This window comes from Nicotiana sylvestris, chromosome 8, assembly GCF_000393655.2.
Source record: "Nicotiana sylvestris chromosome 8, ASM39365v2, whole genome shotgun sequence".
Taxonomy (NCBI): Eukaryota; Viridiplantae; Streptophyta; class Magnoliopsida; order Solanales; family Solanaceae; genus Nicotiana; species Nicotiana sylvestris.
In genome coordinates this window covers 24,003,554-24,075,642 of record NC_091064.1, presented here as the reverse complement: position 1 = coordinate 24,075,642, position 72,089 = coordinate 24,003,554, and the positions used below count along the sequence as shown (strand labels likewise).

General features: G+C 39.4%; 1 protein-coding gene across 1 annotated transcript; it reads right to left on the bottom strand.

The window, feature by feature from the left end:
* Window positions 1–52,191: 52,191 nt before the first annotated feature.
* Window positions 52,192–52,683, bottom strand: LOC138874794 (uncharacterized). Its single transcript, XM_070153579.1, has one exon. The coding sequence runs from the start codon at window positions 52,681–52,683 to the stop codon at window positions 52,192–52,194; it is 492 nt and encodes a 163-aa protein (XP_070009680.1).
* Window positions 52,684–72,089: the final 19,406 nt, after the last annotated feature.

Here is a 72,089-nt window from a genome sequence, read left to right as displayed (position 1 = left end):
CTCTCTACGTGTTTCATTCATCGTTGGTAGTGCAAAAGTGTTGGAATGAGACATTATTTGATAAGAGGTTTATTATCGGTATTCGGTTGTTTTGAGCAGTTTCTGTGATTTGATGTTTTTGCTATGGGTGTTCGAGTAGTATGGTATATCCTGATTTCCATCTTGAATTGTGGTTATGGCTTGATACAACATGTTCATCTTTATTCAGTGTGTAGATGTGAGATTATGATCTTATAGATAATTCCAGAAATGGAAACTTGGTTCTAAGGTTTATGGGCTAGGTTGGATTGTGAAATTTCAATTACATTGTGCTATCGAACCTATATGAGATAGGGTGACGTGGGATCACCCCTAGATATGCACATGGTAAGGTTATTATCGCACCCCTCCTCGCGGAGTTTGGGTTTCGACATTCATTGGGAACAACTCATTTCCTTTCGGGAATTGGGTATTTGATTTTGAAAAGTCGCCACCTAACGGATTTAAGGTGCATTAGGGAACCTAGAGTAGATAACTCATAAAACCGGTTTGCATTACTAGAGATTAGGTAAGGGCTCGAAATAACTTTGAGGGGAAGGTGTTAGGCACCCCTCACGGTCCACAACGGTGAGTCTCGGTCGAACTCAAATTATGAATTAGTCAATTAATAGATAGGCAGTCTAACCACACATATAAGATAAATGAAATTTAACAGATAAGCAGTCTAAGCACACATATGTAAATAAGATGAGGGAAGTCCTAGGTTTGTTAGCCTATAGGATCACATTTGTACAATGCTTGGTAATCATCCCCAAGTTGGAGTTCTACACATAGCATTAGCGCATAGGTCATCATATCCTTTTAGAAGCCAATTACCCTCCCTTTAGTGGCTGTATAAGCGCTTTTAATTGAACGAACCCTATGCGTGCATTTTCCGTCCCTGCCTTCTGGCCCTGGAGGTATTTAGGACCTCTAATTTAGGCAGTTCTAGACTTTTCTAAGGTACTTAAAGGAGAAAGATCTAGGTGACAATCAAAACAATTAGGACTGTCAAATAAAGAATAATTAAGGGGCTCACATTTACCTCAACAAATAAACAGACAATTAGCATAGCTCAAACAACAAATTTCAGATATTTCAAAAAGGTCCTAGAATAGGATATCTAGTTGGGCATGACAAGCAGAGAATATGCAGCATTGTATTAAGGCGAAGCGATAGAGACCTAATCAGTTTGCCTACTTTTTTTTTAGAACTTGTTGAATCTGGGTAGTCACAAATAAGCAAAGCATAGTTTCACAGTTTTTATTAGTTCCTAATTACCTATAGGCTTGCCTAGGCATGAATCGGTAATACCCTATAAGCATGTTATCAAAATGCAATCAGAATTCTGGGAATCAGTTTAAAACAATTTTAATTTATTTTTATAGACAAGATAGTTATTTGATCAGGCGATGTAGACATGGTTTAAAAGCAAATGCAGTCCTAAAGTAGGATCTCTAATGCATAGAAAGAATGGACATTTTTTTGTTTGGCAGAATTATAGCATTGACTTAATAACATGATTTCTAGAAATAGAATTTCGTAACAAATGAGGTAGTGTGCCAGTAACATGTTGTCCAGTATGCCAAGTGAATCTAAAAGCATGGTTTCTAATGCAGGTAAATATCGTATAAACCTAAAGCATGATTTCTAATGCAAGTAAGCATCATATAGACCTTAAGGCATGATTTCTACCCGGTTTTCCCACAAAAATCATATAAGAATCCATCACTTTTACTAATTTTTCCAATATCTATTTACAAAGATTATTATTACAGACCATAGAACAAATGAATTACAGAATAAACTAAGCTATGCTATAGGGAGCCTGAATATAAGACCAAAGGATAGACATGGAAAACCAGGCCTTCAACCAATCCCAAAATGCCCTAATCTCATAGTGCACCCAATAGTATCCTGGTGTGTCAAAGTTCCCAAGGGCCTCAGGGACCCCGGGCAATGCTCACACCAAGATCCCTTTCAAAGAGAAGTAGTTATTTGTGCAGTTCGAAGAGGCTAGCCCGAGTGTGCCAGAGTTCGTAGGAATCTCATGGATTCCTAGGCAGTACACACACCGGAGGGGCAGGAGCCTAAGTATTCTATGAGTAAGAGTGGGAGATAGTGCTTGAAAGAGTGAAAAACAATTTTAAGAAACATTTCAGAAGCAAAACAATTCAGGGGTGCACATAGTTTAACAGGGAAAAACATTTAGGAGTTAAAATAGTTTTAAAAGTGAAGGCAATGTTAGAAGTGTGAAACAGTTTAGAGATAAGGATATATCAGGATTGAAAAATAGTTTAGGAAACATTTTAAACAATGGTTCAGCAAACCAAAAAAAAAAACACAGAACATCGTCATAAAACATCAAAGTAAAGACTCTCATTCATCTTAATTTATTAACTATGTCTAGATGAGCATATAGTTGTGAGCACGTGATTTTTGCCCTATATGTATTACTCCAACAAATTCAAAACAAAATATTCTTTCAGTGTTTGCAATTTTGTTGGATTACGTGGCATTTTCTGTTAATTATTTGCATTTGTCTGTGCACGTTTATTTTATTTAATTAATGAAAATTACAAAAAAAAATATGTTGCATTTGCATTTAGTATTTAATTTTACATTTTTAGTATTAATTGACAAATTATTTTATAAAAAAGGGAAAAAATCACAAAAATAGTTTATTTTGCACTTTTAATTTTAATTTTGAATTTTGGTAGTTTTTCATTTAATTTGGTTGTTAATTATTTGTAGTAGCAATTATTAGGGTTGATTAATTTAATGTGGTAGGATAATTTGGTTTAGGATGTAATTTAGGTTTTAATTTTAATTTTGGAAAGAAGAAAAAGAATTTTTGAAGAAAAATGAATTGGAAAAAAAAAGGAAATAATGAAAAGGAAAATCTGGTCTAAAACCCATTTAATTGTCCCTAGCCCAAACGAATCGCCCCAGTACCCGGGCCAAATCCACGCCTCACCCGGTCCAAATTCCCCAGTACCATACGACGTCGTTTTCTGGAGTCCAATCTCAGCCGTTCATCCCATATGATCAGACAGCTGGGAACTGAGCCCTTACTTGATATATATATGTCCTAACGCCCCCCCCCCCTTCATTTCATCGTTCCAACACCCCTATCAGAGAACCCAAGCCTAACCCTAACAGAGCCGCCCCCTTTTCCACCACCATCCACCTGCGGCGCCACCTCCAACCACTCCCAAAATAATACCCCATGACCCCCTAACTCCTCTCTTTCTAAATCCCAGACCAATTTCCTTCGAATCTGCCCGGAGCTCCACGTATCTTGAATCTGAGGTCAACCCCAAAAGTTCAAAATTATTTTTTCTGTCAATCCTGCTAGCATGCATGTTCGGGAGGTTCTGTTCTATCAAGCTTTGATGTTCGGACTAGGCGAAACAGATGTCGCTCAGTTGTTCTTGACAAAGAACAAAGGATCGACATAAGTTTGGCCTAGTTCTTTATGCCTGTCCAATTTCGAGTCCGATTGGTGAGTTTCTATCCCTCTGCGTGAACAATTGTGTTTTAGTTCACCTTTTCGTCCCTCTTCTTTTCTTCTCCTTTCTTTGTTTGAAGACTTGACCTATCTTCCAATATTTTGAGTTGTTTTCTGTTCCCTCTATTTTTCGTTCAAGTCCTTTTAAAAAATGTGTGTGTTCTTGATTTGTTGAGTTTTATTAAGGTTATAGTCAAGCCTCTGATTTTCTCCCGTTTTATGTTGGCCTCATTAGTTTAGTTTAATTAGTTTATTCTGGTCTATTAATTAGGTTAGTTAATTCCTTGTTTGGTTGTGCTGGCTAATCAATCAACCAGTTTAGTTTTAAGAAATCGTCTGTGTGTTATTTTTGTTGTTACCAATTTAGTTGGGTTTATTTAGCTATTTGGGCTTTGGGTCTGACCCATCTATAAAGGAAGGGCAGCCCGTTCACTTGGATAAACCGCCGGGTCAATTCGACCCATGACTCATTTTGGGTTCAAGGTATTTTCAGGGGTGAGAAGGCTAATATGGGTAGTATAGGTAGGGGAATCTTATATAACTGAACTAGGAAGCTTCTAGGAAGCTAGGGAGGGGAATGCTTTGCAAAAACTGAATTAAAACTAAGGGTGTCTAAGCTAAAATGGAAACTAAAAAGGACTGAATTGCAAAAACGTATCTCCTTGGGTCTTCCCTATTTGCTTGCCTATAAATGCATATCTTCCTTGTCATTCAAGGAAAAATCAGAGGGATTAAAGAGCTAAAATTCAAAAAAAAAATAAATCAAAACAACTGAAAATCACTGTTGCATTGAAATCCTGATTAGAACTTTTGGAGTTTGTTTCTTTTACTGCTGAAAGAATACCTGATCCTATCCGAGGTTAAAAATGGTTTGAACATTAGGTAATGAAAGCCTTGCTTTGAGCTGGGGAATTGGTTCCTCTCTTCTGGACTAATTTCGTTGCTGTTTTGTTAAATCTGGGTGAATTCCTGTTGCTGCTGCCTACTGATCCTTACCCCTTCTTGCTTTCCCCTTGTTCCCAGGAACTCATTCGACCTCAAATGACATGTTGAAATGGGAATGTGAATGTTGATGTTTTATGGCGTCTATTTCTGATTATTAGGTTCTGTACTCATATGTGCCTTGTTAATTAACTTGTGGCTATATACCTCTTCCAGATTTTGGTTTAAGTGTTTGAACAAAGTCATTGCATGTTATTATATTTTGTTAGCTGATTCGAATGGTTGTAATACTCTATTGAAGCCCCTATTTAGTTTTAATGTTGATTAGTAGTAATTCTAATTTAAAGATGTATAAGATTGGTTGTTCTTTGAGTATGAAGTGTGCTATGTTACAATACAGGAAAGTCTCTTACTTGATTTAAGTGAAATCAGCCTGTGTTTGTTTTCTTTTCCAGGTTTATAGTTAGGCAACTCCAAGTCCATTGGTGACTTTAAATTGTTGATTAGTAATAAATGAAGTCTTTCTGAAACTTTAAATTGTTTTCTTCTTGCTGGAAGTTCGATTTGGTGGTTTTCAACGATAAAACGACCTGCATACGAGCTGTTGATAATCAGGAACTGTAGCTTCATTTTGGCATGTATGTTAGCATCCAGAATGTGTTCTGTATTGGCATAAGGACGTTGGTGTTTGTTTAAACTCTAAAATCTCCATAACAATGTATTTTACTTCAAGTCTTAGCTTCAGATCATGAGATTGGGCTACCATCAGTGGCCCAGTTGTGATCGATTTCGCCTTCTACAATTAGACTATCGGTCTGGGCTTTAGGATTGAGCCTAGTTGTCTCGTGCTGGGCAGCCAGTCGTTGGGCTACAGCTATGCCCAGGCTTTCAGCAATTTAGCATCGACTTTGTCTATTGTTAGCTCATTAGCTATTAAGGTTTAACTGAAACATTGGCTTAAAATAAATAGAAACTCCCTTATGCCTTTTAATCAATTACTTACGCTTATTAATTAGTTGAGGTGTGCCAAATTAGCCCAACATACATTTTATGGCCCTCAAAAGAGTAGTTCAAACATCCTTTGAAATTAGAATCAAGGCGCACCATTTAGTGAATTTTTCATGGCCCTCGCAAAGTTAAAACGCGTAGTTACTTTAGGGCGCGTTATTTAATAATTTTACTTTCTTAAACTCGGGTGCACATTTCATGTGACCCAAATCAAATCTTAAAATGTTGAATGAAATATGTTTATGATTGCGGGTGCATTTCATGTGGCGCGATCCAAAGACGTGTTTTAAACGACGTTCAATCTTCTTTAAAAATCAATTAAAACGGTTAAAAGGTTAAATTTGCACATAGGTTCAAAATATCCTAAAATCAGATTATTAAGCCGAATATAACAGTTGAGCGACCGTGCTAGAACCACGGAACTCGGGAATGCCTAACACCTTCTCCCGGGTTAACAGAATTCCTTACTCGGATTTCTGGTTCGCGGACTGTAATACAGAGTCAATCTTTTCCTCGATTCGGGATTCAACCGGTGACTTGGGACACCATAAATCTCCCAAGTGGCGACTCTGAATCTTTAAATAAACAAATCTTGTTTCGATTGTCCTTTAATTGGAAAAACTCCCTTGTATTTAAACCCTATACGGGGTGTAGTGAAAAAGGAGGTGTGACAGCTCTGGCGACTCTGCTGGGGACCGAACCCAGAATATCTGGTTCAGGGTTCAAGAATTCGAGCTTAGAATAATTGTTATAGTTGGATTTATTCATTATCTGATTTTGTTACATGATTTGGGCCTAATGTGCTAATTGATTGCTTTTACTGCTTTGATATTCTGTGAACTGTATATAAACTGTTGCGAAATCCACCTTCTCTCTAAGTCTTCTAAATCATGAAGAAGGGTGCACTTCGTGTGACTTCTTTTCTGTTAGAGTCATATCCCAAATTTAGAACGAGGTTCGGACAAGTTGCAAAGCCGGTGAAGCTTCTGTATTCCCGGTACGCTGCCCCCCCTCGGCTCGAGCTGTCCACTCGGGTAAGCCCGGTCTAGAACAAAAAAACCCAGGATTTAAACCTAGTATAACAAGACCTCATGCCGGATCCCTAGTAGGAACGTTTGTTTGCATTATTGCATTTTGACTTTGGAGACTCAACAAAGGGGTTGGGTCTGTCTAGGGCAGGTACAGCCGAAACAAAAAGACCATCCTGATGCATCCTACTTGCTGCTTGTGCATTTATTTACTTCGGACTTGCATGCTGACCGGCTTATGAATATCGGGAAAAGTCGTGGAAAGAGAAATAGCAGTATGAGGGATAAAAAGAGTTAATTGCCTGTTCTGAACAACCAATGTCCAACTAGTATCGAAACTCTGCCAAATTTTCAAGAAAATGAAAAGGGAAAGAAAAGAAAAAAAAAACAGAAAAGAGACGGCTTTTGTTTTAAAAATAGCCTGTTTTATTTTAATGAGAAGAAAAATGTTTTTGTTTGCAAAAATGGCTTTATTTATAAAATAAAAAAAAAGAATTTTGTTTTCAAATAGTTCATCTTACTTGCCCAAACTATGCCAGTTTGATTCTCACAGGGCGTGAGATACGTAGGCAACCCCCATTGGGTCCAACTCCCTTTTTGCGAAAGTAGCCAAAAGAACAAATTTTGCTTTAATTTGAAAATAATTAGGGTGATGCCATTCTTGTCAGATATAGCCGAATGTCCCTAAAAGGGCGCTGGAAGGCTGTTTTTGCAAGAACAACCACTTTTGTCACTTTTAAAGGTTTTGGCTGTTTAGCTGATAAAATCTTCGTTTTCGAAGTGCTGAAAGGCCATGTTGGCAAGGCCGTATGTTTTGTGGAAAATTTTGAAAACGGTATTTTCTCTTAAGTCAAAATGAGTCATAGTTTTCTTTTAATTAAAATCACCTTAATAAATGTGCAGGATGAGCACAAATCAAAATGAACCTTTCTCAGTCCGTGAAAAGATCTCTTTGGAGCTACATATGTGGTGGCATGATTTGAGGGACGACAGCAGGAAAGTTGTGACAAAAGCACTGGGCGGTCTTATTGGGCTTTTGAAGGTCATGCCCAGAAAAGACGTGATTGAGGCCTTGGTACCGTTTTGGGACCCAGCACATAATGTGTTCCACTTTGCGGATTTCGAGTTAACTCCTATGCTAGAAGAGATAGCAGGCTATGCCGGTTTCGAAGGGAATCTCAGAAGTCAATACCCGGTAGCACCAAGAAAAGTGACCCCCCACAAATTTTTGGTCTTATTAAGCATCAGTCGGGATGTCCGAGACGGAAATTTGGCCAAAGGATTTTGTACCTTCTACTTTCTGTACCAACGATACGGGAATCCACGTGGCTTCGAAACACCAGATACTGGTCTTACTCATGCTGGGAATCAAGACAAGTGGGAAGCTCGGAGAGGATTAGCTTTCATAGTGGCGTTCCTAGGTATTTTGGTTTGCCCGAGAAAAGATGGGAAAACAGAGATGGGGCAAGTAGGGATAACTGACTTTATGATGAAAAAGGCAAATGGGACTATAGTGCCGTTGATCTTGGCAGAAATTTACCGAGCTTTTACTCGTTGTCGAGAAGGAGTAAAGTTCTTTGAAGGGTGCAATATGCTATTACAAATATGGATGGAGGAACACCTTTGCCACCGTCTCAGATACTTGAATTGCGGTATGATTGGCCTCGGGTGCATTGAAAAACATGAAAAGCGAGTAGAGGGTGTGAGCATGTGATTTTTGCTTCACGGGAAATTACTCCAAATGAAATCAAAAATAAAAAAATAAAATAAAAAAAAGTTACGTTCGGGTACAATTTTGAGAATTTGCGTGACATTTTGGTAATTATTTTTGTCCGTAAATGTTTACCTTGTTTTAGTTATTTAAAAATACAAAAAATATAGGTCGCATGCATAATTAGGATTTAATTGTGCATTTAGGAATCAGTTAAACCATAATCTTGGTTTGTAAGGCGGAAATCACACAAAATATACATTTTTATTCTAATTGTCGTCATCATGTGATTTTTTTAAACGTTTTAATTTGTGTGTTAATTATTGTTGAATGTTAATTAATATTTGTGTAGTTTAATTTTGGTTTTAATTTAATTAGGAATTTTTGTTTAAATTAAAAGAATGGAAGGGAAGGAAAATATCGGATTTGGGCCAAAATCCGTTTGAAAACCAGGCCCAATTCTTTACACTGACCCAGTCCACGACCTGGGTTCCCAAACGACATCGTTTAGACGTATTTGATCTGAGCCATTCATCTCACTTCATCTAACAGCTCCAGGCTTGCCCCGATACCCGACCCACTGGTACCCGGATCGACCCAATCCCCACAGGGACCAAAACGATGCCGTCCCTTTTAAGTGGAAAGATCAAGACCGTTGATCATCGATGATCCAACGACCAAGATCAAACTACTCCTCCCCGTATATAAGCCTTCCCTCCTTCACCCCGCGCCCTAAGCCAGACCCCCCTCCCTCATCTTCGTCTCCCTCACCAGACCCAAACCCCACGAAACCCTAGTGCCACCCCCCTTTCCCTTCACCGTAAACCCGGTGGCAACAACGCCGGTGACCCCCAGACTAACACCCCTAGGCCACCTCAACCCCCTGAACAAGGATCTGTTACCCCCTTGCCTCGAATCATTCCCCATCGCCTCGAATCTTCGTTTGAAGGTTCGAGCAAAACCCTGATCTACACCAACCTACACTAGATTCACACCAGCCATTACCCTAGCCACACTCGTGACCAAATCCGAATCTACCCACAAATCCCAAAACCCCAAATCTGACTGTTCGAACCCTAGAACACAAGAACTGTGGGAATCCGGTCAGTTTAAACGAAGGGTTGGGGTCTAATAGACCTTAATCGAAGTGTTCTCGTCTGAGAACACCTCGATTATTGTCTGTTCGACCCCAAAATGGGCAAATCCGGTCAAAGCTGGGGTCGTCTGTTGTTAAGCTTTCAGAGTGAGTTCCTTTTTTCTTTTCTATTGTTGTTTAAACGTTTGTTTTAGTTTGTCAGCATGTTTAATTAATTTGTTTGATATTTCTGACATGTTCTTTCAATCCCCTCCGTCTTCATGAGACCCTTTTATTTGGTCGAGTTTTTCTCTGTTTTTACTGATTGGGTGTATGTGTGTAAACTATACAATCGACTGAAAATGAATTTGGTCGATTAATTAGTTTCGGGTTTAACTTTGTTTTGTCAGTGCAATTTGAACCCCCTGTTAATACTGTTCGACTTGGATTCATTTGCTATTGATTGTGCGTATTGTAATTCACATAGTCGATTCGATATACGTCGTCGATTAACTTTAGTTTGGAATGATAGTAATCTGACCCATGCTGTTTAAATTCTTGCTAAGGCATTGTTTGAATCAGTTGAGAATTAATTACAATTATTTGTTAATCTTTTAGTTGAGTCAGAAATCATTTAAGGATTGTTTATAGCTGTAGTTTAATATGGATTTAGTTTGAATTGATGGCATGTTTACTCATTTTGAGTTTGGACAGCATGTGCATTATAGTCCTTTAATGAATTAAAGCAAATTTGACAGCATGTGCTGTCAGGACATACTCATGCTGCCCATATTGGCTTAATTTAATAAAGATAGACCTCTTTAACAATGAAAAAGGGGGCTGTCAGGGGAATCTCATGGGAGGGGCTTTTTATTTTAATCTGTTGAGTGGAAAAACAGGATGAGAACATGGGAGGGGGTTCAGTTGTTTAACAGGCTGTTTGAATGGGCTGATGAGGCTATAAAAAACAGAAGGTTTCCATTAGTTTAAGGAGGAGTTCAGAGAAAAGAGAGAAAAAGAAAATCCCGGCTGCTTCATTGAAAGCTGAAAATTCTGTTTTTTTCCTCACCATTTTCTCTGTCAAAAATTAGCATTAACACTGCTATTTGTTTTGTCAAAACATAGGTTCCTCCCTTTGAGTGTCTAAAAATCAGAAACTGTGTTCCATTATTGTGTCGGATTCACCTATTACCTATTTGATTAACATTTGAATTTCCTGGGTCTCAACTGAGCCATTTTGAATCTTTTACCTGGATATTGGGTACTGTTTCATTGAGTTACTGCTGGTCTATTCTGCCTGGGGGTGCTATTGCTGCTGTATTTGTTGTTGTTGCTGCTATTCTTTGTTACTGCTGCTGACTTCTCTACCTTCTTCTTCTTCTTTGCATTTCAACATCCAGGTACACACAAGAATTTCACATTGTTGTAACAGTGAAAGCATGAAATGAAAGATGCGAAGAAGTTTAATCATTTGCTGCAGTAATTACAGCTTTTGTTAAATGTTGTTAGATTTGTGTAACTTGCTAGGTTGTAAGTCAATAGCATAATACAGTAGGTAGTTTTTGTACTTAACTGAAGCTTAGTCTGTTTAAGTATTGTGATTTACAGTTGTTTGTTTGTACGAATGATATAATCATGCAATTTGTGGAATGTACGAGTAGTTGGCATATTGATAACTAGATTTCCTTTCAACTATATGTCGTATGTATAGGGTAGAATGCTTTAACTTTGCCGAATACAATGTTGTTTTAATCTTTTGAGTTTTAACTTTATCGGATCCCGTTAGGCAGTTTATAGGACCACGTTCGAATCCCATTAGTAGCAACTTCTAGTTGTTAATTCTATTAATCTAGTTAAATAAGTTAGCTTAAATTCAAACTCGAAGGATGTTTAGCGTGAGCTTAGCATGCTATTTACCTTGTATGCAATTTCTTTTATCAAATTAAAAGCATGTTCAATAAGGTACAAAAATTCCCCACCTCGCAGATAATTAATCTGATAATTAATAAGAACCCGGAGTTGGCCAAGCATGTAATTTAATTAGCATGTATTTTCTTTCATCCATTTTTAGAGACAAACATAATAGAAAAATGTAGTCGCTGTAGGTTTATCCTTTCAAAATGAGACGAGCCTCGCCAAGTATAAATGCAAATTACGGTGCCCTCAACAAATTGGTTGTAATAAATATTTAGATTTCTTGGGATGAGCCGTTTAGTGAACTTCACCGCTTTCCCTAAAGATAATAAACGCGTTAGACTCTTTAGGCGCGATTTAATTAAATTACATTCTTAAATTCGGGTGCGCATTTATGTGACCCAAATTCAAATCTCAACGGAGTCGAAATGTGTTAACAACTACGGGTGCATTGATTGTGACGTGGTTCGAGATGCATTTTCACGACGTTGCAATTCTATAAAAATAAATGATAATAATAAAAGCGGTTTAAACTTAATAAAAGCACGTAAGTCATAACATGTATTTAAATCAGATATTTAGCCATTATAACAATTTAAGCGACCGTGCTAGAACCACGGGATTCGAGGGTGCCTAACACCTTCCCTCGAGTCAACAGAATTCCTTACTTAGAATTTCTGGTTCGCAGACTTCATTTGGAAAGTCGAATATTTTCATCGATTTGGGATAAACCGGTGACTTGGGACACCAAAAGCCAAACCTTTTCCCAAGTGGCGACTCTGAATTAAATAAATAATCTCATTTCGAATATTGTCACTTAAATTGGAAAAACTCCCTCGCGCATTTACCCTTCGGGGCGGGGCGCGCAAGAAGGAGGTGTGACAGCTCTGGCGACTCTGCTGGGGATTTAACCCAGAACCTTTGGTTCAGGGTTTAAGAATTCGAGCTTACAATAATTGTTATATTTGGCTTTATTATCTGATCTTTGTTACATGTTTTGGCATAACGTGCTAAATGTTGTCTTTTATCGCTTTGATATTATCTGAACTGTATATAAACTGTGCCGAAACCCTTCTCTTCTTACCTCCGGGGAGAAGCTCGCTGGTCGAGACTCCTTATTCTGTTAGTGTCAATACCTGAAATAAGAAAGAGGTCGGACAAGTTACAAAGCCGGACGATCTCGCGGGTCCCCGGTACGTAGCCCCCTCCTCGACTCGAATTGTCCGCTCGGGTACACAATCTAGAACATATACCCAGGTTATAAACCCAGTATAACAAAACCTCATGTCGGATCCCTAGTAGGAATGCTTATTTGAATCATGTTGCATTTGATATAGGGGACTCAACACAGGGGTTGGGTCCGTCTAGGACAGGCAACCTGAAATGAAAAGACCATCCTGCTGCATCCCGTTTTGTTTTGCGCATTTATTTGCTTCAGTACTGCATGCTGACCGGTTTCTAAAAAAAAAAACTTAAAAAAAAAAAAGAAAATAGCAGCGTAGGGAGATAATTACTTATTTTTTGGAAAAATAAAACCAATGTCCAAGTAGTGTCAAAACCTCGCCGGAATTTTCTAAAAAAAATGAAAACAAAGTTTGTCTTTTAGTTTGATTTATTAAAAAAAACATATATATAAAAAAAATTCCTTTTAATCACTTTCAAAATCCAAAAAAATATATATATATTTATTTAAAAGTAAAAAAAAAAGGAAAATTCAAAATTCAAAAAAAAATGTTGTTTATGTTGTAGTATCTTTTTTATAAATTCAGACTAATAGTCCAAATACTTCCTTAGAAGATTTTTCGAAATTTCAAAAAAAAAAAAAGGGTAAAAAAAAAAAAGTTCAAAAAAAAAATTTCTTTAGTCTTCGTCTCTTTTCAAAAAACAAAAAAACAAAACAAAATATAAAAAATCCAGAAAAATATTTTTTCTCCTTTTCTTTAAAAGATTGTATTCAGAAGGGGTTTAGTTTATTTACTCTACGCCTGATCGGACCGAACTACGCCGGTTTGATTCTCACAGGGTATGAGATACGTAGGCAACCCTCATCGGGTCCAACCTCCCCTTTTTCAGAAATAGCCAAAATGTCAGAATTTTAATTTATGAGTCAGGTGATGCCGTTTTGTCAAGAATAGCCGAATGTTCCCGAAAGGGACGCCGGAAGGCTGACTTTGCATAAACAGCCATTTTTGGGTCATTTTTAAAATTCTAACCAAATTGCCCAATGGCCTTAGGATCCTCGTCCCCGAGGCTCTGCGAGGCCATATTCCCAATGTCGGGTCACCATTCTGAAAAAAAGAGTCATAAATAAATCAAGTGATGTTGTTGTTGTCAAAAAAAACGGCCAAATGTTCCCGAAAGGGACAGCAGAAGGCCGATTTTGCATAAACGACCACTTTCGGTCGTCTTTTAGAGTTTTGATCGGTTGACCATCACAGCCTTAAAATCTTCATCCCCGAAGTGCTGAAAGGCCGTGTTCGAAAATTGAATCTTCTTTTTTTAAAATATAGTCAAATCATTTTTGAGTCAAATCATTTTTGCTTAAAGTCACCTTAATAAATGTGCAGGATGAGCACAATGCAAAACCAACATTTTTCGATAATGACTAAAATCCCTGTCAAGTTACGGCTATGGTGGAATGATCTAGGTGCTGAAGGGCAAGATGAGGTCAAGAAATATCTGAAAGGTCTCACAGGTTTATTGGAAATCCAACCTCGAGAGATATCATAAGAGATTTGGTCACCTACTGGGACCTAGCGCATAATGTTTTCCACTTCTCCGATTTTGAACTCACCACGACTCTGGAAGAAATAACTGGGTACATCGGAAATGCTGAACTTCCGTTAAGGCAAAAATACCTGGTTTCCCCAAGAGCTATCACGGTGCATCGATTTATAGACTCACTGAAGATACCCAGAACGGTCCATAACCCAGATTTGGTCGCGAGTTTTTGTAATCCATGCTTCATATACGACAGGTATGGTCATGTGGGAGGATTCAATAATCCGATTAACAAGCTATGCAGCAAAGGTAGTCGTCAGAAGTGGGATGAGCACAGACGGGTGGCTTTCATGATAACATTTTTGGGCCTTCTGGTATTTCCGAGGAAAGACGGAAATATTGACCTGAAAATATCCGGGGTCGTCAGTACTTTGCTCACTCAGAACAATAGTACTCTTACGCCTATGGTGGTATCTGATATCTTTCGAGCTCGCACAGCCTGCAAAGCCAGGGGGAATTTCTTCGAAGGGTGTAACTTGCTGTTACAAATATGGATGACTGAACATCTCTGTCATCGTTCCGAGCTTTTGAGACATGGTTCCTCGAAGAAAACTTGCATAGAATAGTTTTACACAAGAACCAAAAAGTTCAGTATGCCCAAAATAGTTATGGCATGGACTTCATTATTTTAGACTCTCACTACCAGCCAAATATAATGGACACTGGGATGGTTGCCTGTTGATGAGGTCATGTATATGCCAACATCTAGAACTCACTTTCTACTGATGGGACTTAAGAGCATTCAACCTTACGCGCCCTGCCGAGTCTTGAGGCAACTTGGAAGATACCAGATAGTACCACATGAGGAAGATCTTAGTGCTCAAACAATTGAGATTAGCTATGACGGACAATTTCCTGAAGCAAAAATCCGCCAGATCTGGAATGAATGTCAACATTTGAAGGCGGATACTTGTGTGCAGGATCAGGCCAGAAGTGAAATGGCGCCAGGTTACCTTGCGTGGTACAGAAGAGAACTTGAACACAAAAGGCCGGCTAAAAGACCCCACATCTTGAATTTCGCCGAGTCATCGCAAAAGTAGTGGGATTGGTTGGCAAAAGAAAGAGGCTATCGTGCCGAAATCGACAAATTGAAGCAACAGGTTGAAGGTCAGAAATATGAGCACAACGTGCAAGTTTCTACCGATCTGGGAGAAAAGAACAGGTTGACTCAGGAAAACGAGATGCTCAGGGCCCAAATCAAACAGATGAGGATAGATGCTGATCACCAACAAAGGAGCCGGTCGGATGAACGATTGATAAAAGGTTTAAGGATGGAAATTGGGGAGTGCCGGAGTGAGTCAGAAAATGCCATAGCAGGGCTTGAAGCACACTGGGTAAAAAGGACAGAAAAGAGTAACTGGCACATGCGGCAGTTGGAAAGGGATCACGAGCGATCCATTGCCAATCTGAAGGAAAAGGTGGACAGAGCGTTTGAGCAAACCCGAACCCTGGGAGTTGAAAATAGACATTGCCGCAAGCTCTTAGCCCAGATGGAAGTAGAAATTTCGCAGTGGAAAAATCAATGCCTCCAGGATTCTCGGGTTATGACAGCCCGTAAGGATCAAATAGAGCACCTACTCAAAGAAAGAAGGCAAACCAGGGATAAGATTAAGACCATTGCCCATGCCATCATCAGAAGGTGTCTACGATGTGAAAACATGACCAGCATTACCGTTCTCTCGGTAGTGATGATTTATGTAAAGCAAACCATGCATGAGCTGGAACAACTTGAAAGGGACCTCACACCTAAGACCGCGGCAAGGCCGAACGATTCCCCGCGGGCGCCAATTCTCGGAACCTTAATGTATTCATAGGTCGAGTCTGTCCATCTTTTGCATCAAGGTGTATTAGTCTGTTGAGTCTGTACTTATTTCAAGGCTTGTTATTTTCCTTTTTTTTTCGAAAATGTTAGTTTGTAATAGATTGTTTCAGTAATAAAATGTGTGCTTCTTTTACACTCATCTGTTTTGAACTACGTGATGATCTGATTCACGCGGCATCGTGATATGTAGGCAATCCTTATCGGATCCGGTCACATTTTTAACTACAAATAATGAAAACAATAATAATAGGAAATAATAAAATAAAAAAAATAAACAAAAAAATTGATTATAAATAAAGGAAGGCCTAAAGAGAAGCCGGAATGACGCATGTCTTCGTTGCAAACACGTAGAAATTCACTTAACTGTATAGGTGCATCACGCCCCAACGTGCGATTACCTATCTGTTATTTGTTTCACACTAAACGTTTGCTTGCCGCTGAGTCCTCCAGGTTTTTAGAAAAGGTGGTTTGGTTCGGTATAGGTCTGGCCTCACATTCATACTTCACGAGGTCGAAAGGAAGTGTTCAGTTACCTGTCATTAAGTCGAGAGGGAGTAGTCACACTAACTTCACAAGATCAAAGGGAAGCATAGAGATGTCTTCAGAAATTCCTTTGCCGACAATTCCTATCTCCGAGGAGAGTTCAATCTCAGCCGTCCTGACGCCCGAATCCGTAACTACTGAGGAAAATAGAATCCTGCGGCTCCACATGTTGGAAATGTTGGATGATTGGAATAACGGAAAAGAGCCACCGAGTGCAATCCCTGGGTTCCCTGAGTTGTTCTCCAGGACAAGTGGGACTTCCAACGTCCCCATAAGCTATCCAACTACCCCATTCGGGTACCTGGCCATCTCAGCCCACTCTGATGGATCACCCTCTGATTCTTATCCCCGGATGTCAACAACAGATGCAGCTACGAACATAGTCACTACACCTCCCTGTCCAGTCGTGGCACAACCCGCTACACAAAGGCCGAATTTTGACTCATACTCATTCACCTTTCAAGCACCATCCTTCTCACTGGAACCAACTCGGTTCACCACCAGCACTCGTCCTCAACAACCTCAATACGATTTTGCACCTGGGCAAGATCAAGACCCCAAAGCTGCTGAACAAGATGAGATGGCGAAAAGAATGAGGAGCCTCGAGCAGAGTTTGAAAAACATGCAAGGTTTAAGCAGACAGAAGAGTGTCTCCTATACCGATTTATGCATGTTCCCTCACGTGCACCTACCCGTGGGTTTCAAAACCCCAAAGTTTGAGAAGTTTGACGGGCACGGCGACCCCATCGCTCATCTCAAGAAGTATTGCAACCAGTTGCGGGGAGCCGACGGCAAAGAAGAATTGTTGATGGCATACTTCGGAGAAAGTCTGACAGGAATAGCTTCAGAGTGGTATATGGACCAAGACATATCTCGATGGCATATATGGGATGATCTCGCCGGAGATTTTGTGAGACAATTTCAGTATAATATCGACATTGCACCAGACAGAAATTCTCTGTCAAACTTGAAGAAGAAACCTTCAGAAAGCTTCAGAGAATATGCTATTAAATGGCGCGATAAGGCATCGAGGGTAAAACCTCCCATGGACGAGATAGAAATGGTCACCACTTTTCTCCAAGCTCAAGAATCAGACTATTTCCAGAATATGATGTCAGCCATAGGAAAGCTTTTCGCGGAAGCAATCAAAATCGGGGAGATGGTAGAGAATGGTTTGAAAACGGGTAGAATCTTAAGTAAACCAGCCATAAGGGCAACCTCCCAAGCCATCCAAAGCGGATCCGGAGGGATGGCAAGAGGAAAGAAAAAGGAAGAAACATCCATGGCAGCCTCAGAAGCGAGGGAATATCATAATCCCAGGCCCCGTTTTCCAGAAAGAACCCCACAGCATTACTACCCCCACCAAAATGTGACTTATGCTCCTCAACCCTACATGGTCATGAATACCCAGCCCTATGTCCATCCACCACAGCAAGCCAATCGAGGCCAAGCTCCACCTCATAGAAATCAGCCTCCCTACCGGAACCACTATAATCCACAACCCCCTCAAAATAATTTCTGCCCTCAGGAACCACCTAGAAGACGGACTTTCACACCCATCAGTGAACCATATTCTACCTTGTTCCCGAAGTTAGTCCAGATGGGTTTCCTGCAGCTAGTCCCTCAGACAAGGCACAATCCGGCATCACCTGCTTACAAAGCCGGTGTTAGGTGCGCTTATCATTCAGGAGCAGAAGGGCACAATACAAATGATTGTTGGACTTTGAGAAGGGTAGTTGAGAACTTAATAGAGCAGGGGAAGATAGTACTAAGGGACGAGGAAGTCCCAAATGTGACCAACAATCCGTTGCCCGCTCACAATAACGGGCCGTTGATTGGAATGATTTGTGAGGACAAAGAATTTGATCCCGCCTTAAAAGCTATAATCTCCATCTTCGATGCAAGGAAAAAGCCTAAAACCACCCCGAAGCTAGAGAAAGGGGAAAAGGAGGCTAGTGCTGTCAAGGTTGAGCCCGAAGAGAAGGTCGAGACAAAGACAGTAACGATGGTGCCTGTGAGGAATGAAGTTCTTTACGTTCCACGAGGACGAGCAGAGAAGCCGTAGAGATTCGAAGTCAAAAGGGCAAAACCAATGTACGTGCCAAAGGGGGCCTATGTGGTTCGGGGGACGATTCAACCACCTCGGCTGAATGAGCCAGTGGTTATTGGACGCGTACCACAGAAGCCAATGACAGACCCGTCCACAGTACAGTGGAACTATCAAAGAACATTGGTTACGTACAAAGGCAGAGAAGTCACGGGAGAACTTCCAGAGAATACTTTCGTTGGGAGGTATTTGAACACTCAAGAGTTAAACAACGCCACACGAAAACGCTTCCCACCCAAGAAGTCTGTAAGCGTTGAGGAAGCGGAAGTCTTCTTCCAAAAGATGAAAATGCCCGACTACGAAGTGGTGGATCAGTTACGCAAGTGCCCTGAGCAAGTGTCTATGCTATCTCTGCTGATGAGGTCGGCCGAACACCAGAAGATCTTGCTCAAGACCCTGAACGAAGCGTACATACCAGTTGAAACTTCAGTCGAACAACTGGAACGAATGACGGAGAGGTTCTTCGCAGTTAACCAGGTTTCTTTCAGCAAGAACGACTTACCTCCAGAGGGAGCGGCTCACAACAAAGCCTTACATCTGACAGTTAAATGCGAAGACTACTAAGTCAAGCGGGTAATGTTGGATGGAGGTTCAGGTGTTGACATATGTCCGCTCTTCACGCTGCAGAGAATGGAAATTGGGACTGGAAGAATTCGCCCCAATAATGTCTGCGTAAGGGCTTTTGATGACGTCAAGAGGGACACCTTCGGGGGAAATAGACTTGGTGTTGACTATAGGTCCGGTGGAGTTTGAAATAACTTTCCAGGTGCTTGACATGGATACGTCTTACAATTTTCTCCTCGGCAGACCTTGGATTCATGCGGCAGGGGCTGTGCCTTCCACTCTCCAGCAAATGGTGAAGTTTGAATACGAAGATCGGGAAATTGTGGTCCACGGAGAAGACGGACAGTCTATTTATCGGGACCCATCCATCCCGTATCTTGAAGCAAGGGAAGGGACCGAGCATGCGGTTTATCAGGCTTTCGAAGTTGTGCTAGCGGAGCAGTATGAAGAAAGAAGACCTTGCCCCAACCTTTCTTGTCCAACGCCTCAATCATGGTGGCTAAAGAAATGATCCGACATGGATTCAGGCCAGGGAAAGGGCTCGGACGAACGTTGCAAGGAATAACGGAACCCATCACCCTGCCTTCCACCAAGAAACTTTTTGGGATAGGTTTTAAACCCACTCCAAAAGATGAAGAGTGGGCAAGGAAGAGGAAAAATGAGGGTTGGAAACTGCCTCGGCCATTGCCAGATTTATACAAGACTTTCGTCGGACCGAAATACATCGAAGAAAAAGACGATGAGGTTTTCACGGCCGAAGAGATCGAGGAGATATGTGGGGCAATGAGAGGAATGCTCTACGAAGCTCACATGGTTCAACCGGGAGAAGGCACAAGCACCGTTGAGATGCTATATGTGGGGCCAAACGCCCAACTTCAAAATTGGGAGGCCACGCCGTTCCCAACTAGGCAGGAGTCCGGGTAGACCTGTCCTACCACCTTTCCTGCATCACGAGTTATCCCCGGGAGAAGGCACGAGTTTGTCACGGGCAGGTGTACCAACGAAGAATGGCCCGTTCTTACAACAAGAAAGTCCGACCCAGGAATTTTGAAGTGGGTCAACTGGTATTGAGGCGCATTCTGCCACATCACCAGGAAGCGAAAGGAAAATTTGCTCCTAATTGGAAAGGCCCATACATCATCAGGAAGATACTGCCGAGAGGAGCATTGTATCTGGGCGATATTGAAGGAAATGATCCTGAAATAGCAGTGAATGCGGATGCAGTCAAAAGGTACTATGTTTGAGTTTACTCCGACGATATTTTGGCACATTTGAGATGATGAAGGATTTATCCCCACTGCCCAAACACTATCAACTCTCTCCACAAGCCTTTTGAGCCAGCTACATTTCTTTGGCTACCTAATCAAAAAAAAAAAATTGATTTGCCTGAACAACGTCTGACTTGATTACGAAAGGATACGTAGGCAGCCTCTCTCTGGGGTTCAGTCGCACCAAAAATAAAATCCAATTTACCCTGAAATTAAAACTGGGGCACACCAAACGGCTTAGAAGTTGCAGTTTTATCTACCATTCTTTTACCAAGCACAAGTCCTTCAGATCAATCCCCAAAGGCAGGGGAAGCCGAGAGACATCACGATTGAAGGCCGGCACATTCAAATTGAGAGAAATAAAACGAGAGATTCTTGTCGGTGAAAACCTTCGGGCGCCGTGAGGCGACGAGAGTAGAGAAATCGAAAATGAGAGAGCTTGTTTAGTAAAAACTCGCAAAGAGCACTATCAAGCGACAACAAGAAGAGAAATGAGAAAGGTCGACTAGCGAAAACCCGCAAAGGGCGCTGTCGGCCGAAAAGATGATTCCACCTCAGAAAGTCTTGGCAAAGTTCCACCGGTTTGGAAACATAGATCCGCTTTGGGTTCATGAGGAAATGCAAGTTCGTGAAGGTCAGGCGTCCAGTCCAAAAAGCATGTCATGTCAATTTAAAGTCAGCATTTTTTTCCTCAGATAAGTCTTTCTTGTCCCGAAAGGGACACTTCTCTTTTAAATTTGTTTCCTCCATTCTTTGTTTTACTTTTCTTTGAATCCCTCTCATTTTTAACCCCAAGTTCCAAATATACTGGAAAGAATAGGTGGCAGGGTCGGTTTCACGGAGCTCCATTTAGTAAGAAGTAAATACCCCACTTCAGTGGTACGTCTGTCCAGTCCCGATTGATCACGATGTTGGTTGCCTTCAAAGTAAATCCACACACACCCACACAAAGAAAAAAGAAAAGAAAAGAAGAAAAAACCGACAAATACCCACAGGGTCTCGCTTTGTACAAATCCCAACAGGGTCTCCCTTTGTAAAAAATCCCCGCAGAGCCTCCTTTATAAAAATCCCCCAAAAGAGTCTGCCCCAGCTAATCCCCAACGAGTCTGCCTTGTACAAATCCCCACAGAGTCTCCCCAATAAAAATCCCCACTGAGTCTGCCTCGGTAAAAAATCCCCAAGCAGAATGGGATAGAAGAACCAAAGCCTTACACGGGCAAATCATCACAAAATCTGGGAATGCGAGTTTGAGCAGTTTTAAAAAGGGTTTCGCCTGTTGAATCCAACCAATGGCAGAGTTTCTCAATAGGAATAAGGATGGGACAAAGCAATTGGAACAATCAAGGCCATCGAACCAACCACCATTTCCAAACTGAAAATTGTTCTTTATTTGGAAAATTGAAACAGGTGTGATCCAAAGCAACAGTGCAAGAAGCAGGTGTCGCCCAAAAAGAAAAGAATGAGTGCAAGAGACAGCTTTGCAATAAGGAATCTACCCAAAAAGGAAGTTTCCCCAAAATTTTCTCCTGCATTTTTCTAAACAAAAAATAATAATAAAAACAAAACTCAAAAAAGAGAGGGTTAGTTAGAATCCCCAATTTTCTGTAAGCCAGCATTAGGGCTCCAATCCCTAAACTGAGCATTTTTCTGTTAAGCCGACATTAGGGCTCCAATCCATGAGTTGAGCACTTTTCCATTTTAGCCCGCATTAGGGCTCCAATCCCTGAACTGAGCGTTTTTTCTGTTAAGCCGACATTAGGGCTCCAATCCCTGAGTTGAGCACTTTTCCATTTAGCCAGCATTAGGGCTCCAATCCCTGAACTGAGCATTTTTTTTCTATTAAGCCGACAGTAGGGCTCCAATCCCTTAGTTGAGCACTTTTCCATTTAGCCAGCATTAGGGCTCCAATCCCTGAGTTGAGCACTTTTCCATTTAGCCAGCATTAAGGCTTCAATCCCTGAACTGAGCGTTTTTCTGTTAAACCGACATTAGGGCTCCAATCCGTGAACTGAGCATTTTTTTTCTGTTAAGCCGACAGTAGGGCTCCAATCCCTTAGTTGAGCACTTTTCCATTTAGCCAGCATTAGGGCTCCAATCCCTGAGTTGAGCACTTTTCCATTTAGCCAGCATTAGGGCTTCAATCCCTGAACTGAGCGTTTTTCTGTTAAGCCGACATTAGGGCTCCAATCCCTGAGTTGAACACTTTTTCATTTAGCCAGCATTAGGGCTCCAATCCCTGAACTGATAATTTTTCTGTTAAGCCGACATTAGGGCTCCAATCCCTGAGTTGAGCACTTTTCCATTTAGCCAGCATTAGGGCTCCAATCCCTGAGTTGAGCGTTTTCTTTAGCCGACATTAGGGCCCCAATCCTTGAGTTGAGCAGTTTTTCCATTTAGCCAGCATTAGGGCTCCAATCCCTGAGTTGTGCATTTTTACCTTTTGCGACGTTAGGGCTCTAATCCCTGAGTTGCGCTTTGTAGACTAGAGTTTTATCCGATCCCCTCATCAGTGCTATTAAATTTTCATGACAATTAACTCACGAAATTTGCCTAGTTGAAATTGGGGCAGAAAATTTCGTTCGTTTGTTTTGTTTGTCTCAGCAAGTCTGACCTCGAGGCGCATGGATCGAGATGATCTACGGGATGAGTCTCAATTCAGAATAAAGAAAAGAAGAAAAGAACAAAAAGAGAAGATGTTCCCAAATATTGGAACAAACAAATGGCAGGTCGCTCCAAAATTTGATCAAATTCCCGAGCTCCGCCAATCCCGTCTCACTCAATACTGCAGAAATAAACAAGCGCCTACAACTTGCATGCATCAAGATTCGGATCGAAGTCTACAAGCAGAATCAGCTAAGACCCAAGATCAAATTGTAAAAGAATTATAGATAGGAATCTTGTAACTAGCGGTTGACAGGCATAAGTAGTTAGTTCAGTTTCAATTTTCCTTTGGTTGTAATAAGGCGGTTATTAAAGCAGCAGTGGCAACAGCAACAACGGTAACAGCGAGCATTGCAATCCCATGGTAGTCCCAGCTACCAAAGTTTTCCGAACTACATTGACCTGATTCCTGTTTTGCCCACGATATGTAGGAAATCTTTGGAGCAAAGATTCGGTCAAATCTTTCAAAATAAAAGGCTTCACACGGAGTATCCCCACGGGCAAAAGTCGTTCATATCCGCTCACTTTATCTTTGCACGAAAACTCTTCGTGTTTTCGGGCAAAGAGGGGCAGCTATGAGCATGTGATTTTTGCTTCACGGGAAATTACTCCAAAAGAAATCAAAAAAAAAAAGTTACGTTCGGGTACAATTTTGAGAATTTGCGTGACATTTTGGTAATTATTTTTGTCCGTAAATGTTTACCTTGTTTTAGTTATTTAAAAATACAAAAAATATAGGTCGCATGCATACTTAGGATTTAATTGTGCATTTAGGAATCAGTTAAACCATAATCTTGGTTTGTAAGGCGGAAATCACACAAAATATGCATTTTTATTCTAATTGTCGTCATCATGTGATTTTTTTTAAACGTTTTAATTTGTGTGTTAATTATTGTTGAATGTTAATTATTATTTGTGTAGTTTAATTTTAGTTTTAATTTAATTAGGAATTTTTGTTTAAATTAAAAGAATGGAAGGGAAGGAAAATATCGGATTTGGGCCAAAATCCGTTTGAAAACCAGGCCCAATTCGTTACACTGACTCAATCCACGACCTGGGTTCCCAAACGATGTCGTTTAGACGTATTTGATCTGAGCCGTTCATCTCACTTCATCTAACGACTCTAGGCTTGCCCCAGATACCCGACCCACTGGTACACGGATCGACCCAATCCCAACAGGGACCAAAACGACGCCGTCCCTTTTGAGTGGAAAGATCAAGACCGTTGATCATCGATGATCCAACGGCCAAGATCAAACTACTCCTCCCCGTATATAAGCCTGCCCCCCTTCACCCCGCGCCCTAAGCCATACCCCCCCTCCCTCGTCTTCATCTCCCTCACCAGACCCAAACCCCACGAAACCCTAGCGCCGCCCCCCTTTCCCTTCACCTTAAACCCGGCGGCAACAACGCCGGTGACCCCCAGACTAACAACCCTAGGCCACCTCAACCCTCTGAACAAGGATCTGTTACCCCCTTGCCTCGAATCATTCCCCATCGCCTCGAATCTTCGTTTGAAGGTTCGAGCAAAACCCCGATCTACACCAACCTACCCCAGATTCACACCAGCCGTTACCCTAGCCTCACTCGTGACCAAACCAAGTTTGGTTTGGTCCGAATCAACCCACAAATCCCAAAACCCCAAATCTGATTGTTCGAACCCTAGAACACAAGAACTGTGGGAATCCGGTCAGTTTAAACAAAGGGTTGGGGTCTAATAGACCTTAATCGAATTGTTCTTGTCTGAGAACACCTCGATTAATGTCTGTTCGACCCCAAAATGGGCAAATCCGGTCAAAGCTGGGGTCGTCTGTTGTTAAGCTTTCAGAGTGAGCTCCTTTTTTTCTTTTCTATTGTTGTTTAAATGTTTGTTTTAGTTTGTCAGCATGTTTAATTAATTTGTTTGATATTTCTGACATGTTCTTTCAATCCCATCCGTCTTCATGAGACCCTTTTATTTGGTCGAGTTTTTCTCTGTTTTTACTGATTGGGTGTATGTGTGTAAACTATACAATCGACTGAAAATGAATTTGGTCGATTAATTAGTTTCGGGTTTAACTTTGTTTTGTCAGTGCAATTTGAACCCCCTGTTAATACTGTTCTACGTGGAATCATTTGCTATTGATTGTGCGTATTATAATTCACATAGTCGATTCGATATACGTCGTTGATTAGCTTTAGTTTGGAATGATAGTAATCTGACCCATGCTGTTTAAATTCTTTCTAAGGCATTGTTTGAATCAGTTGAGAATTGATTACAATTATTTGTTAATCTTTTAGTTGAGTCAGAAATCATTTAAGGATTGTTTATAGCTGCAGTTTAATATGGATTTAGTTTGAATTGATGGCATGTTTACTCATTTTGAGGTTGGACAACATGTGCATTATAGTCCTTTAATGAATTAAAGCAAATTTGACAGCATATGCTGTCAGGACATACTCATGCTGCCCATATTTGCTTAATTTAATAAAGATAGACCACTTTAACAATGAAAAAGGGGGCTGTCAGAGGAATCTCATGGGAGAGCCTTTTTATTTTAATCTGTTGAGTGGAAAAATAGGATGAGAACATGGGAGGGGGTTCAATTGTTTAACAGGCTGCTTGAATGGGCTGATGAGGCTATAAAAAACGGAAGGTTTCCATTAGTTTAAGGAGGAGTTCAGAGAAAAGAGAGAAAAAGAATATCCCAGCTGCTTCATTGAAAGCTGAAAATTCTGTTTTTTTCCTCACCATTTTCTCTGTCGAAAATTAGCATTAACACTGCTATTTGTTTTGTCAAAACTTAAGTTCCTCCCTTTGAGTGTCTAAAAATCAGAAACTGTGTTCCATTATTGTGTCGGATTCACCTATTACCTGTTTGATTAACATTGGAATTTCCTGGGTCTCAATTGAGCCTTATTGAATCTTTTACCTGGATATTGGGTACTATTTCATTGAGTTACTGCTGGTCTATTCTGCCTGGGGGTGCTACTGCTGCTGTATTTGTTGTTGTTGCTGCAATTCTTTGTTATTGCTGCTGACTTCTCTACCTTCTTCTTCTTCTTTGCATTTCAACATCTAGGTACACACTAGAATTTCACATTGTTGTAACAGTGAAAGCATGAAATGAAAGATACGAAGAAGTTTAATCATTTGCTGCAGTAATTACAGCTTTTGTTAAATGTTGTTAGATTTGTGTAACTTGCTAGGTTGTAACTCAATAGCATAATACAGTAGGTAGTTTTTGTACTTAACTGAAACTTAGTCTATTTAAGTATTGTGATTTACAGTTGTTTGGTTGTACGAATGATATAATCATGCAATTTGTGGAATGCACGAGTAGTTGGCATATTGATAACTAGATTTCCTTTAAACTATATTTCGTATGTATAGGTTAGACTACTTTAACTTTGCCGAATACAATGTAGTTTTAATCTTTTAAGTTTTAACTTTATCGTATCCCGTTAGGCAGTTTATAGGACCACGTTCGAATCCCATTAGTAGCAGCTTCTAGTAGTTAATTCTATTAATCTAGTTAAATAAGTTAGCTTAAATTCAAACTCGAAGGATGTTTAGCGTGAGCTTAGCATGCTATTTACCTTGTATGCAATTTCTTTTATCAAATTAAAAGCATGTTCAATAAGGTACAAAAATTCCCCACCTCGCAGATAATTAATCTGATAATTAATAAGAACCCGGAGTTGGCCAAGCATGTAATTTAATTAGCATGTATTTTCTTTCTTCCATTTTTAGAGACAAACATAATAGAAAAATGTAGTCGCTGTAGGTTTATCCTTTCAAAATGAGACGAGCCTCGCCAAGTATAGATGCAAATTACGGGGCCCTCAACAAATTGGTTGTAATAAATATTTAGATTTCTTGGGATGAGCCGTTTAGTGAACTTCACCGCTTTCCCTAAAGATAATAAACGCGTTAGACTCATTAGGCGCGATTTAATTAAATTACATTCTTAAATTCGGGTGCGCATTGATGCGACCCAAATCCCAATCTCAGCGAAGTCGGAGTGTATTAACAACCACGGGTGCATTGATTGTGACGTGGTTCGAAATACATTTTCACGACGTTGCAATTCTATTAAAAAATAATAATAAAAGCGGTTTAAACTTAATAAAAGCACACAAATTATAACATGTATTTAAAAATAAGATATTTAGTCATTATAACAATTTAAGCGACCGTGCTAGAACCACGGGATTCGAGGGTGCCTAACACCTTCCCTCGGGTCAACAGAATTCCTTACTTAGAATTTCTGGTTCGCAGACTTCATTTGGAAAGTCGAATATTTTCCTCGATTTGGGATTCAAGATAAACTGGTGACTTGGGACACCAAAACCCAAACATTTTCCCAAGTGGCGGCTCTGAATTAAATAAATAATCCCATTTCGAATATTGTCACTTAAATTGGAAAAACTCCCTCGCGCATATACTCTTCGGGGCGGGGTGCGCAAGAAGGAGGTGTGACCTGGGGTCGTCTGTTGTTAATCTTTCAGAGTGAGTTCCTTTTTTCTTTTCTATTGTTGTTCAAACGTTTGTTTTAGTTTGTCAGCATGTTTAATTAATTTGTTTGATATTTCTGACATGTTCTTTCAATCCCCTCCGTCTTCATGAGACCTTTTTATTTGGTCGAGTTTTTCCCTATTTTTACTGATTGGGTGTATGTGTGTAAACTATACAATCGACTGAAAATGAATTTGATCGATTAAATAGTTTCAGGTTTAACTTTGTTTTGTCAGTGCAATTTGAACCCCCTGTTAATACTGTTCGACTTGGATTCATTTGCTATTGATTGTGCATATTGTAATTCACATAGTCGATTCGATATACGTCGTCGATTAGCTTTAGTTTGGAATGATAGTAATCTGACCCATGCTGTTTAAATTCTTGCCAAGGCATTGTTTGAATCAGTTGAGAATTGATTACAATTATTTGTTAATCATTTAGTCGAGTCAGAAATCATTTAAGGATTGTTTATAGCTGCAGTTTAATATGGATTTAGTTTGAATTGATGGCATGTTTACTCATTTTGAGTTTGGACAACATGTGCATTATAGTCCTTTAATGAATTAAAGCAAATTTGACAGCATGTGCTGTCAGGACATACTCATGCTGCCCATATTTGCTTAATTTAATAAAGATAGACCACTTTAACAATGAAAAAGGGGGCTGTCAGGGGAATATCATGGGAGGGGCTTTTTATTTTAATCTGTTGAGTGGAAAAATAGGAGGAGAACATGGGAGGGGGTTCAGTTGTTTAACAGGCTGTTTGAATGGGCTGATGAGGCTATAAAAAACAGAAGGTTTCCATTAGTTTAAGGAGGAGTTCAGAGAAAAGTGAGAAAAAGAATATCCCGGCTGCTTCATTGAAAGCTGAAAATTATGTTTTTTTTCTCACCATTTTCTCTGTCGAAAATTAGCATTAACACTGCTATTTGTTTTGTCAAAACTTAGGTTCCTCCCTTTGAGTGTCTAAAAATCAGAAACTGTGTTCCATTATTGTGTCGGATTCACCTATTACCTGTTTGATTAACATTGGAATTTCCTGGGTCTCAACTGAGCCTTTTTGAATCCTTTACCTGTATATTGGGTACTGTTTCATTGAGTTACTGCTGGTCTATTCTGCCTGGTGGTGCTACTGCTGCTGTATTTGTTGTTGTTGCTGCTATTCTTTGTTACTGCTGCTGACTTCTCTACCTTCTTCTTCTTCTTTGCATTTCAACATCCAGGTACACACTAGAATTTCACATTGTTGTAACAGTGAAAACATGAAATGAAAGATGCGAAGAAGTTTAATCATTTGCTGCAGTAATTACAACTTTTGTTAAATGTTGTTAGATTTGTGTAACTTGCTAGGTTGTAACTCAATAGCATAATACAGTAGGTAGTTTTTGTACTTAACTGAAGCTTAGTCTATTTAAGTATTGTGATTTACAGTTGTTTGGTTGTACGAATGATATAATCATGCAATTTGTAGAATGCACGAGTAGTTGGCATATTGATAACTAGATTTCCTTTCAACTATATGTCGTATGTATAGGGTAGAATGCTTTAACTTTGCCGAATACAATGTAGTTTTAATCTTATCAGTTTTTACTTTATCGGATCCCGTTAGGCAGTTTATAGGACCACGTTCGAATCCCATTAGTAGCATCTTCTAGTAGTTAATTCTATTAATCTAGTTAAATAAGTTAGCTTAAATTCAAACTCGAAGGATGTTTAGCGTGAGCTTAGCATGCTATTTACCTTGTATGCAATTTCTTTTATCAAATTAAAAGCATGTTCAATAAGGTACAAAAATTCCCCACCTCGCAGATAATTAATCTGATAATTAATAAGAACCCGGAGTTGGCCAAGCATGTAATTTAATTAGCATGTATTTTCTTTCTTCCATTTTTAGAGACAAACATAATAGAAAAATGTAGTCACTGTAGATTTATCCTTTCAAAATGAGACGAGCCTCGCCAAGTATAGATGCAAATTACGTGGCCCTCAACAAATTGGTTGTAATAAATATTTAGATTTCTTGGGATGAGCCGTATAGTGAACTTCACCGCTTTCCCTAAAGATAATAAACACGTTAGACTATTTAGGCGCGATTTAATTAAATTACATTCTTAAATTCGGGTGCACATTTCTGCGACCCAAATCCCAATCTCAGCGGAGTCGGAGTGTATTAACAACCACGGGTGCATTGATTGTGACGTGGTTCGAAATACATTTTCACGACGTTGCAATTCTATTAAAAAAATAATAAAAACGGTTTAAACTTAATAAAAGTACACAAGTTATAACATGTATTTAAAAATCAGATATTTAGTCATTATAACAAATTAAGCGACCGTGCTAGAACCACGGGATTCGAGGGTGCCTAACACCTTCCCTCGGGTCAACAGAATTCCTTACTTAGAATTTCTGGTTCGCAAACTTCATTTGGAAAATCGAATATTTTCCTCGATTTGGGATAAACCGGTGACTTGGGACACCAAAACCCAAACATTTTCCCAAGTGGCGACTTTGAATTAAATAAATAATCCCATTTCGAATATTGTCACTTAAATTGGAAAAACTCCCTCGCGCATATACCCTTCGGGGCGGGGCGCGCAAGAAGGAGGTGTGACCTGGGGTCGTCTGTTGTTAAGCTTTCAGAGTGAGTTCCTTTTTTCTTTTCTATTGTTGTTTAAACGTTTGTTTTAGTTTGTCAGCATGTTTAATTAATATGTTTGATATTTCTGACATGTTCTTTCAATCCCCTCCGTCTTCATGAGACCCTTTTATTTGGTCGAGTTTTTCCCTATTTTTACTGATTGGGTGTATGTGTGTAAACTATACAATCGACTGAAAATGAATTTGGTCGATTAATTAGTTTCGGGTTTAAGTTTGTTTTGTCAGTGCAATTTGAACCCCCTATTAATACTGTTCGACTTGGATTCATTTGCTATTGATTGTGCGTATTGTAATTCACATAGTAGATTCGATATACGTCGTCGATTAGCTTTAGTTTGGAATGATAGTAATCTGACCCATGCTGTTTAAATTCTTGCCAAAGCATTGTTTGAATCAGTTGAGAATTGATTATAATTATTTGTTAATCTTTTAGTCAAGTCAGAAATCATTTAAGGATTGTTTATAGATGCAGTTTAATATGGATTTAGTTTGAATTGATGGAATGTTTACTCATTTTGAGCTTGGACAGCATGTGCATTATAGTCCTTTAATGAATTAAAGCAAATTTGACAGCATGTGCTGTCAGGACATACTCATGCTGCCCATATTTGCTTAATTTAATAAAGATAGACCACTTTAACAATGAAAAAGGGGGCTGTCAGGGGAATCTCATTGGAGGGGATTTTTATTTTAATCTGTTGAGTGGAAAAATAGGAGAAGAACATAGGAAGGGGTTCAGTTGTTTAACAGGCTGTTTGAATGGGCTGATGAGGCTATAAAAAACAGAAGGTTTCCATTAGTTTAAGGAGGAGTTCAGAGAAAAGTGAGAAAACAAATATCCCGGCTGCTTCATTGAAAGCTGAAAATTCTGTTTTTTTCCTCACCATTTTCTCTGTCGAAAATTAGCATTAACACTGCTATTTGTTTTGTCAAAACTTAGGTTCCTCCCTTTGAGTGTCTAAAAATCAGAAACTGTGTTCCATTATTATGTCAGATTCACCTACTACCTGTTTGATTAACATTGGAATTTCCTGGGTCTCAGCTGAGCCTTTTTGAATCTTTTACCTGGATATTAGGTACTGTTTCATTGAGTTACTGCTGGTCTATTCTGCCTGGGGGTGCTACTGCTGCTGTATTTGTTGTTGTTGCTGCTATTCTTTGTTACTGCTGCTGACTTCTCTACCTTCTTCTTCTTCTTTGCATTTCAACATCCAGGTACACACTAGAATTTCACATTGTTGTAACAGTGAAAGCATGAAATGAAAGATGCGAAGAAGTTTAATCATTTGCTGCAGTAATTACAGCTTTTGTTAAATGTTGTTAGATTTGTGTAACTTGCTAGGTTGTAACTCAATAGCATAATATAGTAGGTAGTTTTTGTACTTAACTGAAGCTTAGTCTGTTTAAGTATTGTGATTTACAGTTATTTGGTTGTACGAATGATATAATCATGCAATTTGTGGAATGCACGAGTAGTTGGCATATTGATAACTAGATTTCCTTTCAACTATATGTCGTATGTATAGGGTAGAATGCTTTAACTTTGCCAAATACAATGTAGTTTTAATCTTTTGAGTTTTAACTTTATCGGATCCCGTTAGGCACTTTATAGGACCACGTTCGAATCCCATTAGTAGCATCTTCTAGTAGTTAATTCTATTAATCTAGTTAAATAAGTTAGCTTAAATTCAAACTCGAAGTATGTTTAGCGTGAGCTTAGCATGCTATTTACCTTGAATGCAATTTCTTTTATCAAATTAAAAGCATGTTCAATAAGGTACAAAAATTCCCCACCTCGCAGATAATTAATTTGATAATTAATAAGAACACGGAGTTGGCCAAGCATGTAATTTAATTAGCATGTATTTTCTTTCTTCCATTTTTAGAGACAAACATAATAGAAAAATGTAGTCGCTGTAGGTTTATCCTTTCAAAATGAGACGAGCCTCGCCAAGTATAGATGCAAATTACGGGGCCCTCAACAAATTGGTTGTAATAAATATTTAGATTTTTTGGGATGAGCCGTTTAGTGAACTTCACCGCTTTCCCTAAAGATAATAAACACGTTAGACTATTTAGGCGCGATTTAATTAAATTACATTCTTAAATTCGGGTGCACATTTATGCAACCCAAATCCCAATCTCAGTGGAGTCGGAGTGTATTAACAACCACGGGTGCATTGATTGTGACGTGGTTCGAAATACATTTTCACGACGTTGCAATTCTATTAAAAAATAATAATAAAGACGGTTTAAACTTAATAAAAGCACACAAGTTATAACATGTATTTAAAAATCAGATATTTAGTCATTATAACAATTTAAGCGACCGTGCTAGAACCAAGGGATTCGAGGGTGCCTAACACCTTCCCTCGGGTCAACAGAATTCCTTACTTAGAATTTCTGGTTCGCAAACTTCATTTGGAAAGTCGAATATTTTCCTCGATTTGGGATAAACCGGTGACTTGGGACACCAAAAGCCAAACCTTTTCCCAAGTGGCGACTCTGAATTAAATAAATAATCCCATTTCGAATATTGTCACTTAAATTGGAAAAACTCCCTCGCGCATATACCCTTCGGGGCGGGGCGCGCAAGAAGGAGGTGTGACCTAGGGTCGTCTGTTGTTAAGCTTTCAGAGTGATTTCCTTTTTTCTTTTCTATTGTTGTTTAAACGTTTGTTTCAGTTTGTCAGCATGTTTAATTAATTTGTTTGATATTTCTGACATGTTCTTTCAATCCCCTCCGTCTTCATGAGACCCTTTTATTTGGTCGAGTTTTTCTCTGTTTTTACTGATTGGGTGTATGTGTGTAAACTATACAATCGACTGAAAATGAATTTGGTCGATTAATTAGTTTCGGGTTTAACTTTGTTTTGTCAGTGCAATTTGAACCCCCTGTTAATACTGTTCGACTTGGATTCATTTGCTATTGATTGTGCGTATTGTAATTCACATAGTCGATTCGATATACGTCGTCGATTAGCTTTAGTTTGGAATGATAGTAATCTGACCCATGCTGTTTAAATTCTTGCTAAGGCATTGTTTGAATCAGTTGAGAATACAATTATTTGTTAATCTTTTAGTTGAGTCAGAAATCATTTAAGGATTGTTTATAGCTGCAGTTTAATATGGATTTAGTTTGAATTGATGGCATGTTTACTCATTTTGAGTTTGGACAGCATGTGCATTATAGTCCTTTAATGAATTACCAGGGGAAAGAGGTGAGACAAGAAGTGTGTGAGACTCATGGTTTGACTCGATCGGGGATATGCTTTGCCCCCGAAGAGTTGAGAAAAGCTAAGACCCCAAAAGATAATCCAGTGTCGGTGAAGAAAGCGGTGACTGAGAAAGAAGCAGAAGAATTTCTGAGAAAGATGAAAGTGCAAGACTATTCCATTGTGGAGCAGTTAAGGAAGACACCAGCTCAGATCTCGCTATTGTCATTACTGATCCATTCAGACGAACACCGTCGTGCTTTGATGAAGATCTTGAATGAAGCCCACGTTCCTGACAAAATCTCAGTAAAGCACTTGGAAAAGATAGCTAACAAGATATTTGAGGTAAACCGAGTCACTTTTTCTGATGATGAGTTACCTGTGGAGGGTACCGAGCACAATAGAGCCCTCTATCTAACGGTGAAATGCGAAGATTCCATGGTTACTCGGGTGCTGGTTGACAATGGGTGTAGCACGAACATATGTCCTCTCTCCACATTGAACAAATTGCAAGTGGAGGATGAAAGGATTCACAAGAATAATATTTGCGTCCGGGGATTCAACGGTGGAGGGAAGGATTCAGTCGGGGACATAGTGCTTGAGCTCACAATAGGGCCAGTTGAATTTACTATGGAATTCCAGGTGCTCGATGTGGCTTTTTCGTACAATCTGTTGTTGGGAGGACCCTGGATCCATGCCGCCAAAGCAGTCCCATCTACTCTGTATCAAATGGTCAAGTTTGAATGGGATCGATAGGAAATTGTTGTACATGGCGAATATAATTTGTGTGTGCCTAATGGTGCCATTGTTCCGTTCATAGAGGTTGATGATGGAAAGGGACCATGGGTTTATCAGGTTTATGACACAGTATCGGTAGAGAAAATTCCGGAAGGAAAGTGCACTCCAACTCCAAAGATGGCTGTTGCATCAGTCATGGTAGCTATTAAAATGTTGAAAAACGGTTTCGTACCGGGCAAGGTTTTGGGGCATCTCTACAAGGTATTGTGCAGCCAGTTTCTCTTCCAAGGAATCTAGATACTTTTGGTCTGGGGTTCAAGCCTACCGCTGCAGACGTGAGAAGAGCTAGAAAAATGAAACAGAACGCATGGGCATTGCCAAAGCCAATCCCGCGTCTGTCTAGGTCATTAGTCAGGCCGGGTGTTAGAAAGCAACTATTGTCAAAGGTCCCTGGACCACTGATTGGTGCCAATGGGGACTTGGAGAAAGGGTTCGAAAGGTTATTCGCCGAGGTCAATATGGTTCAGGCTGGGGAAGGATCCAGCAAGGCAGATGTGCAATTTGTGGGACCACGTGCAAAGGTCAACAACTGGGAAGCTACTCCTCTTCCTATCCGGAAGGAGTCTTGGTAGTGGGTTTTGATTTTCTTTAGTTGTCTGGATTATTCCAGGGTCTGTAATTCAGATATTATGTTCTGTCCAGTTGGAAGTGTTAAAACCCTGTTGTCTTTATATTCAATGAAATGCAATTGTTCCTTTTCCTTCATTTCTTCTAATTTTATTTTTTGTTTTTGTTTTCTTCTTTTGTACAGTTCTTTTTATGTTGATATCAATGACATGACATGCGTGAGGAATCTTCGGCCCAGTTTTAAAAGCCAATCTAACTCTGAAATAATAATACAAGAAATTGAGTGTGATGACGAGTTGGAATTTGAGGATGATAAGGCCTATGAAGAAATTAGTAAGGAACTAAGTCATTTTGAGGAAAAGACCAAACCTAATTTGAATGACACATAAGCAGTTAATCTAGGGGACCAAGAAAATGTCCGTGAAACTAAAATAAGTGTCCATCTGGAACCTCAGCTCAGAGAAGAGATAATTAAAGCACTGTTTGAATACAAAGACGTTTTTGCATGGTCCTATGATGACATGCCGGGTCTAAGCACTGATTTAGTGGTTCACAAGTTGCCCACTGACTCGATATTCCCTCCTGTAAAACAGAAGCTGAGAAAATTCAAAATGAATGTGAGTGTAAAGATCAAGGAAGAGGTCACAAAGCAGTTCAATGCCAAAGTCATTCGGGTCACCCGGTATCCCACCTGGTTAGCCAATGTTGTGCCTGTACTGAAGAAGGATGGCAAGACCAAGGTGTGTGTTGACTATCGGGATCTGAACAAGGCAAGTCCAAAAGACAATTTCCCGTTGCCGAACATCCATATATTGATTGACAATTGCGCCAAATATGAGATTGATTCTTTTGTGGATTGTTACGCGGGTTATCATCAGATCTTAATGGACGAGGAAGATGCAGAAAAGACGGCATTCATCATGCTGTGGGGAACGTACTGCTATCGGTTCATGCCATTCAGTTTGAAAAATGCTGGGGCAACCTACATGAGGGCAATGACAACAATATTTCATGATATGATACACTAGGAAATCGAGGTGTACGTGGATGATGTAATCGTGAAGTCTAGAAAGTAGTCTGATCATGTCAGGGATCTGAAGAAGTTCTTCCGAAGGCTTCGAAGGTACAATCTCAAGCTTAATCCTGCAAAGTGTGCTTTTGGGGTGCCGTCTGGAAAGTTGTTGGGGTTCGTAGTCAGCCGCCGGGGTATTGAATTGGACCCATCAAAAATCAAGGCCATCCAGGAATTGCCACCTCCGAAGAACAAGACCGAGGTGATGAGTTTGTTGGGGAGATTGAATTATATCAGCAGGTTCATCGCTCAGCTCACGACAACTTGTGAGCCTATCTTCAAGCTATTAAAGAAAGATGCTGCGGTCAAGTGGACAGATTAATGTCAGGAGGCGTTTGATAAGATAAAGGGGTATTTGTCAAATCCACCTGTGTTGGTCCCGCCAGAACCAGGGCGACCTTTGATTCCATATTTGATGGTATTGGACAATTCATTCGGCTGTGTATTGGGTCAACATGATATCACTGGCAGGAAGGAGCATGCCATATATTATCTCAGCAAGAAATTCATACCGTACGAGGTCAAGTACACTAAGCTTGAGAGGGCATGTTGCGCCCTAACCTAGGTGGCGCAGAAGCTGAAACATTACTTGTCATCTTACACTGCCTATCTCATATCCCACTTGGATCCATTGAAGTATATCATTCAGAAGCCTATGGCCACAGGGAGGCTTGCAAAGTGGCAGATTCTACTCACAGAGTTTGACATTGTCTACGTGACTCGAACTGCAATGAAAGCACAGGCCTTGGCAGACCATTTGGCCAAGAACCCGGTTGATGAAGATTATAAACCTTTGAAAACTTATTTCCCTGATGAAGAGGTGATGCACATTGATTAGTTGGAACAAGTCAAGAAGCATGGATGGAAACGTTTCTTTGATGGAGCCGCAAACATGAAGGGCGTGGGGATAGGAGCAATACTTATTTCTGAAATAGGGCAGCACTACCCTGTTACGGCTCAGCTTCATTTTTATTGTACCAACAACATGGCTGAGTACGAGGCATGTATTCTGGGTTTGAGGTTAGATGTGGACATGGGTGTCTAGGAAGTCTTGGTCTTGGGTGACTCGGACCTCCTGGTGCACCAAATTCAGGGAGAATGGGAAACACGGGATTTGAAACTCATACCGTACAGATAGTGTTTGTATGATCTTTGTCAACGATTTCAGTCAATAGAGTTCAGGCATATCCCAAGAATACATAATGAAGTCGCCGATGCTTTGGCCACTCTAGCGTCAATGTTGCATCATCCAGACAAGGCTTATGTGTACCTTTTGCAGATTCAGGTCTGTGATCAGCATGCTTACTATAATATGGTAGAAGAAGAACTTGATGGGGAGCCATGGTTCCATGATACCAAAGAATACCTCCAGATGGGGGATATATCCGATACAGGCCACAGGTGATCAGAAAAGAATAATTTAACGATTGGCAAGCGGAATTTTTCTTCATCGGAGGGGTGTTATACAAAAGAATTCCAGATCTTGGATTGTTAAGGTGCATAGATGCCAGACAGGCCACAGTTATCATGACTGAGGTCCACTCCGGGGTTTGTGGATCACATATGAGTGGGTACGTTCTGGCAAAGAAGATTCTCCGAGCAGGTTATTACTGGCTCACTATGAAGCGAGATTGCATCAGTTTTGTGCGCAAGTGTCATCAATGCCAGGTTCACGGAGATTTGATTCATTCCCCACCATCTGAATTACATACAATGTCGGCACCATGGCCCTTTGTTGCTTGGGGCATGGATGTCATTCGGCCAATCTAGCCAACAACATCAAATGGACACAGGTTTATTCTGGTAGCCATTGATTATTTCACCAAGTGGGTTGAAGCGAAAACTTTCAAATTTGTGACCAAGAAAGTAGTGGTTGATTTTGTGCATTCAAATATCATCTGTCGGTTTGGGATTCCGAAAGTAATCATCACGGACAATGGTGCTAATCTCAATAGTCATCTGATGAAAGAGACATGTCAGCGGTTTAAGATTATACATTGCAATTCCACCCCGTACCGCCTAAAGGCAAATGGAGCAGTTGAGGCAGCCAACCAAAATATAAGAAGATACTTCGAAAAATGGTGGAACGTTCTAGACAATGGCATAAAAAGTTACCGTTTGCATTGCTGGGTTATCGCACTGCTGTCCGTACTTCAATAGGGGCCACCCCTTATTTGTTGGTGAATGGCACGGAGGTAGTAATACCCGCAGAAATTGAAATCGCATCCCTTCAGATTGTCGCTGAGGCAGAAATTGATGAGGTTGAATGGGTCAAAACCTTCTTGGAGCAATTAAGTCTGATTGATGAAAAGAGATTGGCGGTAGTATGTCACGGTCAACTATACCAACAAAGAATGACGAGAGCATATAATAAGAAGGTACGTCCACAGAAGTTCGAAGTGGGTCAGTTAGTGTTGAGACGTATCTTGCCTCATCAGGCTGAAGCAAAAGGAAAGTTTGCCCCAAACTAGCAGGGGCCATTTGTCGTAACTAAGGTGTTGTCCAATGGCACGCTATATTTGACAGATGGGGAAGGGAAATGTGTAGAAATGGCTATCATTTCCGATGCGGTCAAGAGATACTATGTATGATTTCTTTGTTTTATTGTACTTGGTTGTATTTGGTATATTTTGAAGATTGAAATGACGAAGGCATTTTGTTCTTCTATCTAAACACTTGATCCCTCGTCACCCCTTTTGAGCCTTATTTATTTTCATTCTTACCCCTGTTTTGGAATCGGTAACAAAGTTCAGAAACGCAAGCGCAAAAGATAAGTAAAGAAAAAAAAAAGAAAAGGAGAAAGAAAGAATGAAAAGAGAAAGAAAAGAATGAAAAGAAAAAAAAAAGAAAAAAACAACAAAAAGAGAAAAAGAAAGCAAAAAAGAGAAAGAAAAGAAAGAGAAAAGAGAAAATCACAACAACAAAGTAATTTCTATGACATGAACTACGTTTGACCTGATTCCTTTTAAGGATATGTAGGCAGCCTCACGGTTCGGTCCCATTAAAACAAAATCCAAAAGTCCCCATGCAAGAAACTGGGGCAGAAGTTGTGGTTGTTGTGAGAAACCTGATTCCGAAAGTTGTAATTTTAACCCATCTGTATTGTTTTGCGCCTTTTATACCCTTTCTTTCTAACCACGTCCAAAAGCCTACATTACGGTCCAAAGAAAGACCTTCTGATCAGTCTTTGAGAAATGCCAAGCCGAGCAGGTAAATGCAATTCATGTTAGGGGCAACACTCTGGTTCAAACAGGAAAAATAAAAATGAGAGAGTCTTATTGGTGAAACCTTCACAAGCACCGTAAGGCGACGAGAGTTGAGAGAAATAAAAATGAGAGAGACTTATTGGTGAAAACCTTCACAGGCACTGTAAGGCGACGGGAGTTGAGAGAAATAAAAATGAGAGAGTCTTATTGGTGAAAATCTTCACAAGCATCGTAAGGCGACGGAAGTTCAGAGGAAAATGAGAGAATCTTATTGGTGAAAACCCTCAAGGGCACCGTAAGGCGAAAGTGAGTCTAGATATGAACGAATGAAAGAGGTCTGCTGGTGAAAACCTTTCAAGCCACCGCAGGATGAACAATGTCAAGGTTTGGGTAAGGTAATCAAGTCATGGTAATTCTGGGGCAATGAAGTACGGTAACTGAAAGTTGATTGGTTGGACAGATGGGGCCAATTAATCCGAAATGCATGTCATGATCATTGGTACTAGTTGTTCCACTCAGATAAGTTTCCTTTTCTTTTTTCTTTTGTAGCAATTATCTAGTTTTGGATTCTTCTTATCCTTAACCCGCAAAGTCATCGCATTTCATTTTCTTTTGGGTATTTATCTAAAGATGTTTCAACGTCATTCTTGTTCAAAGCAAGTCGAAGCTCACTACAAACTTCCAAAATCGTAAAGCACATCGTGGTTGGAGCATACTAAGGATAACATAATGTAAGAGGGGGATACAAGGAATCACCGAAAGTTTCATCGGTGGAATGGATTGGTAATGTCATGGGAGAGGCAAAGTTTCAGATAAAAAGGTCAGAGGTAAAACAACAGCGGGGGTATAGAACATTCGGCTCATCAAAGGTCATGGGGTTTGAAAGTCAGTCAGAAAGTCAAAGCAGTTCAGGGCCAGTTCGGAGAAGCCAGTCAGAACAAACATTGCGGCAGAAAGATCTTCAGCAAGAATGCCATCAGCTAACCACCACTTTAAACTGACAACATTTTCTTTGATTGAAACAGGGGCAGAAAATTCGTTGGATTCAGAGAAACTCTCCGTGGAGAAAGGCAGTCACCAAACAGGTTTGATTTTTGATTTTCAGGACCCTCCTGGAAAATGGGACCTAGTTTAAAGTTCAGAAACATCATAATGTAGCATAAATATATCCCAAAAGAATATAAATTAGCTTAGAAGTTTGCATATTCGAGATAGGATTCAATTATGAGTTGCTAGGACCCTCCTGAATACCGGGACTTATCTTTAAGATTTCCATTAGATAACAACATTTAGCGTAAACTCTACTGTAGGGTAGTATAATTCAGACATGAAAGTTGTCACCTATAAGATAAAATTTGACCTTTAATTTTCAGGACCCTCCTGGATAATGGGGAGTAGTTTAAAGATCCTCTTAGATAGCAAGATTTAGCAAAAGTCACACCTGTAGAAAATATAACTTAGACTTTAAATTGTCATTTAGTTAAGGGTTGTTAGGACCCCCCTGAATAATGGGACCTAGCTTTCAAATGCTTAGTAACACTTGGTAATATGATTTAGTTTTACAATAACATCTGTCACCAGTAGGCAAACTAGGGCAGAAAATTTTCTTTGTTTTTGTCTGTTTTGTTGAAGTCAGGAGCCCGCCTGGAGAGCAGGGAATACATTTCAAATTGAAGTCAGGAGTCCGCCTGGAGAGTAGGGAATACTTTCAAGTCAGCAATCAGGAGCCCGCCTGGAGAACAAGGGAGTACAATTTAAGTTTTAGTTTTCAAATTCTTTGCTTTGTTCATTTTGAAGTCAGGAGCCCGCCTAGAGAGCAGGGAATACTTTCAGGTCAGCAATCAGGAGCACGCCTGGAGAACAAGGGAGTATAATTTAAGTTTTAGTTTTCAAATTCTTTGCATTGTTCATTCTGAAGTCAAGAGCCCGCCTGGAGAACAAGGGAATACATTTCAAGTTGAAGTTAGGAGCCTTCCTGGAGAGCAGGGAATACATTTCAAGTTGAAGTCACGAGCCCGCCTGGAGAGCAGTGAATACTTTCAAGTCAGCAATCAGGAGCCCGCCTGGAGAACAAGGGAGTACAATTTAAGTTTTAGTTTTCAAATTTGGTTTGTTCATTTTGAAGTCAGAAGCCTGCCTTGAGAACAAGGGAATACATTTCATGTTGAAGTCAGGAGCCCGCCTGGAGAGCAGGGAATACATTTCAAGTTGAAGTCAGGAGCCCGCCTGGAGAGCAGGGAATACTTTCAAGTCAGCAATCAGGAGCCCGCCTGGAGAACAAGGGATTACAATTTAAGTTTTAGTTTTCAAATTCTTTGGTTTGTTCATTTTGAAGTCAGGAGCCCGCCTGGAGAACATGGGAATGCATTTCAAGTTGAAGTAAGGAGCCCGCTTGGAGAGCAGGGGATACATTTCAAATGCAGCAGTCAGGAGCCCGCCTGGAGAGTAGGGAATACTTTCAAGCCAACAATCAGGATCCTGCCTGGAGAACAAGGGAGTACAATTCAAGTTTTAGCTTTCAAGTTATTATCGATATTTGGTAATGTGGTCCATTTTACACTTACATCTGTGCCCAGCCACCAAACTGGGGTAGAAATTTTTTCCTTGTTTTGTCTATGTTGAAGCCAGGAGCCCGCCTGGAGAGCAGGGAATACATTTGAAGTTAGCAGTAAGGAGCCCGCCTGGAGAGCAGGGAATACATATCAAGTTCAGCAGTCAGACACCCACCTGAAGAAGGGGAAAACATCTCAGTTTACAATTCAAGATGGCAACAAACGGATGTTTCCGAGAGAATGGAGGATAACAAGGCAATAAGAAACGCAAGAGCAAGCTTGAAGATATAGATATGACTTTTGTAATCCATAGATCATAGTCTAGTCAAGATTATTTTATTTTATCAGTGTGTAATAAGGAGGTTCAGTAAGCAGTAGCAGCAGCAGTAGCAACGGTGGAAGCCCTGCTTCGTGGTAGTCCCAGCTACCAAAACTTCCCGAACTATACTGACCTGATTCCTTTTCAGCCAAGGATATGTAGGCAACCTCAGAAGCAGGGTGCGGTCAAATCTTTCAAAAATGCTTCATGCGGAGTATTCAAACGGGCAAAAATCGCTCGTATCCGCTCACTTATCTTTGCACAAAAACTCTTCGTATTTCTGAACAAAGAGGAGCAACTGTGAGCACGTGATTTTTGCCCTATATGTATTACCCTAAAAAATACAAAACAAAATAATTTCTTTCAGTGTTTGCAATTTTGTTGGATTTCATGGCATTTTCTGTTAATTATTTGCATTTATCTGTGCACGTTTATTTTATTTAATTAATTAAAATTACAAAAATAAATATGTTGCATATGCATTTAGGATTTAATTTTACATTTTTAGGATTAATTGACAAATTATTTTATAAAAATGGGAAAAAATCACAAAAATAGTTTATTTTGCACTTTTAATTTTAATTTTGAATTTTGGTAGTTTTTCCTTTAATTTGGTTGTTAATTATTTATAGTAACAATTATTAGGGTTGATTAATTTAATGTGGTAGGATAATTTGGTTTAGGATGTAATTTAGGTTTTAATTTTAATTTTGCAAAGAAGAAAAAGAATTTTTAAAGAAAAATGAATTGGAAAAAAGAGGGAAATAATGAATAGGAAAATCTGGGCTAAAACCCATTTAATTGTCCCCAGCCCAAATGAATCGCCCTAGTACCCGACCCAAATCCACGCCTCACCCGGTCCAAATTACCCAGTACCATACGACGTCGTTTGCTGGAGTCCAATCTCAGCCGTTGATCCCATATGATCAGACGGTTGGGAACTGAGCCCTTACTTGATATATATATGTCCTAACGCCCCTCCCCCTTCATTTCATCATTCCAACACCCCTATCAGAGAACCCAAGCCTAACCCTAACGGAGTTGCCCCTTTTCCACCACCATCCACCGGCGGTGCCACCTGCAACCACTCTCAAAATAACACCCCATGACCCCCTCACTCCCCTCTTTCTAAATCCCGGAACAATTTCCTTCAAATCTGCCCGGAGCTCCGCGAATCTTGAATCTGAAGTCAACCCCAAAAGTCCAAAATCATTTTTCTATCAATCCTAGTAGCATGCATGTTCGGAAGGTGTTGTTCTGTCAAGCTTTGAGGTTCGTACTAGGCGAAACAGATGTCGCTCAGTTGTTTTTGACAAAGAACAAAGGATCGACATAAGTTTGGCCTAGTTCCTTGTGCCTATCCAATTTCAAGTCCGATTGGTGAGTTTTTATCCCTCTGCGTGACCAATTGTGTTTTAGCTCACCTTTTCGTCCCTCTTCTTTTCTTCTCCTTTTCTCTGTTTGAAGACTTGACCTATCTTCCGATGTTTTGAGTTGTTTTCTGTTCCCTCTATTTTTCGTTCAAGTCCTTTTAAAAAATGTATGTGTTCTTGATTTGGTGAGTTTTATTAAGGTTATAGTCAAGCCTCTAATTTTCTCCCGTTTTATGTTGGCCTCATTAGTTTAGTTTAATTAGTTTATTCTGGTCTATTAATTAGGTTAGTTAATTCCTTGTTTGTTTGTGCTGGCTAATCAATCAACCAGTTTAGTTTTAAGAAATCGTCTGTGTGTTATTTTCGTTGTTACCAATTTAGTTGGGTTTATTTAGCTATTTGGGCTTTGGGTCTGACCCATCTATAAAGGAAGGGCAGCTCGTTCACTTGGATAAACCGCCGGGTCAATTCGACCCATGACTCATTTGGGGTTCAAGGTAATTTTCAGGGGTGGGAAGGGTAATATGGGTAGTATAGGTAGGGGAATCTTATATAACTGAACTAGGAAGATTCTAGGAAGTTGGGGAGGGGACTACTTTGCAAAAACTGAATTAAAACTAAGGGTGTCTAAGTTAAAATTGAAACTAAAAAGGACTGAATGGCAAAAACGTATCTCCTTGGGTCTGCTCTATTTGCTTGCCTATAAAGGCATCTCTTCCTTGTCATTCAAGGCAAAATCAGAGGGATTAAAGAGCTGAAATTCAAAAAAAAAAACAACTGAAAATCACTGTTGCATTGAAATCTTGATTAGAACTTTTGAAGTTTGTTTCTTTTACTGCTGAAAGATACCTGATCCTATCTGAGGTTCAAAATGGTTTGAACATTGGGTAATGAAAGCCTTGCTTTGAGCTGGGGAATTGGTTCCTCTCTTCTGGACTGATTTCGTTGCTGTTTTGTTAAATCTGGGTGAATTCCTGTTGCTGTTGCCTACTGATCCTTACCCCTTCTTGCTTTCCCCTTGTTCCCAGGTACTCATTCGACCTCAAATGACATGTTGAAATGGGAATAGGAATGTTGATGTTTTATGGCAGTCTATTTCTGATTATTAGGTTCTGTACTCATATGTTCCTTGTTAATTAACTTGTGGCTATTTACCTCTTCCAGATTTTTGTTTAAGTGTTTGAACAAAGTCATTGCATGTTACTGTATTTTGTTAGCTGATTCGAATGGTTGTAATACTCTATTGAAGCCCCTATTTACTTTCAATGTTGATTAGTAGTAATTCTGATTTTAAGATGTATAAGATTGGTTGTTCTTTGAGCATGAAGTGTGCTATGTTACAATACAGGAAAGTCTTTTACTTGATTTAAGTAAAATCAGCCCGTATTTGTTTTCTTTTCCAGGTTTATAGTTAGGCATCTCCAAGTCCATTGATGACTCTAAATTGTTGATTAGTAATAAATGAAGTCTTTCGGAAACTTTAAATTGTTTTTTTCTTGCTCGAAGTTCGATTTGGTGGTTTTCAATGATGAAACGACCTGCATATGAGCTGTTGATAATCAGGAACTGTAGCTTCATTTTGGCATGTATGTTAGCATCCAGAATGTGTTATGTATTTGCATAAGGACGTCGGTGTTTGTTCAAACTCTAAAATCTCCATAACAATGTATTTTACTTCAAGTCTTAGCTTCAGATCATGAGATTGGGCTACCATCAGTGGCCCAGTTGTGATCGATTTCGCCTTCTGCAATTAGACTATCTGTCTGGGCTTTAGGATTGAGCCCAATTGTCTCGTGCTGGGTAGCCAGTCGTTGGGTTACAGCTATGCCCAGGCCTTTCAGCAATTTAGCATCGGCTTTGTCTCTTGTTAGCTCATTAGCTATTAAGGTTTAACTCAAACATTGGCTTAAAATAAATAGAAACTCCCTTATGCATTTTAATCAATTGCTTACGCTCATTAATTAGTTGAGGTGTGCCAAATTAGCCCAACATACATTTTATGGTCCTCGAAAGAGTACTTCAAACATCCTTTGAAATTAGAATCAAGGCACACCATTTAGCGAATTTTCCATGGCCCTCGTAAAGTTAAAACGCGTAGTTACTTTAGGTCACGTTATTTAATCATTTTACTTTCTTAAACTCGGGTGCACGTTTCATGTGACCCAAATCAAATCTTAAAAGGTTGAATGAAATATGTTTAGGATTGCGGGTGCATTTCATGTGGCACGATCCAAATATGTGTTTTAAATGATGTTCAATCTTCTTTAAAAATCAATTAAAAGCGGTTAAAAGGTTAAATTTGCACATAGGTTCAAAATATCCTAAAATCAGATTATTAAGCCGAATATAACAGTTGAGCGACCATGCTAGAACCACGGAACTCGGGAATACCTAACACCTTCTCCCGGGTTAACAAAATTCCTTACTCGGATTTCTGGTTCGCGGACTGTTAAATAGAGTCATATTTTCCTCGATTTAGGATTCAACCAGTGACTTGGGACACCCTAAATCTCCCAAGTGGCGACTCTGAATCTTTAAATAAACAAATCCCATTTCGATTGTCCTTTAATTGAAAAAACTCCCTTGTATTTATACCCTTTACGGGGTGTAGTGAAAAAGGAGATGTGACAATAGTCACATGCAAAGGTGTAGTAGTGTTGGGGTGTCATATTATGAGAGGTGAACATTTTAAGAGCATGCTAGTGGGAAGTAGACATAGGTCCAGCAAGTATACGGACTTGTTGAAAGCAGAAGCACATAGGTCTGGCTGAAGAAGAGTAAACAGGTTGAAAACAAGACACATAGGTTCAACCAAGCAGAAGTAGGCATGCCATTGCAGTAAATATATAGGTAGACATACTATTGCAGCATGCACATCAGTTTGATTAAGCAGAAGGAAGGCATGTTAATCATAAGGAAGCAGATTGAATAGCAGGAAACATATAGTCTAATTAAATGGCAGTACACATGCTGATTAGGAACAATAAACATGGAGCACATAGTTTTAATTAAAGATAGACATGCTGATAAAAGATCCTACTGGTTTAATAACAGAGAAGTGAACATGTTGATAACAGGGCACATAGTTGAATCAAAATAGTAGTAGACATGCTGAGCAGGAAAACATACAGGTTCAGAAGAAGGCATACTGATTGTAACAAAAACATATAGGTTTAATTGAATGGCAATAGTGAGAGCGTACCAGTTAAGGAAGCAAAAGCAGAAGGTAGAGTAGGCAGGATTCAATAGTCTAGTCTTGGCTTTCAGCCGACTAGACAAGCAATGAACCCAAGTAGTAGAAAGAGATGTGAGCAAAGTTTCTGTATGAGTGTGTTTGTGAACTGTTGTTCGTGTTTGAAGAATCAGAATGTGAGGGTATATATAGAACTTAGTGTGGTAAAACAAATAAGGTAAAGAAGAAATTACAATACGTAAAACAATCAAATAAGATCAATCAGCCAATTAAGGGCTCAATTCCTGCTGAAAATCCGGAAGGGACCCCTTAAACTGAGGAGAGTCAATTAACAGTACACAACTAGGGCTCAAATAAGGCAAGTAATTAATATCATGCCATATAGGGAGTCAGTCAAATCCCCAAACCATACTGATAATAAATTAAGGCAAGTATAATCAATCAAGGTCACAAATAGGGAAACAAATAAAAATCCCAGAAAATATCAATTTTAACAGGAAAATTATTCGAATCCCTAATATAAATCAATTAGTAAAAATTCCAACGAATATTGATTTTAACAGGAAAGAATTATTCAAAACTTAAAATAGAATCAGTCAATATAACTGGTTCATAGAATTAAATACAACAACGGGAAAAATTGTAGAAATCAATGTCATAACAAGAATATCTAGGGTTTGAGCATACACACGAAAATTAATCAAACATGTAGAGAGATAGTTAGATTCAACATTTGAAAGTTAAAAAACCTTTTGAAGAAACTCAGGACAAACCCTAGTTTTAGAAGAAAGTAAATGAAATCGAAGCAGTTAACCAAAACAGAAGATTTTTGAGGGAAAACACCAAATAATGCCCGAATCATTTCAGATCTACAAAAATCTGAATGGATCCAAGCATTTGTAGAACCATGGTTAAAAAACAACAGAGATGAGCGAAACACGATCAAAAATCATAGATTCAAACTAAAAAAATTGGAGGAAATCAGTACTCACAAACGAGAATGACCCTAAACAGGCCAGCAAAAAAATTTTGGACAAAGAACCAGGTTGAATCTCCTTGAGATTCTTTTAAGGATCCATGTAACCAAAGAGTCAGGAGGTATAGTAGGCCGGTAATGGTCGAAGAATACACAGACGCACAATAGGAGTGAGGTTTATGCTAGTGACAGAAACTAGGGTTAGGGTTAGGTTGAGAGAGAGCTGAGAGATGAAGGGAGACGATGACGGCGTGTTTTGAGAGAATGAAAGGGGTTAGGGGGTCATTTGGGCTTAATAAGGTAAGAAAGAATAAGGATCGTTGATCTCAGAGATAAACGGGCCGGATTAGTAGGGGGTCTGGGTCGGTGTTAGGTTTAATTAGGTTGGGTCTGATTTGAATTGGGCTTGGGTTAAATAAATTGGATGGGGGGGGGGGGTTCCGATTTTGGGTGTATATTAGGGGGCAGTTATTTAAATACCCTTTTTACTAATTAAAATAATTTTTAAAAAATAGCTAATAAAATGATAAAAAATGATTTTCCAACATGAAGGTGATTTAAAATAATTATTCAATATTATAAAAATATAAAAAAAAAGTTTCTGTATGGATAATGTAGTTATGCCTATGTAGGGGCTATATTTGTAAAGTATGCAATTATAGGCTTAAACATGCAAATGTAATTATAAAAATGCAATTAAAATGTTTGAACACTCATATGAATATAAAATGATGAATTTAGATGATTAAATCATCATAATAATATGAAGGATAGTTTTGAACACTTATGTAATTAAAAATGCAGAAATAAATAGATTTAGGGCCTTTGAAAAATTGTAAAACACTTGCGCATGTTTGTAAATGCATGTACAATATTTTGAATGTATTTATGCAAAATTTAAAATATATGAGGGAAAAAATGGGTATCAACAACTGCCCTTATTAATCCGGGAAGGATGAAAGAGTTTTCGGTTAAAGAAATGATGTCCGATTTTGACCGAATGGGTGTTTTGAAAAATATAGGCCAAACCCTGATCTTTGAGCTGCCTACATATTGGTTTTATAGGAATCAGGCCATGTGTAGTTCTGGACCCACCGGTGAATGAAGCCGATGAAGTTGTTATAGGAATGGTAGCCAGTTTCAGCAAAGGTTCTTTTGTGAAGGGTAAGGTCGGATGTAATTATATGTGCGAATCTGGAGTGTAACAGATGTATTATAGGGTAGATCGATGGATATCACAAAGTAGGAAGGGTAATTGATGGGAATCGGTTATAATGGCCAAGCGAAAATGGTATGAGCCGAAACTGGAGCGAAGGTTGCTCTTGTTTGAATAACGGTTACCTCCTGTATTACCTGTAAAACTCAAAATACGATGCATGCGAGTATATAGATGATGTAAATTCCCTTTGGACCATGAAAGATTGTCTTTGGACAATGTAGATGACATCCTTAGACCATTATGTCTTGGGCCATGAATTTTGAGACAGGAGATTTGCAGGCTATGAAATGATATTCTCGGGCCACGAGGATGGTGCCTCTAAAACATGACGCCTTTGAATAATGATATGCGAGTATTGAGTGATCCTTGGGCCGTGACTAGGCGTCTTCAGGCTATGAGGATGATGCATTTGGATAATGATGGCTATATGTCAGCCAGGAAGTACAAAGATATGGTAAAAGATGATAGCGAGACAAAGCTTAGTCTCGTGCGGAGTTTGGGGCAGGGCTTAGCCCGAGAGAAATAGTACCAAGAATAGAGCAACATCCGTGCAGGGAGGGACAATGTTTAGTCCCATGAGAAGGTAGTACTCGGCCTTATGCAAATATGGAGGCAGGGCTAGCCTCATGCGAGATTGAGACAGAGCTTAGTCTCATGCAAAGAGAAGGCAGTGCTTAGCCTTATGAAAAGATGGAGGCAGGGCTTAGCCTCATGAAAAGATTTGAGACAGTGCTTAGTCTCATGTAGGATTGGAGACAGAGTTTAGTCTCATGCAAAGAGAAGGCAATGCTTAGCCTTATGCAAATGTGGAGGCAGGGCTTAGCCTCTTGCAAAAAGAAGGCAATGCTTAGCCTTATGCAGGTGAGAGGCATGGCTTAACCTTATGCAAAGATTTTAGACATGGCTTAGTCTCATGCAAGATTGGAGACAGATCTTAGTCTCATGCAAAGATTTGAGACAGGGCTTAGTCTCATGCTTCTTATACAGTGAACAGGTAGCAAATATGAGTAGTGTGCTTCTTAGTTGGAGATATGTTTGGTGTCTGGTGGCCCGATTGATAGTGATTTTGCTGCATGTATAACAACAACAACAACAACAACAACAACGACCCAGTATAATCCCACAAGTGGGGTCTGGGGAGGGTAATATGTACGCAGACCTTACCCCTACTCCGAAGGGTAGAGAGGCTGTTTCCAGGAGACCCTCGGCTTAAAAGAAGCAATAGAAGATGATACATTAGTACCATAAAAATGCGTAATAAAATAGCAACAATATATAAGAGATATGAAATATGAAATACATGATACAACAACGAAAATACGAAATAGCTGGCTGGTATAGCACAACTAGAAGGTAAAGCCCTGCATCAATAGATGCCTAATGACATTCCTAGTCTAACTCCTAACTGGATAGTCTCTCTCTATTGTGTTGTAGAAATATTCACACTCTCCCCTAACCTACAACCCTAATGCTCGACCTCCATAAATCCCTATCAAGTATATACCCTAATGCATGTATATACTTACGAATGCTAATGTTACGTCAGATTTGCCTGCGCTCAAAAAAATTGTGATTTTTATAAGGGGAGGTTGGTTCGTGCCTTTGCCTGCTGACTGTACTTTGCTCCGTTCTGCAGGCCTTGTTTGAGTTGCCCTGGGTAACACCTGGATGTCACGGAAATAGAGTTTTTGAAAATATGCACTTATTGATGAAAAGAGAGTTATTTTAGAAAACACAATGGAATATTGATTAACTTTAGATGAACTAATGATTGTAACACATTGCAGACATTGCAACTTTCTTGTATTAGAATTTTGAGGGTCCTCCTCAAAATTCTACCCCAGTTTGGTAAATGATCCTTCGGCCGTTTGTGTGCGACAAAATTTGCTGATCTTTCTCTGGACTTCTCAAAATTTTGCCCCAGTTTCTTAATCATTTTCTAACTTTCTAGCCTACGAAGGCGTCGGCTGGACTCACTTTGGAATATGAAGTTCCTTCTCAGAATTTTTCCCCAGTTTCTGGTTCTGGGGAAAAATGAAAATTTTATTAAGATATGACCGAACCCACAAGGCTGCCTACATATCCCCTCTTAAACGAGAATAAGGTCAAGCATAGTTCAACTATATCAGATGAAGAAATGTAAACAGTCTAAACATAGTATCTCTTGACTGCGTCTGAATTGATTGGTTTTGGCTAGACTTCTCCGTCCATTTATGCAAGTATGGGTGCTCCTCCTATTAGAACCGTGTGAACCATGTAGGGACCTTGCCAGTTGGGAGAGAATTTTCCTTTGGCTTCATTTTGATGTGGGAAGATCTTCTTCAGCACCAGCTGTCCCGGTGCAAACTGTCTTGGTTTGACCCTTTTGTTGAAAGCTCTAGACATTCGGTTCTGATAAAACTGACCATGACATACTGCGTTCATTCTTTTTCCATCTATAAGGGCCGATTACTCATAGTGACTCTTTATCCATGCTGCATCACTAAGTTCAGCTTCCTGTATGATCCTTAAAGAAGGAATTTCTACCTCGGCTGGAATGACAGCTTCGGTACCATAAACTAGTAGATAGGGAGTTTCCCAGTTGATGTGCGGACTATAGTGCGATACCCCAATAGAGTAAAGGGTAACTTTTCGTGCCATTGTTTGTGGTTTTCTACAATCTTCCTTAGTATCTTCTTGATGTTCTTATTAGCAGATTCCACAGCTCCGTTCATTTGAGGCCTGTTTGTAGAGTTTTTGTGCTTGATTTTGAAGGTTTCACACATGGCTTTCATCAAGTCACTATTGAGATTGTCGGCGTAATAAGTGATAATGGGCTCGAGAACTCCGAATTAGCAAACAATACGATCGTTGACAAAGTCTGCGATGACTTTCTTGGTTACAGCTTTATAGGATGCAGCCTCCACCCATTTTGTGAAGTAATCAATGGCCACTAAAATGAACCTATGCCAATTTGAAGTAGTAGGCTTGATCTAACCGATGACATCCATTCCCTAGGCAGCAAAAGGCCAATGTGCATTTGTTGTATTGAGCTCATTAGGTGGTACCCTTATCATGTCGCATGTATCTGATATTGGTGGCATTTCTGTACGTACCAGATTCAATCTGTCTCCATGGTCATCCAAAAATATCTAGCTCTAAGTATTTTCTTGGCTAGAAAAAAACCATTCATATGTGGTCCACAAGTTCGGACATGTATTTCTTCGAGCAATCTGGAAGATTCCTTTGCGTCAACGCACATTAACAATCCAAGATCAGGGGTTCTTCTATACAAGGTCCTTTTGTTTTGGAAGAAGTGATTGGATAGCCTACGCAGTGTGTGTTTCTGAGTATAGTTTTCCTGCTCTGGATATTTTCGTCTTGCCAAATATTCTTTGATGTCATGAAACCAAGGTTTTCCATCTGTTTCTTCTTAAACATGAGCACAGTAATCCGGTAGATTGTGGATCCTCAAAGCGACAAGATCAATGAAAATTTTGTCTGGATGTTTTATCATTGATGATAAAGTGGCCAGCGTGTCTGCAAACTCATTCTGAATCTTGGATACATGTTTGAATTCTATTTTTGTGAATCTTTTGATCATTTCCTACACATGATACAAGTATGATAGTATCTTGGTGTTCTTCTTAGCCCACTCTCCTTCAACCTGATGTACCAGAAGATCTGAATCTCCAATCACCAGTAACTCTTGTATATTCATATCGATGGCCTTATTAAGCCCCATGATACAAGCCTTGTATTCTGCCAAGTTGTTGGTATATGGAAACTTAAGCTTCACAGATACATGGTAGTGTTGCCCCGTTTTTGATACCAAAACTGCTCCAATGCCCACTCCTTTGAAGTTTGCAGCTCCATCGAAGAACATTCTCCAACTGTCGTAGGCGTCGGCAATATCTTCTCCTATGAATGATACTTCTTCATCAGGAAAATACATTTTCAAAGGTTCGTATTCTCCTCCCATAGGATTTTCAGCAAGATGGTCTTCCAACGCATATCCATTGATCCCCTTCTGAGTTACATAGATGATATCGAACTCACTTAACAGTATCTGCCACTTGGCTAACTTCCCTATTGGCATGGGCTTCTGAAAGATATACTTCAAAGGGTCCATCCTGAATATGAGGTACGTGGTATAGGCACAGAAGCAATGCCTCAATTTCTGAGTCGTCCAGGTGAAAGCAAAGCAAGTGTGCTCTAGAAGAGAGTATCGTGCTTCATAGGGTGTGAACTTCTTACTCAAGTAGTATATGGCTTGCTTCTTTCTCCCTGTCTCATCATGTTGTCCTAAAACACATCCAACAGCTCCATCTAACACAGATAGATAGAGCAGCAAAGGTCTCCCGGGTTCAGGCGGTATTAGGACTGGTGGTGTGGACAAGTACTCCTTGATTTTGTCGAAAGCCTTCTGACAATCTTCGGTACAACTTGTTTCAGCATCTTTCGTCAACATCTTGAAGATGGGTTCACATATGACTGTGGACTGTGCTATGAAGCGACTAATATAGTTGAGATGCCCTAGGAAGCTCATCACATCCTTCTTGGTCTTTGGTGGCAGTAATTCTTGAATAGCCTTAACATTGGACGGGTTCAACTCAATTCCCTGATGGCTGACAATGAATCACAATAACTTTCCTACGGGAACCCTAAATGCAAATTTTGTAGGGTTCAATTTTAAGTTGTACCTTCTTAACCTATCAAAGAACTTTCTCAAGTATGCTATGTGGTCTGCGACTTTCTTGGATTTGATGATGACATCATCAACATACACCTCTATTTCCTTGTGTATCATGTCACTGAAGATGGTTGTCATGGCTCTCATGTAAGTAGCCCCAGCATTCTTTAGGCCAAATGGCATTATCTTGTAGCAGTATACTTCCCATGGTGTAATAAAAACTATTTTCTCTGCATCTTCTTTATCCATCCATATCTGGTGATAACCGACGAATAAATCTACAAAGAATTAGAGTTCATGCTTGGTGAAATTGTCGATCAGGATGTGTATATTTGGTAGTGGAAAGTCGTCCTTGGGACTTGCTGTGTTTAAGTCTCGATAGTCAACACATAATCTGACTTTCCCATCTTTCTTCGGAACTGGTGTAATGTTGGCTAACCAGGTTGGGTACTCAACTACCTTGAGGACTTTGGCTTTGATCTTTTTAGTAACTTCCTCCTTGATTTTTAGGCTCATACCTAGTTTGAACTTTCTGAATTTCTGCTTTACTGGCGGACACATGGGATGAGTAGGCAACTTGTGAGCCACTATTGACGTGCTCAGACCAGTCATGTCATCATATGACCGCGCGAAGATGTCCTCATATTCCTTCAAGAACTAAATGTACTCCTTATTTTTTGTTGGTGATAATTCTTATGCGAGTCTCCTTGATGGTTTCTGCGTCTCCCAAATTTACTGCTTCGGTTTCGTCCAGGTTGGACTAGGTTTATTCTCAAAGTTCTCAACCTCTCTGACAACTTCCTCAGGTATCTCATCCTCTTCTTCTAAGTCACTATCCTTATGTTGCGGTGTCTCATTACATGTCACAGTCATTGGTTTATCAGGAAAAGTAATAATAACGCTATAGAAATAAAAGTGTGAAAGATAATAATGAATAATAATAGCCATGCATTGATAAAATTGAATATATCCAAAACTAGTACAGCTCAATGAATCGAGCAATTATTTTGAAACAAAACGCGTCTTTTAAAAACAAAATTACTGAAAACATCTGAAATGCCTAGCATGGCTATAGAAATAAATATAGGCTAAATGCCAAGCTACCCAGGGACTCGGCGGGCCCGGGATGATGTGCCGGTCCTATTCCTGAGAAAGGCTCCCTTCTCTACAGTCTGAATGGTCAGGCCTTCTTCCTCTTCCTCCTCAATTATCGCACTGCAATCCATATCCTCCTCCTCTAGGAACAAATTCCTCAGCCCCACTAAAGCTTCTTCCTTTGCAATTCCCCATATTGTATCAGCCTAGTGAAAAGTTTGACCCAGATGTGGCACTGTTTGCTTGAGAGGGTAATAAGGACCACGCCATGGAGGCGACCAATCATCATACTCTTGCCATGTACATTTTAGTTGTATTAGTTTAGTAATGCCCTGAAGATTCTTCCCAAGCCTCTTATCGGGTTCATACCATGACTATGCCAATATGCTTTCTATTTTGTTACTCCACCATTTGTCTTTCTCAACTGCATTGACGTGTTCGATATGGTGATAAGTTTCCCCTCCTAGGCTTCTTCTGTTCTCAATAACCGGGATGGTTTGACTGGTGTAAATAGGATTACTTCCATCTCCATGAATGATCACCTCTTGATGATTCCATTCGAACTTCACGGCCTGATGTAGTGTTGAAGCCACAGCCCCAACGGCATACATCCAAGGTTGACCCAACAAAAGATTTTATGTAGCTGATATGTCAAGCACTTGGAATTCAACATCGGACCAAGTTGGCCCCATCTGCAGAAAAAGATTAATTTCCCCAATCGTGGCCCTTTGAGACCCATCAAAGGCTTTCACGTTCATAATTCCTGCACGTATCTCATGAAAAACTTTGCCCAAACTTTTTAGAATAGTCAAAGGGCAAATATTTATGCTTGAACCCCCATCTATCAGGACCCCAGTAATGAATTTATCTTCAAACTGCACCGTGATGTGTAGTGCCCGGTTGTGACTTAAAGCGTAGGGCGGTAATTCATCCTCGTGGAAGGTAATCTTATGACTCTCCAGCACTTGCCCCACCATGTTGGCCATTTCTCTGCAAGTGGTATTGTTGTGCACATAAGCTTCATTCAACACCTTCATCAAAGTATTCTTATGCGCCTCTGAATTTTGCAATAGTGATAAGATGGATATCTGAGCGGGGGTTTTGTTCAGGTGATCGACAACGGAGTATTCTCTCGCCTGTACTTTTTTCCAAAGATCATCCGGTCCAGTTTCAATGATAGGTTGCTTAGTAGCAGCCTCCTTGCTTGATCCTCCAAAGTGTTTAGGTGTATAGATCCTTCCCGTTCTGCTCATTCCTTGTGCAACATCAGATTCTTCCATTTTTGCTTTTCCTTTTCACCTAGCTTCGGCAATGTAATCCCAAGGTATGTCGTTGGAGCTAAACGAAGGTGTGGTTGATACTGCCATAGTGAAAGGTTTGGCCACTTCTACCTCAAATGGAATAGGTGTGGTTGTAGGTGGAGCAATCTCTACCTCAAATGGAACCGATGAGGTTACCTCATCCTCGACTAACGACTACATCTGCACTACACTAGGAGTAGTTTGACTGCAAATTTAAAGTCATCGCCTTCCCGAATAAGCCCGATTGACCCCTCAGGATCCCATTCTTCATCCGTCTCTTTCACATGTACCCCATCACCCCTATGATCTGGGAGAGGATTGTTGCGGACGTTAGGCGTAACTTCCTTTGCATGTATGACCTTGTTGTTAATCAATGTCTGGATCTTATCTTTCAATGTTTGGCATTCGTCAATGGTGTTCCCCTTCATATAGGAATGATATGCACAGGTTTTTTTTGGGTTGGCCCATTGAGATGAGTTCTCCATTGCCACAATAGGAATAGGGGTGACATAACCGACAGCCTTCAACCTTTCATACTACTGGTCGATAGGTTCAGCAATAATGGTGTATTGTCTGGGTAGTTTGCGGTCAAAGTTAGGTTAGGGTTTCTAGTAATTTGAACGAGTTGGAGGTGAATGATAGTAGGACAGCTAGGCGTTATAAGTGTGGTAGGTAGTGGCGGGTTGAGCATATCTGGGAGATGAGGGTTAGTATGTGGGTGGAGGTGTTTGGTATGTGGGTGGAGGTGTTTGATATGTGAGTGGAGATTTTGGGCCTTGGGCCACCACCACTGCCCCCACTTCTCTTTTGTTTGATATGTCGCCTGATTATAATGCTTTGTTCGTGGCCTGTAGTGCCTCGAAATTTGTCACCATCCCACTTTTGATACCTTCCTCAATCCTTTCTCCCAGTTTGATGATATCAGAGAACTTGTGATTCTCAATAACCATTAGCCTTTAATAATACTGTGGGTCATGTGCCTTGAAAAAGAACTTGTTCATTTGTTCTCCTTCTAGTGTTGGTCTGACCTTGGCTGCTTCTGACCTCCATCGAGTAACATATTCACGGAAAGTCTCAGTTGGCTTCTTCGTTAAATTCTAGATGTATAAGACATCCAGTGCATTCTCCGTGTTGAACTTGAACTAGTCCATAAATTCTGATGCCATACTCACCCAATTGGCCCATTTCTTAGGGTTTTGACTTATGTACCAGGATAGGGCATCTCCAGTACGACTTATCATGAATAGCTTCATTCGGATCCTTTCATCTTTTGCGACCTCACAAGTTTGTCACAGTAAGTTCTCAAATGAACCTTGGGGTCACCTGTTCCATCAAACATTTCGAACATGGGAAGTTTGTAACCCTCCGGCAGTTCCACGTCCGGTTGTATGCATAGATCTTCATAATTCAGACCTTCTATCCCTTTGCCTCTTTCGACACCCAGAACTCGACTTGTCCATTTCATGAGTTCCTCAGCCATGTTCTTGATGAGAAGGTCCTTCTCAGCGGATTCTAGTGTACAGAAGACTGGTTGAGTAGAGTAAGGTATGGTTTTCACATATATAGGGTTGTTTTGGTGAGTGCCAGGGACTTGGGTGTAGTGGTGGTCATTGGTTGAGTTTTGAGGATTGGGAATAGGTTGTGGTGTGTTCTGAGGAGTGTGATAGGTAGTGGCTTGTGGGTACTGGATTGGTTGATGATGGTGTTGTGGTGGAGTTGGTATTGGGAAAGGATTAGGATTTTGAGGTGGGGTTGCATATTGATATGGTGCGGGAGGAGGCTGGTTTTGTATGATTTGGGGAGGTGCTGGGTTTTTGGTATTTTGTAGGTTGATGTCAAGGACTTTGAGAGTCAGGGAGAGGTTTTCTAGGTTGAGGACCTACTCGAGTTCTCCCTGTAACTCAAGTATCTTCTGTTCCAACTGCAAAACCAAGTCATTTGGTGTCGGAGTACTTCGACTATCTGAAGTTTCCGCATTCTCAGCGTTTTCCTTTCGAATACCACATCAGTCATCCATCCTATCTTTCCCTATACTTCTCGTGTTACTTGGAGTAGGAGGAGGTGGAGGGCCTCTAGATCTGGTGTAATATGCTGATGATGCCAGTATGTGCGAACCAACCTTAGGAGAGGGGAATAATAAAGAATAAAGAAAAACAGAAGGTAAACAAGTCAGTAAGGATTATGAAAAGTTAGCAGTATTTAAACACATATTGTGGCAATGTAAATTCGCATCCTAATTTGGGAGCCCCGTTGTGCCCGAGGTGTTACGCCCCGTAAGTTTAACAACATTGATACCGTTATATATATATATATACGATATGGTATTTTGAGTGGAATATTTTTGTAAAGAAAAAAATGGTTTGACAAATATGATTTCATATACTTATTAATATTACTAATTTCGAATATGTTTTAAATTATACAACAATATGAGAAACGTTTATGTGATTTCTTTATTATAAAGATATGAATATTTGTTTTCACAAGAAAAGAAGGTTATCTGTTTACCATTTTAGGAATTTAGCATATGAAAATTTTTACTCTTTATATATGAGATTAGAAAAATTAGAAGTTGAGAAAATATATGTGTTTTTTTCTTTTCATTGATGTTTAAACGAAATAATAGTGTACGTATTTATTTTATACGGTATCATGGTTTATTAGTATTCAAGTAATGCAAGGACAAGGAATTAATTATCAATTGTTGTATTAGGAGGGAGTGTGTCTAATTAGATAGAAATTTGTCTTATGTTCACATAGGACCTACTTAAAAGACTAGGTGATGATTCATTACTAACATGGCAATACTAGCATAGTCACTAAGTGACTAATATATGTTAGAGAGTGACAGGAATACCTGGCTTGAGCATCGAGTGTGAGATCCCTACTTACCCAAAGCGGACAGAAAGAGAAATATAAAAATGCTTTTTAAAAAATATAAGGAATGGCCATCTTCCAAAAGCTTTTAAGGTTTTATCATGATGTTTGGTAAGTCCAGAAATATTTCAGCTGTTACCTCATACTACTATGACATGTCTAGCCCATTTGCCAAACACCAAGTTTGTGTATAACTGTATATTAGTATAATTGTGGATTGATTAAAAGAAAATGATATGTTAGCCCTTCGTCCATTCGGGTATTAAATTAAAGCCACGAAAAGGTCAAAGAAAAGCTATGTTAAAAGTAGGACTTGGCTTTATAGGTCTGGAAAAGACAACATATGAGTAGAAAATTTTCTTTCAGTGAAATTTTCTCAACAATAGGCATCATATTAGAAAATTCCTAACTCCCAACTTACAGAGTAGCAAGCTTTGAAACATCAGGATGATACAAAAGTTACTCTTGGTGTCAAGTTGTTAGGAGTCGTGACATCAAGAGAAAAAAAAGAGAAATATTGTGCAGAAATGATAGTCTATGAAGGATGTGCACAGGAAGTATTTTTATATCCCTACTTTGATTCGGCGTTACGTGTTCTTCGCAAAAGACGTATATTAGAGGGATTGTTAAGAGAACTGACTCAGGTATGTTAAGGTCATCTCTTCTTTCTTTTGTCATGGTCCAAATTATACTGAAGAAACGAGCAAACACACAGTTTTCATAAATTACTCTATTCATAGAGATATTAGGGGTGTCTATATTCTTGATTCCCCATGAAAAATATTATTATTTTCTATTCATGGGTCTAAGAATAATAGACAGTTGAAAAAAGTTTATCTGGAAGGAATATTGAGATTATTACATATTTTTCGTGCATTTCACTCATTTATACATGTGCATTGACCCATGACTAGATGACGTTATATACGCATATATATGTAAATAAATGTATATGGGATATGGAAAAATGTTACGGCGTTTTATACACATCACCATCTGATTAGTTGGAATACGTTGATGATTTGCCCACAGTGGCCGAGATAATATGATGGGATGCCCTCAGAGGCGTGATAATGTTAATGACATTATATACGCGTATATATAAGTATATATATGTATATGGGATATGAGAAAGGTTATGACGTTATATAAGCACCACCACCTGATCAGGTGGTATAAATGATGATTTTGCCCACAATAGCTGAGATGATATGATGGAATGCCCTCAGAGGCTTGATGATGTTAAGAAAACATGTACCTATGCACGACATGACATTCATATTCATATGCATGACAAAATAAGTATTTACCAAATATTTAGTGGGGTTTCTTGAATTCATGTTTAAACAAGTTTTGTAGTAAAATTATGATTAGTATAGTTTTTGTGATTTATATATGATCATAGTGAATTTTGTACTATTATAATATCGATGTGCATTGCCTCTTTTCTTTGTCCTGATTTCTTCAGTTTGCCAGATTTTGTTTATGTATGACCACTGTGCTTTTACTTATGGACAATCTAATATTTGGGAGCATTTGAATCCTTAATAACAAGTAGTTGTGTGTATTTATCGTGTTCATATTCTGGAAACTATATATTACCAACCTGGAAGTGATGGTATATGTTCCCATAAGCCTGGTCTTGGCTAGAATAAACATTCAGAGCTTATGAGGCATGCTAATTCGAAAGACAGAAATGTTTATTTCGTGTACTATATTCCTAATAATATTATATTTTATGAACTGACAATAATTAGGTCTTATTACTTGACTCTCTCACAAGACTATTTTTTATGAGGTTATAAGTATTTATGATATTTATAACAAGTGATAAGTAAAGTCGTGAAGATGAAAGGGTAAACAAGTTGAAGAAAATAAGTTTTGTTAAAGGTTGTCAATTTTTAATTAAATACGGTTGATGATATACAGAGTTATCCAGACGTACCGGTTGAGTCATGTACTCCATGTTTCTTTCATATCCTTTATATATCGATTTACATACCTTACATACTTTGTACATTGTTCCTACTAACATCCTTTTGTTGTGGACGCTGCATTCATGCCTGCAGGTATAAGTAATCAATTTATTGAACCCTCATAGTAGACAAGGTTAGCATTCAGTGAAGGATCGATAAGACTCCACCTCATTCGGAGTGCAGCCGAGTCTATGAGCCATCGTGTCAGAGTTTTACTTCAGACTTATGGGTAGGCTGGTACCCTGTCCCATTTGACGTCAAATAATCTTAGAGGCTTTGTAGATAGAGGTTTAGTTTAAGAATGATAGTTTATTGATACAACTATTGTCCACTTACAATTGTACATTACGAGTTATGGTCATGTTGGCCGATGATAGTCACAAAAGGAATGAATGAGTTAAAGAGTGGTTCGCTCGGGCCGTGCGGCACCGGGTGCCTGCCACGCCTCCTGAGGTTGGGGCGTGACACGAGGTAAGCCTAGCGACAAATAGATTTGGAGAAATTCACTGCCAATAATTGCCTCATTTCATTAATGTAAAGATAGACGACCCAAAACGACTCTAAATAAGATAAGTCACTAATGACACTTGGCCTTATTACATTTGAAAAGAAAGTAAACCTAATATACGTGGTCCTAGAAGGACCTTCTCCAGAGTGGACTCTTGTTGATCAGTTCCCCTAGCTCATGCAGGTTCAGTAGTAAGAATGCCCTTGCCAAATGTCCTCCTTCGTTTCCCTCAGCATTCTGGCAATTGGTGTCTTTCTTTCTCATTTTCACTTCCAATTCCATCAGATTGTACTCTAGATATTCCAGCCTTTCGCTGGATTTAACAGCCCTCTCTTTCCACTCATTGATCATTTCCATGTCGGCCTTATGTTGCTCTATATGCTCAGTTTCAGACTCGTGAATCCTTTTGCGCAGTTTGTTATACTTCACCTATGATTCGACAACTTCGTCTATGACCCTGTTTCCCGGACCAACCCTTGGCTCGAAGATTCCTGCTATGTTATCATCCAACCATGAGGGGTAGAAGTATGTATGACCCGCATGATATCGATCTGGCTCAATGGTGTCCTTTTCCACGATAATCTTCAAGTGCCACATGTGTTGTGCTTCATCTTTATATGAGATGGTGTCACCCTAAAAATAGGCTATGAAGTGACTCATTTTAGCGACTTGCGGTATGACTTGTCTACTGCCTGCCGGCCTGTATGATAACCCTGAGGGGAGCATAAGGGTATATGCCCCTTAACCCAATTAATACCAAGTGTGGAACGTCCCTAGATCTGATGATGAACTCGTCGGTAGGGAACCACTCGAACATCCATTGAACCTGGTCCTCGGTCAAATTATTGAAAAACTGTACCCATCCTATAACATCCTCTGGTTGAGCAAACCTATCTGAGATATAGGTCATTCTCTTGGGTTGGTGGAAGGCTATATGAACATTCCATGGCCTTCGCGGAATTTCCTGACGGTATTGACCCCTTTAGTGATGTTCTAGCAACCAAACTTGCAGCAACAAATTGCAACCCTCGAAGAATCTAAACCCCTTCTAACAACGTTCCAAGGCCCGGTACATGTCTGCAATGATCATAGGGACAACGGTATATGTCTGCCCCTCGATCCCATCCATTAATGTTTTGGCCACCATGGCCAGCCTGGTGTGGATTCTGTCCCCTTGGATCGCGAACACTAGCATGCCCAAGAAACACATGATGAACACAAAGACCCTATGGTGAATCCAACCCCAGGAAGTGATAGAGAATTCATCATCAAAAATACGGTAAGACCTGCTGTGACCATATCGTTCATAGAGGAAGTCGAATGGTATGTAGAAGTCTTTTAGGCACTTCAAGTCATCAATCTTCTTTAACCCCATCATCTTAAGAAATCCCCTAGTGGTTCGATTTTTAGGTACCAGTATTCCAGGTCTATCCCAAGGAAACTCAGCGAATCCCCCTATTTCTTCCAAGAGAGAGGTCATTTTTATGCTTCCAAAGCGGAACACAACCCTTTCTTTGTCCCAGAACATGGTGGCGGCTTTGATCAACATTTTATTTGGCTGAAGGTCCAGCAAAGAATGCAAATTTCCTAAGACCCTTTTCACATGATTTTGGTCACATGAAGGAAGATCCCTCCACCAATCTAGCAAAGGTGAAGGTATGCTACCGACCATGCCGAACTTGGGGACTTCGTGCCTCATTTTCTGCAAAACAAAATATGGTTAGGCCCTCCCCCCCCCCAACCAATCTAGCAAAGGTGAAAGGTATACAATAATGATTAGCATATTGTTACTTATTTCTCCAAAATTAATACACACAATTGTAGTTTCATCCATTGGGATTATGGAAAACCCGATGGACTTTTGGGTAAGGTTTGTCTTAAAGGGTTATTATGTGCACGACACATTAACCCGTCTAAGTTTGACCATGATGCATGCACAATTGATCAGAGTAAGGTTGCTATAGAGGTCTAGACTGGGACCCTCAAGCGGACAACTTGTGGGGGAAAGGGATGCAACCGTCAAACGCACCGCTGATCGACTAGTTTTACTATAAATATGTCATTCCGAATTTAAAAGGTTGATATATAGGAAGAGCGCAAACACTCATCAAGCGTTGCTATAGGATTTATTACGCACGAATGGAATATGATGTAGAGCATGATTTATGCAACAATAAATAGCATATTGTCAAGTATTTGCATGTTTAAAAATGATAAATGCGGTATTTAAATAATTGAAAGACAGTTATGAGAAGAAAACAAGGAGACAAGTCAGTTTCGGTAAATAAAGGAAATCATAAATGTTTGAAAATAAGCAATTACATCTAAGTGAAGGGGGGTGGGGGGGTGGAAGGGAAAGGGTGCACATGTGTTAACAGAAATAAACACACTTAAGACTAATTCACAAAAATAAGTTCGTTATGGTAAGAGCCTAAAATATTCCCAAGTAGAGTCGACATGCTGTCGCGCCCCCTGTTTCCTCGCAGAGTCTGGGTTTCGACATTCATTGGGAACAAATTTTTTCCTTTCGGGAATTGGGTATTTGATTTTGAAGAGTCTCCACCTAACGGACTTATGGTGCGTTAGGGCACCTAGAGCAGATAACTCATAAAACCAGTTTGCATTACCAGAGATTAGGTAAGTGCTCGAAATAGCCTTGAGCGGAAGGTGTTAGGCACCCATCATGTTCCACAACGGTGGGTTCCGACCGAACTCAAATTATGAATTAGTTAATTAATAGATAGGCAGTCTAAGCACACATATAATATAAAGGAAATTTAACAGATAAGCAGTCTAAGCACACATATATAAATAAGACGAGGGAAGTCCTAGGTTTGTTAGCGTATAAGATCACATCTGTACAATGCTTGGTAATCGTCCCCAAGTTGGAGTACTACACATAGCATTAATGTACATGTCATCATATCCTTTTACTACCCAATTACCCTCCCTTTAGTGGTTGTATAAGTGCTTTTAATTGAACGAACCATATGCGTGCATTTCTCGTCTCTTCCTTGTGGCCCTGGAGGTATATAGGACCTCTAATTCAGGCAGTTATAGACTTTCCTAAGGTACTTAAAGTAGAAAGAACTAGGAGACAATCAAAACAATTAGGACTGTCAAATAAAAAATAATTAGGGGGCTCACGTTTACCTCAACAAATAAACAAACAATTAGCACGTCTCAAACAACAAATTTCAGATATTTCAGAAAGGTCATAGAACAGGATATCTAGGTGGGCATGACAAGCAGAGAATATGTAGCATAGTTTCACAGTTTTTATTAGACCTTGATTACCTATAGGCTTGCCTAGGCGTGGATCCGTAGTACCCTATAAGCATGTTGTCCAAATGCAATCAGAATTCAGGGAATCAATTTAAAACAATTTGAATTTATTAAGTCCTATAGGCATGCTGGTCTAGGTGCTGAATGTTGCATTACAAAACTAGTTTATGCACACTAATCTCTATGACATCTAAGTGTTGGTTCTGTTTGTAAACATTTTTATAGACAAGATAGTTACTGGATCAGGTGATGTAGACATGGTTTAAAAGCAAATACTGTCCTAAAGTAGGATCTCTAATGCACAGAAAGAATGGACGTTTTTTATTTGGCAGAATTATAGTAGTGACTTAACAACAGGATTTCTAGATGATCATGATTATGCAAAATCAGAATTTCGTAACAAATGAGGTAGTGTGCCTATAACATGTTGTCCAGTATGCCAAGTGATTCTAAAAGCATGGTTTCTAATGCAGGTAAACATAGTATAAACCTAAAGCATAATTTTTAATGCAAGTAAGCATAATATAGACCTAAATGCATGATGTTTACCCAGTTTCTTCACAAAAATCATATAAGAATCCCTCCCTTTTACTAATTTCCCCAATATCTATTTATAAAGATTATTATTACAGACATAAAACAAATGAATTACAGAATAAACCAAGTTATGCTATAGGAAGCCTGAATATAAGCTAAAAGGATAAACCTGGCAAACCAGGCCTTCAACCAGTCTCAAAATACCATAATCTCATAGTGCACCCAATGGTATCCTGTTGTGTCAAAGTTCTCAAGGGTCTCAGGGACCCCGGGTAACTCAGACCAAGATCCCTTTCAAAGAGAAGTAGTTATTTGTGCAGTGTGGAGAGGCCAGCCAGTGTGCCCGAGTTCGGAGGAATCTCATGGATTCCTAGGCAGTACACACACTGGAGGGGTAGTAGCCTAAGTATTCTAAAAGTAAGAGTGGGAGATAGTGCTTGAAAGAGTGAAAACTAGTTTTAAGAAACAGTTCAGAAGTAAAACAATTCAGGGGTGAGCATAGTTTAATAGGGAAAACATTTAGGAGTAAAAATAGTTTTAAAAGTGAAGGCAATGTTAGATGTGTGAAACAGTTTAGAGGTATGGACATATCAGGAGTGAAAAAGTAGTTTAGGAAACATTTTAAACAAAGGTTCAGTAAACCAAAAAAAAAACACAGAACATAGTAATAAAATATCAAAGCAAAGACTCTCATTCATCTTAATTTATTAACTGTTACTAAATGAGCATATAATCACATGCAAAGGGGTAGCAGGGATGGAGAGTCATATTGTGAGAGGTAAATATTTTAAGAGCATGATAGTGGGAAGTAGACATAGGTCCAGCTAGTATACAGACTTACTGAAAGTAGAAGCACATAGGTTTGGCTGAACATGAGTAAACAGGTTGAAAACAAGACACATCGGTTCAATCAAGAAGAAGTAGGCATGCCATTCTAGTAAACATATAGGTAGACATACTATTGCAGAATGCACATCATTTTGATTAAGCAAATGGAAGGCATGTTAATCGTAAGGAAGCACATTGAACAACATGAAGCATATAGTCTAATTGAATGGCAGTACACATGCTGATTAGGAACAGTTAACATGAAGCACATAGGTTTAATTAAAGATAGGCAGGTTGATAAAAGATCATACTGGTTTAGTAACAGAGAAGTAAACAGGCTGATAACAAGGCACATAGTTGAATCAAAATAGTAGTAGACATGCTGAGCATGAAAACATATAGGTTTAGAAGAAGGCATACTGATTGTAAGAAGAACATATAGGTTTAGTTGAATGGTAATAGTGAGAGCATACCAGTTAAGGAAGTAGAAGCAGAAGGTAAAGTAGGCAGGATTTAACAGTCTAGTCTTGTCTTTCAGCCGACTAGAAAAGCAATGAACACAAGTAGCAGAAAGAGATGAGAGCAAAGTTTCCGTGTGAGTGTGTTTGGGAACTGTTGTTCATGTTTGAATAATCAGAATGAGAGGGTATACATAAAACTTAGTATGGTAGAACAAATAAGGTAATGGAACAATTCCTATGGAAAATATGGAAGGGACCCCTTAAATTGAGGAGAGTCAATTAACAGTACATAACTAGGGCTCAAATAGGGCAAGTAATCAATATCATGCCAAATAGGGAGTCAGTCAAATCCCCAAACCGTACTGATAATAAATTAAGGCAAGTATAATCAATCAAGGTCACAAATAAATCCTAGAAAATATCAATTTTATCAGGAAAATTATTCGAATCCTTTATAGAAATCAATCAGTAAAAATCTCAACTTATACTGATTTTAACAGGAAAGAATTATTCAAAACTTAAAATAGAATCAGTCAATATAACTGGTTCACATAAATAAACACAAGGGGAAAAACTGAAGAAATCAGTATCACAAACAAGAATATCTAGGATTTGAGCATACATACAAAAATTAATCAAACATGTAAATAGATAGTCAGATTTAACATTTGAAAGTTAAAAACCTTTTGAAGAAACTCAGGACGAACCCTAGTTTTAGAAGAAAGTAAATGAAATTGAAGTAGTTAACCAAAACCAATGATTTTCGAGGGAAAACACCAAATAATGCTCGAATCGTTTTAGATCTACAAAAATCTGAACAGATCCAAGTATTTGTAGAACTAGGGTTTCAAAAAAATAGAGATGAGAGAAACGCGGTCAAAAATCATAGATTCAAACTAAAAAATAGGAGGAAATCAGTACTCACAAACGAGAATGACTCTAGACAGGCTAGTAAACAAATTTCGGACAAAGAACCAGGTTGAATCTCCTTGAGATTCTTTTAAGGATCCATGTAATCAAACAACCATGAGGTATAAAAGGTCGGTACTGATTGAAGAATACACAAAAGCACCATAGGAGGGAGGTTTATGCCGGTGACGGTGACTGGGGTTAGGGTTAGGTTGAGAGAGAGTTGAGAGATGAAGGGAGACGATGACGACATGTTTTGAAAGAATGAAAGGGGTTAGGGGGTCGTTTGGGCTTAATATAGTAAGAAAGAATAAGGGTCGTTGATCTCAAAGAGCAAGGGCCAGGATTAGAAGGGGGTTTGGGTAGGGTTAGGTTTAATTGGGTTGGGTCTGATTTGAATTGGGCTTGGGTTAAATAAATTGGATTGGGGAAGGGGGTCCGATTTTGGGTGTAAATTAGGGGCTGTTATTTAAATACCCATTTTACTAATTAAAATATTTTTTAAAAATAGATAATAAAATGATAAAAAATAATTTTCAAACATGAAGGTGATTTAAAATAATTATTCAATATTATAAAAATATAAAAAGTCATTTTCTATATAGATAATGTAGTTATGCCTATGTAGGGGCTATATTTCCAAAGTATGCAATTATAGTCTTAAACATGCAAATGTAATTATAAAAATGCAATTAAAATGTTTGAACACTCATATGAAAATAATGATGAACTTAGATGATTAAATCATCATAAAATAATATAAGGGATAGTTTTAAACATTTATGTAATTAAAAATGTAGAAATAAATGGATTTAGGGCCATTAAAAAATTGTAAAACACTTGTGCATGTTTCTAAATGCATGTACAATATTTTGAAAGTATTTATGCAAAATTTAAAATATAAGAGAGAAAAATTGGGTATCAACAGCTATATAATGATTTGATGGTTTTCGGAACAACCCTGGACACGTTCGAGGACGAACGTGTAACGACCTGGAATTCCCACCCTCGGGAGTCGTGATGGCGCCTACTCGTAGAAGCTAGGCAAGCCACAAATCCTAAATCCCTAACTCCTTTATTTTTAATCCTTTTTATTGAGCATACATCAAGCGTTAAATATTAATATAGCAGCGGAAATATGGAATTAAAGAGGAAGATTTAAATTAAATAAGCTGAACAATGATGCGGAAATCAACATATGCCTCTACTCAAGAACTGGTGTCACATCACTCACGAACAACTAAGAGTACTAAATACAACCCTTTGAAAGAAATATAACACTGTTTGTCTCGAATACATGAGATAACAGAATGGAATATAGGATAGAGGAGACGTCGAGCCTACGGACGTCTGCAAGGCTACCTTGGTATCTTAGTGGGCTGAAGGTTGGCTCCCGTGCTACTGCTGTTGTCCAATACCTGGATCTGTGCAAAAGAGCACAGAGTGTAGTATCAGCACAACCGACCTCATGTGCTGGTAAGTGGCTAGCCTAACCTCGGTGAAGTAGTGACAAGGCTAGGACTAGACTACTGTGAGCACGTGATTTTTGTTTCACACGACAATTGCTCCAAAAAGAAATAAAAATATATAATTGGCCCCGCTGTACAATTTCGGATTTCTGTGCGGCACCTTGTGGATTTATTTGTGATTTTGGCCCATTTTTTTTTTTATTTTTACTTTATTAAAATAAAATTCAAAAAATATGTGTCCTGCATAAATCAAACCGTAATCCGGTCGTTAAATAGAAAATCGTGATTAGGCATTTTCGTCTGTGATTTTATTTGGTTTGACCTTACCTGTTTTGAAATATTTTAGTATGTGTGCAAATAATTGTATTTGAGTGTGTATTTAATTTTAATTTGATTTTTGGCTTAGTTTTGTTTTAAAATAAATAAGAAAAAGAAATAAAAAATAATAAAAATAAAGAAAAAAAAGGGAAAGGAAAGACCCCTTCCGGACTTGGGCCAATTTGTTAAAATTGGCCCAACAAACTCAGCCCAAACGGACAGCCCAAGCCACCAGTCCAAACAGCCCACCCCCAGGCCATGAAACGACGTAGTTTAACACCAAAGCTACGTCGTTTCGATGCCAACCCATCACAACCGTTTAAACCAAGCCGATCCAACGGTCCAAGATCAATCCCCATAACCCACCAATAAACCCGACCCGTCTCACCCGGACCGACCCTAACCCTTCACCCTTGGAACGACGTCGTTCCCTGTTAGCCGAAGGATCCTGGCCCTTCATCTCGTCTCATCCAACGGCCAGGATCCACTTGCCCACTAACTATATAAGTGCATAACACTACCCTACCCCCCCTATCCAATACCCCGGCTGCTTCGTCTCCCCAAACGAACAGCCCTAAAACCCTAGCCGCCTCTGCATACTTCCGCCATGAAAGCCGGCGGCATGGATGCCGGTGACCTTCCCTTGAACACCATAGGACCCCCAGGCCATCCTGAACCCAAATCTACCAACCCCATGTTTCGAATCACCCCCCAGGTCCTCGAATCTTCATTCGAAGATTCGAGTCAAAACTCGATCTGACCCAACCAACCCCAGTTTTGTACCAGATACTCCCCAGACCCCCCTCGTGACCGAACCATACTTGGTTTGGTCCGAATCTGATCAGGGAAGCATGAATCCCAGATCTGAGTTTTTGGAATTTGTGGATTCTTCGTCACTGGTCCATATCCGTTCGAACCAAAGAGGTTAAGGTCTAATGGACTTTAATCCAAGTGTTTCTCGTCTGAGAAACACTTCGTTTAAAGTCCGTTCAGCCTTAGGAAAGGTTTGGCCAAGTCCGAGTTAAGGTTTCGATCTTTTTGCAGTTTAAGGTGAGTTTTCTTTCTTTTCTTAGTTGTTTTGGTTTGTTTGATTTGTTGTAAGGGTTTATTCGTTTGCTGTTTATGTCCTTGACCTCTATCAACTGTGCTTCAACTACTTCGCCTGAACCTCTGTTTGTTTGTCTAAATTCCCCCCCTCCTATTCTGATAAGGCATTGTGTATTTGTTCGTGCAAGTAGCTGATTTTCGAATTTGGACCGATTAATTGACTCCTCGAGTGTATTCCTGTTTAGTCAGTATAATGCGAACCATGTATCAATACTGTTTAAATGTTTGATTTTTGGCTACGATTGTGTATGTTATAACTAATATAGTCGAGTCGACAAATGTCGTCAATTAATTTCAGTAGTTCGAATGTTAACGATTGAACATTTTTGCCTGCTGCAACTTTGTTTGAATCAAAGTAAGAATCAAGTAGGGTCATTTATAGTTGTATTTGAATCTGAAAATAAAAGGATAGATTGTTAAGCTGCAATCTGAATTGAGGGCATGTGCACTTGTGCACAACATGTGCATTGTGCACAGCCTGGTTCCTGCACAAAGGCCCCTTTTGAATTAAAAATAGTTTGACAGCATGTGCTGTCAAAACACACCCCTGCTGCCCATGCTCTACTTTAGTTTAAGAAATATTAAACCTCACTTAAAAGAGTAAGACTGTCAGGGAATATCATGGGGGGATTTTGTTAATACTTAAATAACTAATGGGAATCTGAAATGGAAATGCACATGGGAGGGACTGGGGTATTCTGAAAAAAGGCTGTTAAAAAAGATAGTTTTGAGGTTTATAAAAGGGGGGGAGATATACAGAAGAGGGGAGGAGACAGACTTGACCTTGAGGGCTGTAAAAAAAAAAAAAAAACACACATAGTGAGGATTTTTCTGGGGAAAAGAGAGCTGAAGAGGAAAATAGATACACTTTGAGGATAGAAAAGGAAAAGAGAGAGTAGACAGAAATATAAAGAGAGCAAGAAAGAGATAAAACAGATTAGGAAATCAGAAACTTGGTCTTGTTTGTCTGAAGCTCATCTATTGTCAATACGTTAGGCAGTAGTGTTTTCTTCTAAATTTCAATCGAGATTGTTGTTAGTGTTTGTTGCATTTGGTATATCCCGGAATTGGATTGTCTGGAGTATTGTTGCCATCACACTGTGTGCTGTTTCATTTGGTTTTCTCTTCTTCAACTCTAGTTCCACTTCGCAATAGAATCCTTTCTGTTGTGCTGTGCTGATTGCTGCTGCTATTCTGCTTACTGTTGCTGCTGCATTTCTGCCCTGCTGCTAACTGCTAGTTCTGTTTCTTGCTGCTGCTGATTTCCCCATCTTTTTCTTCTTCTCCTTTGCATTTTCAGTGTTTTCCAGGTACACATTTCAAATCCAACTTTGGTGTTAACTGTAGCAATTCAAAAGCATGAAATGAAAGGAGTTCTTGAAGAAGATTTAGATATCTGTTTTGTATTGCTTGTGATATACTGACTTCAGCTGTATAAATTGATTAGTGTGATTCAGTAATGAAAGATTAGTTAGATAATAATCAATCAAGTTTAGCCTCTTGCATCTTAGTTTATAGTTGTTTACTAGTACAAAATGTAATGATACGATACATAGAAGGCATGGAGAATTAGCATAGATTTTTGACTGGATTCCCGTCAACTGAATGACATGCATAGAATAAAATATTTCCACCTTACACAAATGTCCCTTGTTCATTTTAGTTTTTCTCTTATCATAACTCGCCTGACAGCATATAGAAGCGCATTCACACCTCTGCAGGTAACGAGATATAGTGGTTAATTCCCTTAAATTCAGCTTCAATAAGTCTAGTTAAATTCAATTCAAGGAACGTTAGGACGCAAGTATAACATTGGGTCAATCTCAAACGTAATTTCTTTTGCCCGATTGAAGTATATTTCACAATTCATGACATCCCTCCGCCTTGTAAACAGTTAATCAGAAATTGATAAGAATCCGGATTAGGCAAAAGCATATAGTTAAATTAGCATATTCCTTTTCTCTTAGTTTTAGGGACAAACGTAACAGAAATGTAGTCGCTTTAGGATACCCTTCTAAAATAATGAGACGAGCCTCGCCAAATAAAAATGCAAATTGCGGGGCCCTCAATAAATAACCTTGATAATTATCTAGAATTCAGGATGGGTCATTTAATAAATTTCATGGCCCTCTACAAAGATA

Coding starts and splice junctions, on each gene's coding strand:
- LOC138874794 (XM_070153579.1), bottom strand. CDS start 52,683: ATGCCAATAGGGAAGTTAGCCAAGTGGCAGATACTGTTAAGTGAGTTC.